At 42.4% G+C, this 72089-nt stretch overlaps 1 protein-coding gene across 1 annotated transcript; it reads left to right on the top strand.

Moving 5' to 3' along the window:
- The first annotated feature begins 26288 nt into the window (after positions 1-26288).
- GAD1 (glutamate decarboxylase 1) lies at positions 26289-63183 on the top strand. The gene is made up of 17 exons (XM_087731981.1): positions 26289-26603; positions 27797-27943; positions 29788-29850; positions 34697-34855; positions 35570-35812; positions 38564-38654; positions 43336-43448; positions 44870-44985; positions 45089-45168; positions 45373-45427; positions 46746-46862; positions 47023-47087; positions 50507-50585; positions 52196-52345; positions 54710-54817; positions 55529-55618; positions 56934-63183. Exons 2-17 carry the CDS (start codon positions 27874-27876, stop codon positions 57105-57107), a joined length of 1773 nt encoding a protein of 590 aa, XP_087588107.1. The 5' UTR covers positions 26289-26603; positions 27797-27873; the 3' UTR covers positions 57108-63183.
- The last annotated feature ends 8906 nt before the right edge of the window (positions 63184-72089 follow it).

The raw sequence follows: 72089 nt of genomic DNA, 5'->3' as shown, positions 1-72089 counted from the left end.
ATAATATCTGTGTAATGATTACATTTAAAGCATGAAAGTGCACAGGTTAAAAATACGTACAGTAGAAATTAGTTAAATACCTGTCATGAGAGAGAGATGCCTTTAAGTGAAAACCCACGATGTCAAATGCTAATGAAAATCTTAATCTGTGAGAATAGTACCAAAAAAAAAGGCAGAAAATTAGGGATTCATTACACAAGGTAAGTAAAAGTAACAGTTTAGCATATAAAAAATATTTAATGAAACATTATTTCTCTCTAAATCTTTTAAATAGTTCATCAGAAAAAGAGGGCATATCCATCATAGCTGTTTCATATCCGTCTCTAAATAGCTAAATCATATGATAGCTTTTCAATTGAAATCGTTAAACTTTTATAGTAATATGGCATTTAAATATACATGTGACCTTTCTGATGTATGGGTAGAGCGTTACAAAAATATATTGCTTACATCTCAAGAATTTATTTCTAGTTGGCAAATTGCACTCTATAATAAAATTAACTTTTAATTTTGCATTCACAAAATACATTTTACACTTTTAGCTGTTTCCAATCAACTAGAACAGCTGTTCATTTTATAAAATTAAATGATTAATATTCTTTTTAATTATACATTTTGAGTACATATGCTGCTCAAGGTCAATTCATTTCTGAATTTTAAATCTTAAATGTCATTGGTGTAATAGACACATCATATAAATGAATTAATCTTGTAGTTAATTCAAATTAATTAATCTCTACCAAAAAATCAGGGTATGGTTTAAAAATTTGAGATTTGGCATGTTTTCTGTGTTGAAAAGTGACTCTCATACTTGGAAAAACCTTTAGGTAGAGAATATTTAAAAAAAACCCAACCAACCAACATTGTTCTTCACATAGTTTTATTTAGCCAGTTGTTAAGCAAATTATTTTTAGTTAAGGGCCATATCATGTAATCCAAATTTAGGGCTTTATCACCATAAAGTTTCCATATTGATTTGAATAAGACTTTCACCCGGGAGAAGGTTGCAGGATTCACCTTTTGGTCCTGACTGACCAGATTCTCACTGCGATAATCCAACAAATTTATAAAGTTATGTTTCATACCTCCTCAACTACTGTTATAGAAAAAGTAGGATAAAGTTTTTTTTAAACTATACTGGGAGACGTCCTTCCTAAAACCATCGCTGTGTAATTCTTTCTTCCATAGTAAATTATAGATGTAATTTTTGAAAGAAATATTTAATCTTAAATTATTTGCAGATTTTGAGAGACTGCATTAAGTTTTAAAGTAACTACAACTTAACTATTTCAGTTTGTAAATTCTCACCTCTATCTTAGTCTTGAATATGGAAGAAATAGGGAATATAAAATGCTGATGTCTTGAAACTCTTAGACGAAAGATACATTTTACTGTTCAGTGACATTAAAGGATTTTAGCAGACCCCTCAAAAGTTCATAAATAGGGTAAATTTATGTCTCTGTGCAAACAGTTGCACTATTATCTAGGCACTTTTAAATGAGCCTTGTAACATTTAATAGATCTTGTCAGCTTATCCACATACTGAGTGGTGAGAAACAGAAGTATAATGCCTAGCTTATTGTCAGATCTTATGGTTTGCTATAGAATCTTTTTTTCTCTTTTTTAGTTTCTCCAAGTATTTTACACTTTTTATGAGATTCTTGTGAATTCTCTGGTAAAGATGTGGGGTCTGCTGCTCTGGCACATGATGGAGTCAACTCAAAGACCACTTAGATTTTCCTGCCAACTTTTTAAAAATACTTACCAAACAGGCTCCCTAGGTCTTCGAGACTACTGAACTCGAAAGCAAAGCTTTCCCCCAAAGGGTTTGCCTAGAAGGTATCTTCAATAACTGCATTTAAACAGCATCCAAGCCACCAAGGACCTGGAAGTGTTCAGCAGCCAGCAAGGCTCGCAATTGTCAGGTAAGTGTTAACGTGCAGCACAGGGAAGAAGGATCCGAGGCCCTGGGCTGATTGAATGAACAGTCTTGATCAGAGAAAATAAGCAGAAGTGTGTGTAGTTCGAAGGGTCTTTTAAATAAGTTTGTGGGTTTTATTCCATGTTAATATTTACCCCCAACTGATTTGAAGTCATATAGGTGTTTCATTATGGATAACGAAAACCAAAGAAAACATGTATTTTGACCTTGTGACGGTGACAAGTCAGTGGGAGATCATGGATAGTGAGATTTGGCCTTTAACCTGGAGGCCATCGATCCTGTTTTCCTTCTCATCATCTCTTAATTTTTTTGCGGTACACATTTACTTAAGTCCACACCAAATCCCAGCATGTCCCTGACCCAGGTCTGGTGATTGCATCACTGCTTAGCACTGTTAGCGGGCGCCCAACCTGAGGCTGCATACAAATCCCGTGTGCTTGCTGAGAAAGGCTATGGACACCCACTCGAGGGCGTGCAGCAACAGAGCAGGGGTCCGTCACCTCTGCAGGTGGCTGTGCGGTGAATCCCACGCTGCGATGTACTGCAGTTAGTGGCCAGGAACTCTTGAAGAAGTGGCGAGTTTGTACTGAGGTGTGAACTGAGTCGCTATTCGCTGAACAATTTAAGCGCACTCTTTAACGGGGCAGAGGCCTTGTACAGAGTCTCTGTATAGGTTCAGATTTCTCCATTAGCGGTAGTAAGGCTGGAATTCCCTCTCATCTAATGGAACTACCAAAGAAATCATAACAATCCAGTTTATGATATCTGATCCCCTTTAGCTCTGCCTAAGCAAGGACCAGTTTACCAGTGTAGGATTATTGTATACTAGAAGCCATTTTAATCTGTGCATCACTGTAGCGACCCTTCCTCTCCTGCACTTTTGCCTCCTGTCCACCAGAGTAAAAAAGAAGCTGTACCAGCAAAAGCGCTGTCTCGTCTGTCCTGCTGCATCCACAGTAGAGTCTTCTGCTGGTGCAGATGTCTCAGTTAAGGGTTACCTTTCTTTTCCTCCCCCACGACTGGCACAGTTGTGCCTGCAGCAGCATGTGGTTGAAGCCTGGTTTACCTCCTCCTCAAGTGAGCACAGACTTTTTATGCTTTGGATTTAATTGTTCTCTCTAGCCTAACAATGTAATGTAACCTTTGCCTTGAGGTAGGAACCTCCATCTAGCTCATCTTAATCCCCCTTCCCTAGGGCATGGGTCACCGGCTTTTGCTGGCCATTGATGCCAATACGGAGCAAGTAACTCACTTTAGGCAACATTGTAATTTGCCCTTCCTGTCAACCAGTCCCATCATAAAAGGGAATCTTTTTTACATTTGTAATTTCCTGTTGCCACTGAATCACAGACTTTAACCATGACAGCGACTGAGATGTCCTGAATTGAGTATTACATCACCATAGCATTTAGTATAGAGGAACGATGAACCACAAGGGGGAAAATGAAAAATAAGAAAAACACTTTTTTTTAGGAGATACTTAGAAAGGAGATACATAGAAATAAAAAATAGTATTCAAATGACATAAACTGTGATATTTTTCACAAGTTAAATGTTTATGCTTACAAATACCCACATCACCAGCTTCATCAGAAACAATAGTGTGTGCCTGTGTTTTTGTAGTTTTAAAAGGTAGGGTTGTCTGCAAAAACAATATATTCCTATTATCTGTAAGTCTCTGTTCTTATAGCAGTACTGAGCTGTTTAAACAAAGTTCCAGTATTAACCTATACACTACTCAAAAACATTTTTCACTTTCCTTTTTAACATGAACCAGCCATCACAGAGCACACTTTCAAAACAGGCTCTAATTACAAAGCAGGTTAAAAGAAATTTTATTAGACCAAAGCCCGTATCTTCACTAGGGGTCATATCCCACATGCTTTATTCAGGATCAGATGGCGTGCCTGTGATCTCCACATGCAGATCTCTCATCTCCATGGAAAGGAGATGTCAGTCACGCTGCTGCGTTCCCCCTTATTTTAGACAGCTCTCCACAAGTCTAGGATGCACATGTGAAGAAAAGAAAGGAAAACGCGCACTATTCACTCATTGAGGATTAGACAGGAAAGGTAACACAGCCTGAGAATGTCAGGTGGTCTCAGCTACCGTATGTTAATCCCAAAGGAGTGTGGAAATGGCTTCATTTCTTCCCCTCGCATCTAAATAATTTGCTTTCCTTCTGACCGGGAATAGTGGTAGTGCTTTGCTTTTGTTGAACCCTGCAAAGAACAGCCAAACACTTGACATCTGCTTACTTTACATGTTATAAAACACTGCTTGTTCACCTTAGCAGCCCAATATAGGAGGCCCATTCTTCTCAGCATTACCTGATCCTTCAGCAGTGTGGCTCCACTGACTGCCTTCTGTTAACGTGCTCTGAAAGGACTGAAAGAAATAGTTTTAAGCAGGCAAAGATTACACTTTTATATTTTCCAAAATATTAACCAAATCTTCTTATGTGCCTACATGAGACCCAAGGCTATGTCTGAGCTTCTTAATAAAATGCTTGAATAAATTGTAGAATGACGCTGAGAAGCCACTTGCCAAGTACTGTAATCAAGGCTATATTCAGTGCTTGAATAGTTAAGTTAGAGAGACCAGAACCGTGAGCAATCTTGTTAGAGGAAGCAGGTTCTCTGTAACACTCTTTAAAACTGGCCAGAGCAGCTCAGTTAATGCCTGTAAACACTGGAACTGTAACTCTGCTATCCCAATGGGATCTTGAATATACAAAGAACAACACTAAACATGCTCAGCGCATCCTAGCAGAGTACAGGGAAGTGTTTTTTCTCATTGGAGAAAGGGCATGTAAAAGTTTCTCTCACAAGGGGAAAAAAGAGCTTCATGGATCTGAAGATCATTACTCTTCTGTCAATCAGGAGGGTGAGGCAGAAGACAAAGCAGCTACAGAACCTTTCCTTTTCCTGGGCCACATTTGCTTACGCTCACAAATATCAATACTAAGAGTGAGTCCTACTTCCCTTCTCTACCCCCTGAATGCAGAGGGGAGACACAAGACCCGAGAATTTTTAGAAGCCTTTAGCTGATTCATTTCCCCCAGTTTCCCCACACAACTCATGGGAGTTTGTGGTACAGCCCCAAAGTTCCCTGTAGGGTGCTCCAGTATGGAGCTGTTGCATTGCCTTCATGGGGTTTGCTCTCTCCCCCGTCCCCAAAAAACCAAATAATTGTGCACAATTATGCTATTTTGAAATACCTCGGTATACATGAAGAAGAAAGTTTCCTAAGCTAAACACAGTGATTGCAGAGTACTGAAATCACTGAGACTTAAATGTGGGAATTACCTTCTAGTTTTACCATTCAATTATTTTTCTCATTAGAACCACAGTTTTAATCAGCTAAGAAATATGAAATATTAAACAGCCAGTAAAGCAGAATAGTATGTTACATTACATTAAAATACTACTTTACAAAGCGCCTACGTACATTAGAACGTCATTTGCCTTTTTATTATATGCATTCATTCATCCTAGACAATTTAAAATAGGTGTCAGGTATCAGCTATGGTACTCAGATCTGGATTCTGACCTAGATGTTAGAACCTCTGCCACTTACTGAGCATGTTCAAGAAAGGGGAAGGAGGAGGGTAAGTTTAGCCCTGTTTTTAATAAGCTACAGCAATTAGATATTTTGAATACTCAGAATGATGTATTAGAATTACACAATTATTTGGTTTGTTCGGTTGCTTTTCAATACGCTTGAGAACCAGCTCCTAATTAAGATACATACACTATCAAAGATGAAAAACTAGGATGGTGGTAAAAACAATTAGAATGATGATGTAGGCTTAGATTCCCTGTGGTTTTTGTACAGATCTGCAAGAGAGCGTGGGGTATGGGCACGTGGAATTTGCCTTCTCTGCACAAGGTCCAGAAACAGCTGCAGTACTTGTGTGCCCTACAGGGACATGAGCCACCCCGGAGCAGGTGGGATGCTCTGGGACGTGGCTCTGTTTTCGCTGAGCTGACAGGGTACTCTGACAACAGGAGCTTTAGGCTTTGAGGGAGCTGCTGCAGTTATCCATTGCCTCTGGGTAAGGAGGTGCTCCTCTCTGCACAGTTCCTTCTGGGGAGCAATAGTCTGGGGGTGCTGCAGTCCTCATCCTGCCCCCATGGCCAGACTGTTAAGTCACAGCAGAGCCTCTACCTCTGGAGCATATGCCAATTATGTGTTAATTATTTGTAATTTCGGTTTAGAAAGTATTCCTTCCTATTTAAAAGGTATACGAGGAAAGCACAGCACACAACAAAGCACATTTTATAAAACAGAATAAGATAAATGATCCGACCAAGATTACCTCCAATTATAGGCATGCCTCACCCCTTTAAAACTAATAGACTATGTAATATACCATCCTTAATATGTCCTGAACGCATTGCTCTTGATCTCAAAAGCAGTAAGAGCAGCCTCTCTCATGAAATCTTGCTGCAGAAATGACTGAGTTCCTACCATCTCAATGCCACGTGAAAAACCTTAATCAAAGCAACCAAACCTCTTGACTTGCTGCTGATTCCACAGCACTTTTTTATAGTGATATCACTTTTATCTGTCATCATTTATTCAAAAAGGTAAATCAAAAGCATAAAATAGTCTCATCTGATTTTTTGCCTGCAGGAGATGTCCTTCCCGTTGGTTAAGCCATGAAGTCTTACATCAGTCAGAGACAAGCTAAGTGGCTGACCTGACTTTCTGTTCTCCTTTTCCATGTATAGAAGTTTCTCATGCACAGGTTACAATCCAGTATCAAAATTAGAATTTTTAAAAAGAAAAGATTTGTCTTCAGCAGCTCGCCTGACACAAAGGAATACTTGTTTTTAGAAAGGTGCAACATTTTTTTAATTGCTGATCGGAAAGCCAATCCTCTATTAATCTTAACCAAGTAATCTGAATATATCATTAATGCCTGTTAGTGTGAGATGCATTTAGAGCTATATTAATGATGATGAATACCAAGGATTTTTACAATTTGAATTCTACAATAAATTCTAACATTTGTGTGTGTAAAATCACACTTTTCTCACATTGTTAGTTTTATCAAACTTATTTTCATTTGAAATAAGTCATTAGGAAATCATTTGGAACTAGACAGCTGAAAAGGTTCACAAAAAGATTGGGTCAGCCCTAATGATCTGCCTGGGGACAGGTAGCACGTTAGCTAACACAGCTACTGCCCGTCAGCTTTTGTGGCCTGCGGCAAGAGAACAGCGTAGTTAGGATCACATCTTGCCACCTTCAGCTCTCAGGCCTCAGCGATTAGGTTTTTATTAACACCTCGCCACCAAGATGCAGCTTTCTCTGACTTCTTAGGAGGGCTCTGATTCATGCCTCTGGGGTCAGAGTATTTTACCCACTCCACTGTAATGCTCTTGGGAAAGACCTAACAGTATCCCGGCTACATCTGTTTAAAATAATTTCAGTGCCTTTGGGGGCATGTGTGTAAGACCTTAAGGAAGCTGCAGAACCGCACATGCCCCGGGAGCCATCCAAATCATCATTAGAGCCCCAGAATGCAGGAAGAGTCGTTGCTACACACGGCTTCTTTTGGCAAGCAGGAACGGAGAAGCTTGAAATGGTTTTCTCAGGGGAAATGGTAAACGTAACGGAGATGCATATCATGAGCCAGACCAAAGGTCTGTTTAACCTAGGAGCCTGTTTTCCAGTAACAGATGCTTAAGGAAAGTGGATTAAAACCAAGGCATATATAAAACAGATATTCCCCTTGGCATGGCCTCTCAGCTTCTGGGGAACAGCGCTTCAGAAACTTCCTGAGCTGGAATCGCATTTCGTTTGTTGTGTTTAATAGTCGCAGATAGGCCGATCCATCACAGATTTGTCTCATCCCTTTATGGCTGGATTTACGCTTTGCGGGTCCACGTCTTTTGATAGTTGTTTGTGCGGCTGGATTATATCCTCTCCGAAAAGAAACAGCACGATGGCTTTATAACCATTGCAGTTTTCCCTGGATGCGCCTTAACACTGAGGAATGGTGCAGAGCCGTGCCTTTTCCCGCTCTCCGGGCCGTTCCCAACCGCACGGACTCGCACCGGGCCCCTCGGGCGCACAACCGCCCGGCGCAGCCGCGGCCTCCAGCGCCTGCGAGGCCTCGCCGCTGCCCCAGCCCGGCCCTTCCCACTCGCGGGGCACCGGCCCCCCGGCAGCCCCCTCCGCGCCGGGCGGCGGCAGCCGCGCCCCCGCAGCAGGAGGTCTCCGCTCCCGGCAGGTGCCGGCCGCGAGTGCAGCCCCCGGCGCCCCGCCCGCCGAGCCCCGAGCCTGCGGCCGCCGCCCGCCCGCCTTCCGCCAGGGCCCGGGCCCGGGCCTCCGTGACATGGCCGCGCCTTTCCCCCCAGGTGAGGGGCAGGTACTTGTGGTACCGCTTGCCTGGCCGCTCGCCCGGCGGAGTGGTTCGCCCGCCGTGGGGTCGGTGTGAGGGCGGCGGTCCCGCCGTTCCCTCAGGTGGGCTCGCCCTGTGTACTGTGGGCGCCGTTCTGCTCCGGGCGGGTGGCAGCTGTGGGGACGGGAGAAGAGAAACCTGGCGGGAACATTAGGCGTGTTTCAGACCTTTTTGTGCCAAATTGAAACCCATTTCACGGAACTGTAGGTCCAAGACCCTCAGAGGTTTTTTTTTTTTTTAAAAAGTACCTTGGTATCAAGACCCCTAGCTTTTGTTTCTGTACCACGGCTTGCTTGTCTTTCACTTCGGTGGTGTAAGCTCTGGTGTTGTCTTAGTTTGTTGTTTCCGAAGGTCAGATAGGTGCCAGCAGTTCCATTCAGAGCTGTAACGTGTCACCGTAGCTGAAGCATGGTACGCGCAGTCCGGAGAAGCTTGCCTCCCATTAGTGGAAAACTTTGGAGTTAAAGGAGTGAGTTAAAATACAGGGGTTTACTGCTTTCCAAAGCTTTTTATAGGCCTGTGTAACATGAAAGCTGATTTAATTTAAAGAATAAAATGTGATTTGACAAGCAGATAGTCCTGACTTTTATCTTGTCCTTTATTGCATTGTACAAAAAAGATGAAAATGGTTAAGATGTTAACATCTGAAGGGTGATAGCCCTTCTGATACGTTATTTCTCTCAGGATCAATTTCCTAACACGTTTTTATGGTCTTATATATATTCCCAAGGCAACGTACGAGATCTGGCAAGTTTCCTGTACGCTTCAGGTGATGGATGTTTGTTGCAAGAGACGTGGTTCAACATTCAGAGTCTGTGCTGCTTAGGCCAGGTTAAGCAGTTACTGCTCGCTTTTTTTCTTCCCTCCTTCTGCTTGAGCTGTTCATTCCTACCCTTGAACCAGCCCCTGCAATGTGTCTTTGAACCAGATCCAGCTGGTATGGGTCAACTGAAAAACAACCTACCAGGGGACCAGGAGGGAGTACTGGGTCCCATCGGTTCCCAGGGTACAGAAAGTAACGGCAGCTGAGAATGAGGCAAGGGTAAGAGCAGCAGCCGTGCGGTGGTGCTGCCCGCTCTCCGGGCCAGGCCTTGTGGTATAGGGAGCAACTCTTAAGTCTAGGCATAGTCACAGGCACCCATAGGAAAATCTGCTAATCACCTGTGCTGTGCTGCCATGGTTGGTTCAGTGGCCTTTTCCATCCATTGTCAGAAGAGTAAGTAGGATCGCATCTGGGGTGTTGATGAGATGTCTGAATTTCGGCCCCTTCCTCAGGTGGTAGCACTGTTTTCTGCCTGTCACTTTACTCCATCGAAATACACACATTACTGAATAAACTTGCTGCTCAAGACCTCTTTCTGCTCCTAATTAAGTCAAAGGAAAAACTTTCTCTGACTTTCAAGGGAGCAGGGCCTGGCCCTGGAATTCAGACATAAAACATCGTGCTTCCCTGACAGCTGTGTGCCTTCTGTGAGGGGAGGCCAAAACCCAGCAACAACATGCAGCTTGCTTTGGCTGCTTCAAAGTGAGATAGTGGCAAGGGGAAAACGTTTATAAATGCCAGCACTGGCAAAGGAGAGCAGAGAGACATTGGTCTGTTGCTTTCAAGGATGCACAGCTACTGCGTGTTGAGGAAGTCAGTTTTTTGTTATTGAGCTGCTGATTTGTATTCTATAGGAAAATGTATGTATCCTTAAGACTGACCACAAAATAGATAGCTTTATTTTTGACCCAGAGAAGCTGCAGATCTTTTTGTTGAATGTTCTTAATTTTTTTTTTTGTTTTTGGCATATGGCTACTGTGTCATAGGCCCTTTCAGCCTAAGATTAAAGGAAAACCAGCTGATTCTGTTTATAGGAGCCTTCAGATTACTAGATTTTATAGTGGATATGGTCACCAAACTTGTTTAAAAATTATTTCTTTATGTTTTATTTTATTTTTCAGGTTTTTGGAATGCCAGAAATGATGAGTCCAGATGTATTTTCTTATGAGCTATCTGTGACTACAGATAATGTGTTTTTTTTTTTTAAATAAAGAGTTTCTAATTTCCAGGTCTTTTCTTAAAACATTGGAAAGTGTGTTTGTTATTAAGCTAATTATGAGGGCATAAGTAGCATATTTTAATATCTAATTTTTTTTTTAAATTTTTGTTCAGGTTTTTAAGAAATATTATTAATATTTGTATCTTGTCTTTTGTGTGGCCAGGCAGACCCTGATTAAAACTAGTAATGGCATTGTAGCATAGTCTCTTGATTTTACAGTGTAGATTGTGTAGTTGACACATCCACTTTCTGAAAAATCGCTCTGACAAGAGTACCCTACTTGAGATATCTATCATGAGAAAACGTGTGTGTTCCCTCTCATGTTCCAAATGAAAAATGAAATCTTTTCAACACCTGTTTCCAACACCTCTTTCCCATGTTAAATGTATAACTATAAACATTATATTTCAGACTTTAAAATTATTTTGCACTATTTTTTTTTGTGTTAGACTATGCAGTTGTGCATAACATGCATATTTTAAACATTTATTGTCTAACATAGAATAATCATGTAAGTTTTTTTTTCATTCACTAATCCCTGAAGTTTAAAATAGTTTCTTTGTGTTTGTTTATAAAATTAAACACTTTCTAATTAAGAAAAGTGTCCTTATAACTACCTAAGGATATTTTAGGAAAGAAGAAAAGACCCACTCACCTCAGAAGTTCAGCACACATTAGATACTCAGTAGTACACATAATTTGTCCTCTATACAGTTGTCACATACAGCAAACCATTCAAGATTAGAGACTCCAGTTAGAAATACCGTTTAAATTACATTTTACTGTTGCTACATAAAAACAGCATGAGCATATACTCTCAGAATTCTACACCACCAGCCTTGTAAGCTCCTGTAAGTTCTATTTACCAACCCTAGTCTGTAGAAATGTGTGTGTACGCTCACACAAACATACATGTAGCTTATTCTAGAAGTTTTAAACAAAGATTTTGTATTAATAGCGATGCACAGCAGAGATCCTTATAGAACATCTAACGCCATTAAGAATAAAATCACACATTAATGTTTCCAATATGTTTTATAGGATGATGTCTTAACATGTGACTGCTGGGGTGGTAGTTCATTTTTTTACTGCCTTTATACTTGACTTACAAAGTATTTTCCTATATGATTATGAATCATCTCATAGACAAATCTCTTTTTAAGTTCTTGGAAACTTTAACAATGTAATGCTAACTTTGTTGTGGTAAACTAATGAAAAATGAAAAAATAGAAATTGCGAAAAGAATTTTTATATGTAAAAACTGTGCTAAATGTACTGTGCCTGCTGTTGAGATGAACTTGCTCTAGAGACATCTGTAACGGACAAGGCAAGAAAAGAAAGACACATCTTGATGCCAAAAGTTTTTAGAAAGCCTTCATTATACAAAGGCCATAAGAAGAAATCAGTTACACTGATCTGGGAAAGTCCGGTGGCGGATGAAGGGGATTTGGTAATGGCCACTACAACCACCATTTATTTGTAAATGTTTTTCCCCTTTTTGTGTGTTAAGAAGTTATTTAAATGAGTTTTTCCACATAGTAGTATGCAGCAATATATTATATTTGAAGTAAAAATCTTCCTGCTTTAGGTTTTGGTAATTTATGCCCAATACCTAGAGCATATAAAATGAGTTGTTTTATTTGTTTACTGTGATTTGCAGGGATATTACTCCATGACAAGGTTACATTGACCTATCATTTCATGCATCAGCAGTTCTTCTATTGCACTGATTTGATCAAGTGGATAAAAGAGGAGCAATCCACCCAGTGGACCAAATTAGAATTATAATAAAAAGTGCACATTCTGAAGGGCAAAATAGGTTAAGTATGGTACTTACTGCACTTGGCATCATTTTTGTGATGTGTCAAATTTTAAGCTCTTTTTCATAAATATTTGTTCAAACCTCTACATTCGAATTTTGTATTTTGATTTTATGTAGTTATGTAAGTGATGCTGTAGCTACAGTGAGGAAAAAGGTAGTGTTTTGTAGCTACTGGAGGCTTTTTTATGTTAGGTACTTGTGTAAGTGCAATAAATCTTTTTCATTTTGAATTCACAGTAATTTCTGGGTGTCTCTTTGCTGTATAGATACTGCTGTTGCTCTTCATGCTGAAGAACTGCACCATTTCACAGTCATAAAATGTGAAACAACCCTTCCTAGTTACCTGGTTTGGGATCCGCTAGACAGAGGAAAAGGGACTGCCTGGCCTACAGCTTTACTCTGTTTCTAGCGCTGTCTTGTTTCCACTTGCTCTCCTTGAATGCCAGCCATAGCTCAGTGAATCAGGAGGGGCTGCATACTGTCTGTTCTCTCCCAGGTAAGTTTTAAACTGCTGTTATCCAAGGGATGGGCCAAGGTACCTGGCTTATGCAAGGTGTGAAGTAACTGTTGTAGGCTCAAACATGATTTTAATAAGATCTATCAAATACGATCTTCAAATGCCTCTAGAGTAAGATATGTGGAAGTTATAACACAGAAGCTTGATTTTTTGTTTCTCTAATGACAAAGAGTATACATTAGGCACATTTTAAAAAATTTTATATGTTTGTTCTATATTGCTCTGTTGTGATGATCCATTAGTAGTACATCATAATCAGCCTGTACTGATGAAGGTTTGCTAACAGTGGAAAATCAAGGCCATCGGAAATGATAATTACAAATTCTAGCACCTCATAAATGCTAAAGAACATAACAGTAGCATTCATGTGGTTTGCTTACTAAGGAATCCACAGAGAAATTCATTTAAGCACGCATTTAAGTTTCAGTGGTCTCAATAGGACGTAAGAACATACTGCAGTTGTTTATGTAATCGGGTAGAGCGTGAGCACGTACGTCAGTGCTTTCCTGGATAGATCACTTCTAATAGAGATGGAGACCCCAGGGAAGAAGCCCACCTCAAGAGCTTGTAGAAAACACTGGGAAAGTCCTGATTGGTTTTCTTTGTTCTGTTTGATGGGGTTTTTTTGTTTGTTTGTTTGAGTTACACATTAAGTCGATATGAATTAATTGCTTCAGTAACTGAGGCTAAGTAAAAACATGCTGTCCCAAGATTGAAAAAAAAAAAAAAAGTTCTATTTGTTTTGATGTTGCATGTCTATTTGGACAAATTCTGGTACTCTACTGTAAAAAAAAATATACAGTTGGTTTGGTTTTCTTTTTTTTTTTTTCCTACTAGGTACAATTGTTCTAAAAGGACAGAGACCAAGAAGGTAAGCATCAGCTTACTCCAGAGCTTAAATATACACCTCCTTTGTGGCAATAGATTAGTTTCATTTCTTATTTAGATATTCTGTTCAATGATGTTTTAAATTCCATTGCTGTGAATATTCATGCAGTAGGTGAAATGATACCAAAGTTTCAGTTTGTATCTTTGTGTGGATTTGTGTTGAAATTGTTGAAATCGCTGCCTCAGGAATTTAGTAATACCATGAATAGAAAATTAATGCTTTTCAAAATTACTGTTTCTATTTTGGGAGCAAACAAACAAAAAGAAAAATCTTGTATTTTGGGGCCAAAAGGTAAATTATTTAACAGCTGCTAACTTTTAAAATGATACTTGCTTTAAAATACTTGTTACTTAATCAGGGAAATCTAAGTAAGCATGGGGTTGAGCAATTTGGTAGTGCATATTTGAAGTGGAACTTGTAAAAAGAGCACCATACGGCTTCAAGTTAAAGAAATCTTAGAGCTGAGGAACAAAATTTGCATCAGGTGCACCAAAATGTGAAATAGCTGGTTTGTATTTGCTTTTCAGAAGTGGCTATTGAATCAGTTCAAGCAGTACCATGGTAAGAAGATGTCTTTGGTTTTGTAGCTGATCTATTACATGCTTTTTTAAGCAATTAGAGCTTGATAATGCAATCATTTGTCACCCAATTAATTCTGAAAGACTGGAAATACATGGATGAACTCTTTCACCTGTGGTTCACTTGGCACCATTGTTATTTAGATCAAATAAAAAAATATTATTAGTATTGGGTAAGCTACATTATGGGAACTCGACATCTTCATGTTCTGTGACTTGTCATTTAATTTTTTAAATATTTTATTATTACTATAGACAAGCATATGGATAAATAAATGTAACATGCTTTTGTTTTGTATAGAATATGTAAATTCTTTACAATTAGAAACAATAATTGAAAAAAATCATTGTGAAAATGTTTCTCCAGGGCTGGTTCTGTGCCCTGACATCAACAGAAATTTTATCAAGGGCATTAATGTGTGCAGGCTTCTGCCCTGTATTATCTATATTATAAATACATATACACCTATATTATATAGCACTGAAGCTAAAGTTCTTATAAGGCTAAGAGAAAGCTATAAGCATGCCAAAATAAACCAAATCCTATGCTATTTTTATACTTCTAATCTTGAAGTCATAATATCGTGTTATTTCAGTGCATCAGAATGATGCTTCATGACAAGCTTCTGCTCTTCCCTCAGAGAGGCAGTGTAAAGGCCTTTATTATTATTTCAATCTGGAAAGTGTATTGAGACCTAATTTCTAGAATTTCTGTGCTGAACTTGTACGTAGAGCAAATGCTGACTCACATTTTTATATTCTTGAAAAGAAGTGTATGAATTGTGGAATAATAGATGTCGCAAGAGGCTTTTGGAGGTCATCTGGTCCAATGCCCTACTCAAAGCAGGGCCAACTTATGACTTATGTTGCTCGGGGCTTCATCCAGTGAAGAAGCAAGTATCTCCAAGGGTGGAGATTTCACAGCCTCACTGAGCAGCAGTGTGTGACTACCCTCATAATGAAGCTGTGTGGGTTTTTTCCCTGATATCAAACCTAAATATCTAATCAACTGAAATATGTGTCTTCTTGCTTCAGATAATCTGAAAGCTTGGTATTTTTCACTATCTTGATCTGTGACTCTCTTAAAAATTTTATTTTGCATTTATAGGTTGGATTTGTAAACTCATCTTGAGTTGCCAGATTGGCAACTTATTTGTGCTGATGTAAACCTGGGATAATGCTAAGGACTTCAGGGGAGTACATCTAGATCTATTCTGATATAATGCCAATCAGAAATGTGATTTTCTGCCACGTCTTAAAGGGAAGCCTTTTCTTTCTGCAAAGAGAGTGAATCACATAATTCTGTGTATAAGCGTGCATAATTAAATAAAAAGTAGGAATATTAGCTCTGGACAGGTTGAATAAAAAGAAGTTATTCTTTATCATTTAGCTCTGGTACAGGAAGATTATTTGACTGTAATGTGTGTACTACGTTAACACATTCCAGTATTAAGTGGCTATTTCATTACCTCTGTATTTTTGCTGAAGACATCTGTATTTTTGCTGAAGTTTAAAATTGTTCACTCAGTCAAGGAACTTCTGTATCCCTTAAGACTATAGACGTAGCATTGCTTATTACATTTGTATGGCTTTCCAGGCGAGTTATCTTGAAAAGAGCATTCGCTCTAGACAAGCATGCTCTGGACTAAAAAAAGAGTTTGCCTGTAGTATAATGTGAAACAGCACGTGCAGTTTGCTAAAGTTGTGACACATAATGACTACTGCCTTTCTATTCATGAGCCTTGCTACTTTGCACTGCTCAAGGGTTCCCCAGCTTAAGTTTGCTCGGGTACCACATTAAACATGCAACACAGCAGCATCAGGAACACGTCCAGGAGAAGCCGTACCTCCAGTCCTGCTGCTTTCTCCCATATGGAGGCAAAAGTAGCAGGAGCACCCAGCTCTGCTTGGGGCTGCATGTGGCACTGAAAGAGACTGATAACTACTCAGGCAATACCTCTTCTGGACATAAATGGTGATTCAAATGTTTGTATGTGCCATTTGGAAGTAGTATACGCTTCTGGAGTGGGCACCATTATGCAGAAACTCTGAGGGTGGTTATTAAACTTGTTTCTGTCATGTCCCTATACTATTATAATTGGACTTTTAAAGTTGTTGATTTGGATGTGAAAGATGAAGGGAAACCTTGTGGAACACTAGATAAATACTCTCTGAATTTTGTAGCTCTAGCATGAACTTTCACATTTGAATCTTCTGTCTCTGGGTTTATTTCTTGGAGTACTATTTTCACCAGCCTTATAACCAACAACATAAATACTATGCAATTTGATCATGCTGATGGTGATTTGATGTTTGTGGAAGCTACTGATAATAGTGATCTATTTATAAGACTTCCAATGACAAATAATTGAGGGGATTTGAAGGTTCAATAAGCAGAAATAAGCTTTCCTTATGCTTTAAAATAGTTACTTCATACACTCACTGTTTGGAGCCCTTTCAGTTGCTTAAATATGTATTCAGTGTCATTCTCAAAGAATCATTAAAAAGGGGAGGCAAGTATCTGTGAATTGTAAACAAAAAGGTTCAAGGAAGTGAATGGAACTGCTGAGAGATGCAGAGTCAATAAGTATGATTTCCACTGTTGCCATCATTTAATATGTGTCAAAGAACAGAATGATGCTGCCAACCCCAGATGGGTACTTACTGTGTGGGAGCTTTCTGTGTCACAAATTTTATTTAAGTGAAAAATAAACATGCAAAAGAACCTTTTCTTGGGACTCATGTTCAGATCACAACCTTTTTTTGCCATGGTAGAGACTGGAAGTTCACTAGCTTTGTTCAGCAAAAGCTGAAAAATACTGTATTTTTATTGGAATATTATTATAATTCTGGAGGAGAGTGTATTTTGTTTTGTCTGTGTGGAAAATCGTTGATTTTTAGTACAAGGCAGTTTAGGAGTTGGACCACAAGTGGTAAGCAATGGTGTCTCCCCTGCAAAACAAATCTCTAAAATATCTGTTGAAAAATAGGTCTGATTTCACCCCTCTATGTACTTTTCATTAATACATGCTATGTAAATATTACCAGGAAAGTTTTTTAATAGATGTTAAATCCTCTGAACGATTTAGGTAGTATCCAGTTCTTTTAATGGTTGGTCAGTGGGAGGTCTGTCCTCCTGTTGGAGGTGGCCGATGGCCCTTGGGAGGAAATGCTCAGCAAGAAATCTTGCCGCACTGACCTCTGTGGCTCCTCCTTTCACCTGTTCATGACCACAGTCTTGAACTGCAGGTTAGCAAGATGTGCTGGGAACTATATATTTTCTGTCCCAGCTTGTCTTTCTGATACACGGTAGGTGTCCCAAAGAGACTGGTGGCACAGATGAAGCAGCTGCAGTCAGCGTGGTCTGCCATTGCCTAGGGTGAACGCAAACAGAGGGGAGAAAAACAGCATCTCAGGCAGCCAGAGAAAACAAGGTTTGAGCTGCATGGTTTTATCTGCTGGACATGGCTTAAAAATAAACATACTCTAAAATTTGAGCTATTGTAAAACCTTATTTTTTGTCAGTGAACCCAACTTTGATCTGGGTTGCCTTGAAATTAATTGCAAAGAAAAAATTCATTATTCATCATACTCCTTGAAAAGCTTGGATAATAGAAGGGTGGTTAAAATGTGAGATAAAATTTCTTTTTCTTTGTGGAAAGCAGGAAAGGAGAAAGGTAGCAAACTAAATGACTGATTCTTTCTGATACTTCATAAATGAGGAATTTTCAGCTTCAAGAGTGAGTTACTAATGCATCATATCATGTCTAGAACTATTTTGTCCTTCATTTTCATGTATGTTCATTTTTCAACCAACCCATTTTTCTGTGGAGAATTAATATTTAGTCTAGGGTTACGACAGGGTATATTATTTTGCTGTGGCTGTAAAACCTCTTTAGAGATCAGTTTGGTGAATAATGATGCAATTTTTTTTATTTCTGATATTATATGCTTGGTTTTTTCTGTTTTCTCCCCTCCCCCCAAAAAAAAAATTTCTTGCAATATATATATATAGGCTGTTTCATCCAAAAGTGTGAAAAATAAGAATTCATCCAGCATTCCTCCCCAGATGATATAAGAAAATACAGGTACGATTTGTGTTTACTTAAAGTTAGCTATCGTTTGTGGGTCTGACTGCTCAACTGAGGCACTTATGATGGGTTGATTTATAGTAGATGTTACAAACAACTTGTAGTTGTGCAGCTCAGTTGTGCAAAAGAATTTTTTTCCCCTCAGGTCTGAATATGCTGCCTTGGCACCTATTTTTATCTGACTTTATGGAGAAAGTGTCACCCGTGGGATGAGTGCTTATCTCGGTAAAGCATTTGCCTGTAAAGATACTTCAGGCTATGGGAACCATGTTTTTTAGTTCTGTTATCTCCTGAATATAGCTCTGTAGAGAATAGTCTTTTATGTAGTAACAAAAAGGAAACATTTGGCTTTTACCAGTGTGTTAGAGTTCAGTAAATACATGGTGGATGCCCTCTAGCTAGATTGACATGGAACTAACACCTGATGATACAGAATGATTGCTTCAAAATAAAGTTTACTTTCTGAAGCTGGAGAGTCTGAAATTCTGATTGCATCAATAACTTTGTGTGGCAGACAGAAGATTTGACCAGTGTAAAGAAATTCTACAGAGGATTTCAGTGAAAATTTTATTTTATATCTCAACAGACTATAGAAATAATTACTTTTTTAAAAGTAATACTATCATTGGTTATTAAAACATTGTTTGTGTTACTTGTATCTAGAAATCAAAAATCAAGGAAGTTGGACATGAATGTCTGAAGTGAAGTATACTCTGAATTATTGTTAATTCTCCATGCAAATATCTTTTGTAGAGTTCTCTTTTCCATTTTTTTTTTTCAAATTTTTCCTTTTTGGTATTAATGGTAAATAGCCACTATGGGGAAGGGTTAGATGCCCAAGGAGGGGTGCCTGTAATTCAACATGCTAAGCTGAGAAGCCTCCTAAGCCAGTAAATTGGAAATAAGGAGTTTAAGTCTCCTCGGAAGAGTTTCCATCCTGAGCCTTTTCCAAGAGTTAGGCACCCATCCTTTCTCCTAGCACAGAGGCAAAGACGGAGTGAGAATGCTGTTCTCCCTTTTCCTGAAATCTGAGTAGTTGTATATTCTGAGGTTTTTTGAAACTCAGTTCCTTTTGCCTGCAGGGACTTAAATCTCAATTCCCACTTCCCAGGGGAAAAACCAAAATTACCGAATTGAAGGCCATTATGGATAGGCACTGTGTTGGACATTTTTTCTGAAATTATTCCTTTTCCCATGATATTATTAAATATTTGTCATGCCAGCAAGGAAAGAACAAGTGTGAGAATGACTGCTGTGGCAGCATTTTGATATTTGTAATGAGCTAAAGACGTGGGCAAGGTGTGAGGACAGAGGTAATGTCTTTTGTTGGACCAGTTTGCATAACTGAGGAAAAGTAGATAAATACTGGACACAGAAGCACTTCTTCAGGTCTAATATTGAAACAGATGACTTCAAAGCTAAGTGTAAGTTACGACTGAAGTGGTCTGAGTTTAAATTGATATCTATAGTTAGACTGCAAGAGAAAAGATAGTTGGTACTTTTGAAAAAGAAGGGATATCAATTAAGGGAATGGATGGGAGGAGTAAGCTGGTTCTCTCTTAAGGAAAATGCATCAGATTTCTCCCTCCTATTCATCCAATCTTGTTCTTGCATACTCCCCTTTGAGCATAGGTACCCTCTTCTGATTTTCTTCATTCCTGTATGCCTTCCCTTATTTGTATGGACCTCTATACACACGTGCAGACTTGTACAAAATCCCATGTTTTAGTTCTTTCTTTCCTACTGCCAGTTGGGTAGACCTAAATACATAGTACTGACTCGTTGCCTTGATTTTGCTTTGTTTTTCTTACCTGAAACACCGCCTTGTGTGAAGGGTTTGTCCCCAAAATATTCAGAGAAATTTTTGAGAAATTACTTTCTTTAAAAATGGACAGCAGATGCTCCCTTTCACTACAGTTTCCAAGGAATGAGGGCCCAAACTTTCTTGAAAATAAGCCCCTTGGGAAAATGGCAGAATTTAGCCTGTGACTTTCCATTGAGAACAAGGCTAGAGAACAGCCAATTTCAAAGAAAGGAATTTGGCTGTATGCATTCTACTAAAGACTCTTTATTGTGAAAAATAACAAGCAAATTTAATTCTTAAAAAGAAAGAAATATGAACTTTCCCACAAGATTGCAGTGAATTCAACCTCTCCCAGAAGTCTGAAACAACATACATTGTTATGTTAGGAACAAAGAAAGTCTTAAGTATATATTTAGTTTCCCGTAATCTGTTTTCAACTTAGCATTATCTTCTGAATTGGTCAGCCTGGTAGAAGAAGGCTGAGTGAAGTCCCGGGTTGGTGTTCTCTCATTGTAGACGGAGAGGAGTGCAAGAAGCGTTGTTACCTGTCCTGTAGAGAACAGGGCTGTCAGGAACCAGAGCACTCTCCGTTGTACTCTCTTGAATCCCTTCCCAGACATTTCCTTTAAACCCTTGCAAACATTAAGTATCCCTTAAGATTATAAAGAGAGAGTTTATGCTTGACTCATTGTTCAGAGCAGTGCTGCTCTTTATCTGATATGCATAAGCTTTAAAAAACTTTGTTGTGGCTGAATATGAACTGTTAAAGATAACATGGCTAAGTCGTGTCTCTTCTTCTAGTGCTGAGTTGCTAACACCACCCCAGATGAGAGTGGCTCTGCTTTTTCCTGTGGTCATCTTCTTCTGGTGCAGCTATCAAAATGCCAGCGAGAGGAGTCAAGAGCATTAGGTAAATGTGGGCTTGCAGAGAAGTTTTTAAAGGCCAAAGTAGAGGACAGGAATTTATTACATTAATAGATCTGAATATGTCCGTAACATGACAACTCTAGTCTGATTTTCTGCCTGCGAAGCAATGTCTTCAGTTTGAATCACCTGTCTCTTGATCTGGGAAAAGTGCTTTTTCTTTAAAATTGCTCCCCTATGCTCTCATAATCTTCCATACTAACACTGAAAAGAGAGGCGTGGGTAACGGCTGATGGCTTTGCTTAAAGCTCATGCACTCCTCCATTACCTCAAAATAGGGATCTGTGTATTGTGAGAGCGCTAATGAAATCTGCTCAGATTATGGAGTATGAACTACTCAGTCAAACAGAGAGAAAGAAGTTTTTTCTTACCTGCCCATCTGCTTGCTCTGGTGGACAAACTCGGTATCTAACTTCTCAGAGTACGGCGTGCCAATTGTCCATTTTTGTAGCTGTTCATATCGTCCTGATTGTGTTTCTGTGCTATGTTTCCACCTTGGCATAAAATTTAGATATTGGTTTTCTGCTTAAACCACTTTCATTTCAATCAGGTGCACTTAACCTTCCTTTTTGGAAAAGTTTTTTTATTTAGATTTCTGTAATATTGTAGCTAAAAAGAAACCAGAAGGGCTTCAAGTATGGTGCTGCAGAAGGCCTACTATTTCACTGGTGTTGATGAGTATTCAGGGTGAACTGACAAACTCATCAAGGCAAAACCTGGCTTATCCACGACAGAGAAAAGAGGGAAAAGAAAAAAGAAAAAAAGGTCTAGTTAAGCTCACAACTGTAATGATCCTGAAAATTTTTGAGACTTAGGAAAGCCCATACCTGAGATTGAGCTATGATTTGAAAAGTGTTTTTTAAAAGTAGCAGGAAAGCCCATGTTTCTTGTTTTCTGAGGATTATTTATGAAATACGCTTTAATTTAAATAAATCATGTATTAAGAAATCCCAGAGTCCAGCTCCCCAAATTCATTCTGAGATTGGAGAGCCAAGCTGCATTATCTCCTGCGGCAGTGTTACTGAAATTACTGAATGTTCTCATTGTAAACTGATGCCCTCCTATGGGATAAAAAGATATAATTCAGTGAGACGTGTAACAATTATAACAACATATCACAAGGGGAAAATCCAGGCATTAGCTGTCTGGGCTCTACAGTGTTATTGGGGGAGGCGGGAAATAAATTTTATTTCAAACACAGAGTGAACAGTTGCAATTCCCTAAAACAGGTAGAAAGCGGACTTACTGGGTGTACTATCACTTTTGTTATTTTTTCATGCTACAATCACAGTTCCCCAATTTATGTAATTTTGTTTGATCCATCTAGATAAATAGGGTCTCCTGCTGAGTCTTATTTTGTTACGGTTTGGAAGTAAGGGGGTTCTTTGCCTGGGGGTATTGAGAGTTGGGATTTGCTGCTGCTGTTGTTTCAGGATGTGGGTTGTTCTTTGGGCTGTTTTTCAGATGAAGCAGATCAAAACGGACAGCAACATGTGCCAGCATGGATCAGGAAGGGGACATCCTGAAACAAGAAGCCACAAAGTATGTAAAACAATGTGCTTCAGATTAGACTTTTCTAAATGCCCTTCATCACAGCGGTGCTGAATGTTCTAGCTGGCAGCTCATCTTGAGCTGTCTTTGAAATTCGAGTGATGGACATGATCCTTAAATATGGGACAGTTGGGTACATCAGTGACTGATCATAAAACCCAAAGCAAACATACCGCTCACCTTCAATACATTTTTATCAAGTGCCATAAAACAGCAAAAGTTATCTGTAGAATAGGAGTATAAATCTGTAGCCTTCACCAAATTTCTATTTGTAGAGTTTTCTGGACAGGGCCAAATAATTGGAGCGATAGTTTGTTATTTTTTTCTTGGCCTGTTCATTTTTTTGGTTACAGATATACAGTAATTTATATCTGTATTTTTTAGCACTGGAGGTGATAGCCAGGAAAGTTCAGAAATGCTTAGTTCTGAACAGTTTTCCAGTTTTTCTTTGTCAAGTGTTAAGGAAATTTGTCATTTACATTATTCCATTCTATCAAAGACACAGGTAAATGAGACATAATTGTGTACCAGAAATGGTGGGAAAAGAAACAGATGCCTGATGCAATGAATATATTTTGTAATAATGTACTGGATTACAAATGATTATAACTGTGTGATTAAAAAAAAAAGAATCACAAGCTGCAGAGACAAAAACACAAACCCACAATTTCAGAAACATCACAGATGTTCAGTGTACATACTGTTGTGTACATTTTTAAGGAAAGAGCGTGCCTGATCCCAACCAGCTAAAATATTCACAGTCCAAACAAAATGGCAATTAAAAGGCAACAGAGAGAGAACACTCATGGAGGGAAAACCCACAATCATCATAATCACCAGAAGGCCAATTTACTGCCCTGCCTGCAGCTAAATGCATATGTAACATGACGATAGTTCAGAATATGAAGAAACAAGAAACGTTATGGCACAGTGCCTTTCCCCTATTTGCTTTTCCATTGGCATGTAGTTACATGGTGAACTCCTTACAGTGTAGGCAGGAGACACTCCTGTCTCTTAAAATATTGTATGCAGCTGCTAACACAATGACTCTTCAAACCCACAGGCTGCAATACAAATAATAAACAATTTTCCTCTGCTCAACAGTCATTTTTTATATGCCTGTGGTTATAAACACTGTATAATCATTGGCTGGTGTTTGTTGCTAAAGATATTTATTGCATCACTTTCATTCCTGTGCCCACCCAGGGTACTCAAGATTTCATAGTTTAGCATGTCCAGGTGGACGGAGGTGATCTCAAAAGAGACCCCATGGTCTGGCTTTTTGAGGTGAGTTTTAACCGATGTGCTGGTTACAAGCTTCAACTAAGGGAATTGCACATCTGCATCCTGCTGCCTTGCTGACACTGTGGGTCAGTGGAAAAAACACTGTGTGTTTCACATCCTCAGTAAATGCCTGGGTTCAAAGCAAAAACCAAGTCTTCTGGGGCTCCAGCCTGCAGAGAGATTTTCTGTAACCCGTGCCTACGGTGCACTCGAGCAATAGCCCCAGGGAAGCGACTGACACATGGAAAGGGAAGACAGCAGCAAGGGGCTGAGCAGGAGCCTCAGGCAGCGCAGCTGGAGGGGAAGGCTTTGAACTCTCTCACTGGAACCGGTACCTCTCCGAGTGGCCCCGCCGGGGCGTGTGCATCTGGCAAGGGTCTGTCGAAGGTCTCAGCTGGTGTGGCCAGTACTGAATGGAGCCTCCGGAGCTGGCGTGGTTTGGGCTTAGGTCGGATTTTGAAGGGGCTCCGTTGCCACTGAGAGTGACCAGGCGTTTCCTTGCGAGGTGTACGGCCGCGCTGTAGATGAGCGGAGGGAGCGAGCCGCAGGGTTTGCTGCCCCCCGCTCCTCCCGTCGCCGCCAGGGCCGGGACGAAGAGACCCTCCGCAGCCGGGGCTCCGAGCAGCCGCAGCCGCTCCGGGGCGGGCGCTGTGCAGGCCGGCTGTGCGGCGGGTCTGCGCTTGAGAGACAGCGCCACCTGGAGGGGAGGCGGGCGGGGGCGCTGCGGCCGCCGCTGCCGGGCTCGGCGGGGCTTGCTCTCGACATTCTCGAGGGGGTGCGTACCCGCCGGGGCCGCCCCCGCCGCCTCCCCCGGGCCGTGCCGCTGGCCGGGCCGGGCCGTGCCGTGCCGCGGCGGGGCGGGGCGGGGCGGGCGCTGTCCGCGGTGCTGAGTGGGGCCGGGGCCGGGCGGCGCCGCGCCGCCGGGGGCATCGAGGTGCCAGAACGACTCTGATTTCCAGCGTGCTGCGGACAGCCCGCCGGTCTCCATCGTCGGGCTCCTTCCCCTGACGGGCCTCGGCTTCTCCGAGGATGTAAATATTTACGTTAAAACGTGCCTTTTTACTCCAGGCGCACGCAGTGCTGGGAGGCCGGAGGGGAAGGCGTGAGCGCACAGGCTGCGTGCCAGCCGGGCACAGACCCAGCCGCGTCGCGCCTTGCCGTGACTGGTGGCTTAGGAGTTGTTTGCGTGATCTTTCGTTGACTCTTCGCGCTGCAATCCTGCCACGATTTCCTATGAATGTTTGTTTGCGGTTATAAAGACAATCAGCTACAGTTGTATTATCATTTCTCACGCTCTGCACTGAGCAAACATTTTGCCCGATTGGTTGAAGCCACCTTTAAAACGATAGCCGGGAATAGATGGGAAAAGGTCACGTCAGCTAGGGCTGTTTATACCCTTAAGGCTACGTTTAAAATCTGGCTTTTGTGCTGTGGGTGTTTTCGTTACGCGCCCAGTTCCTAGGCAGTAGGTGTGCTCGGCAAAGCAATCGTCTCGGCTACTTCATGCTGTCAGTCGGCCGGTCTCCTTTCCAAAAAGAGCTTGTAAGTTTTTTGCTCTTCCCTCGAGTCCTTCAAGAAGGGCACGTCCCTGCTGCTCGTTGAGCTGCCCAGCACTCCCCGCAGGGGACGAAATTCTCTGCCTCCATCGGGCTGTTTCCCCTCCTCCCGTCTCGTTGCAGATTCCTCCCAGCCCCTTACGTGCCGTCTTTGTGAGAAGGGTTTGGGTTAGGCGTCTGCGTGGCTACCGCGACATGCTGACATGTAGCACCGCGGTCGCCACCGCAAAGCGTTGGCGAAGCACGTTTGGGGTGGAGAAACACGGATTTGGGGTTGTCGGGGGTACAAAAAAGGTGTCGTCTTAACGTTTCTCGTCTTAGCAAGAGGATGCCTGGTGCGAAACCGTAACGCAGCGGCGACGCCGAGGGCAGGTCCCAGCCAGCCAGGTGCTCCCCCGCGGCCCGGCGGCGCGGCGGTGCCTGTGCCTCTGCCACCCCCTGGCGGAGAGCGGGGCGGGGGCGCCGCCGGCGGCGGGGGGCCGGCGGGGCGCACCGAGCCCCCGGCAGAGCGCAGCGGGGCTGCTTCTGCCGCGCTGCCTTTAACGCGGCCCCCGCCTGCCTGCCCCGGGGCCCGCAGCGGGCGCAGGGCAGGGCCGGGGCGGCGGGAGCGGCAGGTCGGCCCCGTCGCCTCTGCCGGTGGCGCCGATGTGCGCCGTGCCGCGCCGCCGGCTCGCACGGCCCGCCACTTCGGGCCAAGCCCGCGCTATCTAGGGGCAGCCTCCGGCGCCGCCCGCACCGGGGGCTCGACAGGGGACCCGCACGGCAGAAACTCCCGCCCGGGCTGCCGCCCCCGCCCCTGCTGGGCAGCCCCGCCCGCCGCGGGAGCCGGCCCCGCCGCCCCGGGGCGAAGCGGAGCGGCGGCGGCAGCCGGGGCCGGGTGGGCCGCCCCTCCCCGCCCCAGCCGGCCGCCCCGGCCGCCCCCAGCCCCCGTGCGGAGCGGCGCGGAGGGGGTGGCGGCAGCCCTGTGACTCATGCCTGCGTCGAAGCAGATCAACCGGCGGTTCACGCTTTTAAAAAAGCAAATCCCAGCACTTCTGGAAAAAAAGGTCATCTCGCATTAAATTCCGCGGCGCGATTGGTATTCCGACGTCGTTTCTGGCGGAGTTTATAAGCGGCGGGTCGCTCCCAGGCTGGAGTCGCCCTGCCTGCCTGGACTCCGGCAGTAAGAGTGGTCCGCTCGCCCCCTCGGTAAGTCTCCTCTAAACGGCATCCTATTTTTTCAAACCTTTGGGAACCTCTTCCAGGATCTGGAGCTTTTTTTTAATTTTTTTTTCCCCCCTAAAATCGGTTTTGGTCGCTGTCGTACCTATAGAGGGATAAGGGGTATTTTGAGACAGCCAGCGCCTTAGACATTGCGTTGACCTGTTACTTCACTTCCAGGCATTGTCTAGATAATCTCTTCTGCTTTATACTTGTTTTCTTTTTCCTTTAAAAAAAAAAAAAAAGCGAAATACCTGTTTTCCATTGAAATCATTGATCCGTTCCGTTTACACGCGGGCGTAAATCTGCCCGGCAGTGGAAATGAATCGGTAGCTACCGACTTGAAAAAAGCGGCTAACAAAGAAAGCGCTCGTTCGTTACCGCGACCTTCATTTTCTTGACAAGGGGAATAAAATAAATCGCAGGTAGCCGTGAGGACAAAGAGGCGAGCGGGGCACTGACCCGGCAATTCTCGACCAGCGACCCCGCACTGGTGATGGGAGCGCCGTGTCCGCCAGGAAGGGGCTGAACATCTGGCGAGGAGCGAGGGCTGGGCCACCACCTTCCTCCCCCAGACAGACAGACAGACAGACAGACATGCCTTCCCCTGCTATTTGTGCCGCCACAGCGGTTGGTGCTCGAGCACGTACCGGTCCCGATTTGCTGAAACGTGTGTGCGCGGACACCCGTGTGTGTGACGCCTGGCATTGGACCTGGGCAAAAGGCACCTTGGCGGTGGCGGGGCTTTCTCTGTCCGTCGTTCCTGACTGCTTAGCCTGGCGTGTGTTTGGGGATCGGATGGTGACGCACAGAAGCGGGCTCCGTTTGGGATTGTAGGTCGCCTGGGCTGGTGATGTCGAAGCCCGCTTTGCACGTTGGTTTCCATTTGACGCGAGCCACGTAATTGCCCTGCTCAGCGGCCGCCGATATAATTGCGATAGACTTCATGCTCTGCTAAATCCGTCATTCCGGCGCGGGGGGCAGCGCCTCGGCACCCAGCGAAGGGACGATTTCGCGCTCCAGCCTGTCGAGGCGTCTTCTCCTGCCCGCCCGGCCCCCGCCCGTCCCGCCGCCGCCCCGGCACCTGGGCGGCTGCTGCTGCCGCCCCCGGCCTCCGGACGGGGCTCCGGCGCGGTTCTCCGGGAGACCAGGCTACTAAACCCGCCTTTTCTTCCTTCCAGCACATTCCTTGCCGCCCACCCCTCGGAGGAATATCGGAGGAAACCCGGGCTCCGGGGACCGGGGCTTTTCTGAAGGGATGGCTTCCTCCGCTCCCTCGTCCTCCAACGACGCTCCGGACCCCACCCCAACTAATTTTCGACCCACAAGTAGGTTTTAATATTTTTCTCGTTTAAAGTATTTTGGAGGCTTTCTCCACCTAGGCTTGGAAAGACCGATTTCGAAACGAAACGATAAATCCGTGAAGCCCTGTTCCGCGCCGTGAAGCAAGGTGCGGAAAGTGCTCTACACAAAGAAACCATCTTCCCGGTGGGAGCGGGAGAGGTTGGTCCGCGGCGAATAAAACGCTGGGAGGAAAAGCCCATCTCAGCGGCCAGCGCTGCCTTTAGCTTACGGCCACGTTTGAGGGATTTAGACAATAAACTGAGCCCCCAGATGGCCAAAAAATCGGGATGTTGTAAGGGGTGTGGAGAAAATGAATCGGTTAAAGGGCGAAGTTACACCAGTGGCTTAAAGCGGGTGTCCCCCCCCCTTTACGTTTTATAAATGCTAATGCTGCAGCTTCCTTTCAGCCGATGCTGAAGCCTGTAATCAAGCGAAATTTGGATGCTAATTGTAGCTTTTCAAAGCCTTGTATTCCTAATTGCTCTGAATTCGCCTTGAGTTAGTGAGGTGTGAGTGGGAAGCAGAGGCTGCTGCAGGTGGATAGAGAATCAGTTTATAGCCCTGCCAGGCAATTCAGACCATCGCGTACCGAAAATAAATAAAAAAGGGGCTCGATGCTATAAAGCATCAGAGACAAAGAGCGGGCAGCAGTAAGAAATGAAAGGTTGTCAGGCACAGCAAAGCGGGAAATAGCTTTTACCCTGAAAGGGCTACGAGGCACGGCCATCGGAGTCCTTATTGTCATTATTCTGCAACGGGAATGAACGGGGGAGGGGGCGAACGGCAGCACCGGGTCTTGTTCCAGGCGGGGGTGACAGGCTCTGCTGCCTTCGGCCGAGGTGTCACACGCAGGCATCGAATTAACTGGCAACGCGGCTAAAAATGAGATAACCTCTGACAGCAGCACCCCGCCCTGCCGGCCCGGGGCTCCCCGCCGAGGGGGCTCCTCCGCCCGGCAGCGCCGAGGCGCTTCTCCCGCTCCCCCAGGGCCCGCCCGGCTGAGCCGCCCCACGTCCCGAGCCCCCCCCCCCCCGCTGGCCGCCCCCCGGAGTCCGCCGTGGCCGCTGCCGGCCCGGCGGCTGCTCCGGGGCCGCGGGCCCGGGGCCGGAGAGGCTCGGCCGTGCCCTGGGCCGAGGCCGGCGCCCCCTCCACCTCAGCCCCGGGCTTCGCTCCCCGCTTCCCCCGGGCTCGGCTGGGGCCGAGCGGGGCGCGGCCGGGCCGCGGCTGCCAGGGGCTGGGAAGGAGCCTGTCCCCTTCATCGGTGCGGTCGCGCCCCCGGCGCTGCCCCTCCTCAGGAGCCCCCCGGCGGCGTTTCCTCAGGGGTGCAGGGCCGGCGGGCCAAGGGCTGCGGCCCCGGGGCCGCCGTATGCTGGGGCCGGCCCGGCCCGGCCCGGGCGAGCCGCGGGCGCAGGGGGGCTCGGCGGCAGGGGCCGGGGCGGGAGCGTCCCCAGCGCGGCCGTCGGCGGCTCGTCAGTCCGGCCGAGGCTTAGTCATGCAAGTCCCATCATCTAGTCAAATACTATTTTTCACCCAATTAATTCCTGAACTCTTTTGTGACCCCATTTCACGCCACTTTATTTTAAGCTGCCACTTCCCTGGAGCCCCGCCAGTAAATTATTAGACGTTCGGGTCCCGGGTGCCTTTCCCTCCCCTCTCGGCGGGCCAGCGCGTCACCTCGCCGTCACCCGCGCCCGCCGGGCTGGGGAAGCAGCCGCTTCTCCCGGACCTCCCCGGGGGGCGGCGGGGGGCTGTGCGGGGGGCCGGGAGGGCGGCGCGGCGGCCGGCGAGCCCCGCCGCCCCAGGGGAACGTCTCTGCCCTCTCTTCCAGCTTACGACTCGTGGTGCGGCGTGGCTCACGGGTGCACCAGGAAGATCGGGCTGAAGATATGCGGTAAGTCCGCCCGTGCCTCGCCCTGCGACGCACCACACCCCCTCCCCCCGCCGGGGCCCGGCGACCGCCCCCCGCCCGCCGCGGGTCGCCCCAGCCCCGGGGCAGCGCTGGCCCGGCGGCCCCGCCCGCGGGCGCCCCCTGCCGGCCGCACGGCGGCTCCGCGCCCCGGCCCGGCCGCGGTCACCGGCCGCCGCGCCCTGCCTTGGGGCGGCGTTGGCCCAGGCGTTGTCCGCCGCGGGAGGGACGGTTGCGGTCCTCGCCGCCCTCCTGCGATAAACGGGGGCGTGCGGGCGGCCGCTGCCTCCGGGGGGAGGGGGGCGCGGGGCCCGCCGGGGAGGCCGGCGGCGAGGAACGAGCGGGGGGGTTTGGCCGCCTCTCGCTGTCTGAAATTTTTCAACCTTATCTGACTGGAAAATACGGATCTCCTGGGGGAAAAAGATTAACGAGAGCCTTATTAAAGAGCAATTCGTCAGCTTGCTGTGCTGGTAAGATAGCGCTGGCAGCCGGTCAGCGCGCAGGCACATGAAATGCAGGAAGGGAAACAAACGCACGATCAGATCGCAACGTTATAGCAAGAGATCCATTTGCAGATAACAAGCTGTCTTCCTTCTCCAGGTTTCTCAGTAGCGCCTTCGCTTTCGCAGACAGTCAAATCTTCATTTTCTGATGGGAAGAATCGTTCAGCTTAGCCCGTGCCCCTTAAGAATAGAAATTATTTCCCATTTGCCCCAGCTACCTCTTTTGGGGGGGGTTATTTCGTGGGAGAAACGGGCCTTATTTCAAAGCAAAGATAAATTTAAACCTCTTGCCCTACTTGCCCAAGTCGAAGCTCATTCGCTAAACGTTTTGTTTCGTGGAAATTTGGACTGGAAAAGAATCAGGGTGCGAATGTTTAGCCCTGTGTCTATTAGAGATTTCATTGGTACCCGCAGGCGACATTAACGAGTAGTCGCTTAGTTCTATAAATAGCTCCTGATCTGGGTTTAATGGACCGTTTCCGACCAGTCCCTTCAGTGGCTGGAGCGATGGGCTTTTTCATCATCATTTTAATTTAGCCCGGCAAGCAGAACTGATAAAGTAACGCACCGTTAGGCTCGTTCCGTGTTGCTAGACTACCGGGGTTACAGAGGGACATCGCGGCTTCTCTCAATGAGATCAAATACACTGAAAATGAAATATCCCACCATCTTGGATTCGAGAAAGGCAAAAGAGAGCGTAGTGGAGGCTTTGTGAAGGGAGTCCAGAACAAGCAGGGCTGCTGTATGTTTGGCTCGGGTTTGGTGCTTGGTTTTCCTTTTCTGGCTCTTTACTCTTTTACACGAAAAATATACCCTGAAGAGCGGCGGTGATTCGGAATAGCCAGGTTTGACTGCGACCACTGGTTTCGCTCGTATGAACCCTGCCACTTGAATCTAACACCTTCACAAAGACAGAGAGGGAAGGTTGCCTTTGGTAAATATATAGAATGAAGTATTAAGGTTGCCAAGAATGTTAATTAAACATGCTAAACAAGTTGATGTTTGACTGTTACAGATGATATCCCCTCGTCCTTACCTTTCACAAGACACCATTCCAGACCCTAAATATTGTGCAGTCACAAAGCTATAGTAAACCAGGTGCTCGGAATTGTTCTTTCTCTGTGTCACACATAAATCGATTAATTTTAAATGCAAACTTTCAATGAGGGTTGAGCTCAGAGAAAAGGCAGGTCTTGAACAGTGAGTCGGTCTTTCCACCTGTGTTGTATACTACGTGTTTGACATTTTCAGTAATTACGTATCCAAGACGTATGTCATTTCTTCTCAAACAACTGACCGATTTAAGGATTAGCTCCTTTCCTTTCTGGTTGAAAGTCACCGCCTGAAAAGAGCCCTGCCGCTGCCACACCCCCACGCTCTTCGTCTCTGCACATACCCACTTTAAAAAAAAAAAAAAAAAGAATATATTTTAAAGCGGTTTAATGAACTGTCAGGGCGGGCAAGGTACGGGCAGATTTTCCCCTGTGCCTGGAGTCGCATGCTACACCTTTCACTCCCACCTCGGCAATTACTGTCGCTGCTGGAGCCGATCCTGCTAACGCTTCCTCGGCATCAGTGGAAATACTCGACGTAGCAGAATTGCTCAGGTGCGTCTTCAGCTGTTTGGCCCCCTCCAGCTGATGATTCCCAGCCCAGCGAGCAACGCAGGAGAGTGGGATTTCAAAAGCAGCCCTGTGAGTTGGAAACTCGGCTCGCCTCCGGAGCGAGTGGGATTTATGCTGCCAAGTCGCGCAGGCGGTGCCGGCCGCCCCGGCCGCGGCGGGAACCAGGACCTCCTGCGGCCGCCGCCGACGGGCGCCGGGCCCCGGCAGGGCTGCCCCTGCCTCGGGAGCCGAGGTCCCCGCAGGACGGCGAGGCCGAGCGGGGTTCACACGCCTGCCTTGTGCCAGGCCTGACGCGAAGCCACGCCGGATTTGTGGGCACGTTGGGGACCGAGGGACTCCCTCGCCAGTCCGGTCTCACTCGGCTTTTAAAAGCTCGGTCCCTTAAAGCGCATCGATGAAAATCCCTGTCAGTGGAGCACCTGCGGGAGGTAGCTGCGGCTGCTGGGAAAGGCTGCGCTCTCCGCTGCTACAGGGGAGCAGCGCGGACGCTATTTCATGCGCTGCTGCTTGCTGGATCTCTCCTACACCGACCTTCCTTTTCGCATAGGATACAGATGCAAGGTTCCCTGCAGTCATGCGCTGCCCCCCGGGCGGGGCAGGAGCCCTGGGAGGGCAGGCTGCCGCGCTGCCCTGCAGCCCAGGACGCGGGCGGGCGCTGGGGAGCGTCCCCCACCCTCCCCGGCGCAGCTCTGGTCAGGCCGGAGCCTTCAGCGAAGCCCCGGCCTCTCTGAGCCCGATGAGAGCCGAGCCGGAGGCAACCGCAGCCTTTCTCGGTTGCTGAAGCGCTGCCCCTTGCTTCCTCACCGGAGCCCCCGAGGGACGCCTGTCTGCAGGCCGAGAAGGGAGCACGGCTCTCGGGGGGGGCTCCTGCTCCTGCAGACGTCTCTTGTCGCGTAACCCTTCCCACTGAGCATCGCCACCGGGAGCCTAGAAGAAAGACAAGTGGAAAAATAAAGCAAAACGAAGCCCCAGGACCTGGGGAAAGAGGATCGCTCCGGAATTCAGTCTAGACTGCACCTGCTTCGGTATCGGCCGCTCCACCTAATGAGCAGGCGACCGGGGCTAGCTGTTGCAGGAGCTAGTGATCGCTGCAAGGACCCTTAAAAGCAGTAACAACAAAACGAAAACAAAAAAAAAGGTCATCGATCTTATGCACGAAGAGAGATTCCCTTAAATAGTTTTTTTTCTCGTATAACTCGTATTCCTAAAAGCATAATTGGCAGAAGATCAATATTAAAGGGCAAAATGTGTTCACTGAAAGGACGGGCTACAGAAACCCGCCTGCGAACAACCCTCTCGGAGACCGGTTTGGGCGCCCGAGTGATGCAGAAGGGGCCGCCGGCCGGGGGCTGCATTTTCGGCAGCTCCTGCGGGACCGTCAGGCTGGCAGCAGGGGCCGAGGCACAGGTACCGTGCCGGGAGCCATTCGCCCGGCGGCTCCCTGTCGCCCCCTTTGCTCCGCAGGGCGATGCCGCCCCCGGGGCCTGCCCAAGCTGCAGGGGCCCGGGCGGGCCGGCGGCGGGCGCCCGGCGGGAGGAGCCCCCCGCCCCGGTTCGCCGTCGGGGCTGCGGGCAGCGGGAGCACGTGGCCGGGAAGCGGAGGGCGCTGGGGAGAAGCGGCGTCGGGGGACGTGGGTGAGCGAAGCTACGGCGTTGGTTTTCCTCCCACCAAAGTCCTCCTCGCTGGCCGGCGTCCCCAGCCGCCACGAGCGTCCGTTTCAATTGCTACTTGTTTTAAAAGAAAAGCCAGAAAAAAGGAGGCCGGCGCTGCCGTACGGTCTGCTCCAAACATCCAGGCACTCGCTGCAGCCTGGGGGGTCAAAATCCGTTGCCTTCGTTAATAAGGAAAAGCCCAGCGCTATGCTTATGTTTTAGCGGGCAGGGATTTAGTGGATCAAATCCTGAAAATGAGTTGTTCTCTCTGCCTTGTGAAAGCAGACGGGTCCCGGTACTCGCCGCGGGCCCTGCGTGGCGCCCGCCGCCGTAATTCTTGGGGCGGGGGGATTTACTGTCGCCGTTGGACATAACCACAGCGGCGACAGAGATCGGGTCCTGGGCGCCGGGGCTGCGTCTCCGGAGCCAGCGGAGCTCCTGCAGACCTCGGGGATGATTAGTGCTCGTATCAAAGCGTCTTTCCAGGTGGAAAATCCGCATCTCCTGGAGACGTGCTGGTACGTACTGGTAACAGGACGGTGGGCTTGATGGGTGCTACTGGTGTCCTTAGAGCTCTGGCGCTCTCAGGACGGCTGCTCCAGAATGGCTGCTCCTTCTCATGCCTTTTGTGAGTGAGAGCACCACGAGGAGAACTGAAAGTGGCCCTGATTTTAATCATACATCATTGCCCCTGTCTGCTAGGTCCATAAACTTCGCCTGCAGGCTGAAATAGCATTGACTCATCCCGAACTCTCTTCCAGTGGCTGATTACTGAAGTGGAATCTGTCTGATCGACTTAATAAGAATTTACCGCTGCACTAAATGACGAAAATTTGTTTTTTGCATGGCTGGGTTTTTGCAGTTGATGGCATTTTGAGCTCTCCCTCCTGGAGGCAAATAATCCCCATAAATACTTTTATTCCTGACCTCATTAGTCAGATCCAGAGCCAACACCGCTTTGAACTGTTGTCTAGAGAGCTGCTTTAGATATTTCTAAACATGTTGGGGAGTGAGAAAACTCTGACCTGTGCACCTTGCAATAACAATTTAGGGTTCCTGCAAAGGACCAACAGCCTGGAAGACAAGGGCCGGATCGTCAGCTCCCTGAAGGAGAGGCAGTCCTCCAAGAGCCTGCTGGCGTGCGAGAACAGCGAGAAGGAATCCAGGTTCCGGCGCACCGAGACAGACTTCTCCAATTTGTATGCCAGAGGTAAGCGCTCTGTACAGCTTCGGCTTGCTCCAGCTCGGGCACGTCCCTTAGCAGCCTGCCCTCGCCTCCCTTGCAAGTGCAGCCGCGTCCAGACCGCGCTTTTGCTTGGTGGTTTTTGAAGGAAGCTCTGTGTGTCTGTGTCTGCGTGTGTGTTTGCCGAGAGCCGCGCTGGCGATGCGTACAAGTTCCCTGAAATGCAATTTTCCGTACTTTGGGGCTGATCCTCTGCAGCTCAGCTCCAGCCGTTCCTCCGGGGTCACTCCAGATCCAGCCTCCGGGAGGAGACTAATTTTATATTTTGTCTCCTCCTCAGTAAAATACCAGTGAAACGGTTTGTGACCGACGAGGCGGGTGGGGAAGGGAAATCAGTCCCTCGGGGGGGGAAGGCGTTGTAGGAGAAGGGCAGGTGCGGGTTGGGGTGTCCTTGGCCCCGGAGGCGGGTGCCCCGCACCGCACAGCGTTAGCGCCGCAGGGCCTGCTTTTGGCCGGGGCGCCTCGGAGGCGACTTGGGCTCGCCCTTCCCCACCGCCGAGAGGGACCGGGAGCCCCGGGGGCAGCGGCGGGTTGCAGTCGCCGGGGAGCGAGGGCGGCGGCCCGGGCACCCGCTCCGTTACAGCCAGGCTGCGGGTCCTGGGAGCGCTGCGGGCGGCCGGGGCTGGTTTATCTCCGCCTCTCGCTCCCAAAGCAGGCGCTGACAGCTGGTTTGCCCCGCAGATTTGCTGCCCGCCAAGAATGGCGAGGAGCAGACCATGCAGTTCCTGCTGGAGGTGGTGGACATCCTCCTCAACTACGTGAGGAAGACCTTTGACAGATCCACCAAAGTGCTGGACTTCCACCACCCGCACCAGCTCCTGGAGGGCATGGAGGGCTTCAACCTGGAGCTCTCGGACAACCCCGAGTCCCTGGAGCAGATCCTGGTGGACTGCCGGGACACGCTGAAATACGGAGTGAGGACAGGTAGGTTCTCGCACACTACTCTGGAGGGTCCCTCCTGGGGCTTTCCTCTGGCCCACGGCGAAGGGAGCGGGCTTGAGCCCACGCAGGTAAGCCCACACCCTCTCCACGCCCCCGACTCTGCCTCTCTGTCGGCTCGGCTCCGGGGCTGCCTGCGGGCGCTGGAAATGTCTCTGCTCAGAAACTTCAGTTACTGGTGCTCCATCCGTCCCCGGCGGGCAGGGCTCGGTGCTGTTTGCAGAGCCCAGAAACAAGTTTTTAAGATGTAATCTCTTTCACTTGATGAAATGCGAGCTGTCTGTATCTCCGGGGAGCAATATCATTAGGTAAATGAGGGCATAAATGACACTGAATTTGCAGTTTTTCTTCTTTATGTTCACCAGACGTTTAATGAAAAAGAGAGTGAAATCCTAGGAATCATCAATAAAGGAACCCTGTGGATTTCAGCCCATTACCCAGGAGCCCCGCCTGTCCAGGTCCTTCTGAATCAGATAGAAATGCCCGTTTATAATCGCTTCTGTTACTGGGTGAGCTGTAGCCAGGCTCTAGAGCAAAGTCTGTGCTCTGTCAGGCTGTTTGGCCTGAAATCTTTTACATCTGTATCAGCAGAAAGCTCGGCTGGCAGCCAGCCCTGACTGCTGTACATCCCCAGGCAGGTCAGGAACTGGAGCGATAGCGGAGCGGGGGCCGCGTCCCCCCTCCCCAGTCCGGCTCCGGCGTTCCAGGGCTGCTGAGCTCTGCCGGGCGAGGAGCCCTTCGGCTCGGCTCGGCACGGCGCGGCTCGGCGCGCCCCGCTGCCCCGGCGGGCGGCGGTCTCCCCGCGGAGCCGGAGCGGCGGGGCGGCGGCTGGCGCGGGAGGCTGTTGCCCGACGGGCTCTGGCTGGGCAGCTGCCAGCGATGGCTCCCGGCGGACGGGGCGCTGCCTTCTCCGCTCTTGAGTTACGCAGCGGCGAAAAGCCAACGCGGTGCATTCAAGGAACACCTTGACAACAACCGTGGCGGCTAGCTTCCTGTCTTTTCCCATTTACATGGTGGTTTTATTTATTCAAGAGTGTCAGGGGCACATTTTGATTTTGTGCCCTTAATCGAAGGGGAGCGTATTCGCTCCCAGAGCCGCGGGTTGTTGAACAGGCGGCCAGCAGCAAAGCCGGAGTCACTGGGGTCTGCGTGCTCGCACCGGTATTGATTGCGCCGGGATGTCGAGCAGGCTCTTCCCCTCACCCCGACCTCCCCTGGAGCTTTCGCGGGTCCGGCAGGACCTCTCCCCGGGACAGACAGGCTCTGTCCAAAGCGGTACCTGATGCAGCCTTCCAGAAGAGCTGCTGGGGCCGTGTGAGCACCCAGGGCACCGCCCCGGCTTCCCGGGCCCCGAGGACTCACGTTCTCTCTCCAGGCGAAGCTCCTTTTCAAGCCGGCGGGGCTGAATCTGCAGCCCAGCCTGAGGAGACCGCAGGCTGGCTGACGGCTTTGGGAGGTCAGCGAAACGTCTTTGAAAATAACTTCCCAAACTGTGTGTCACGGCAAGGGAGAGAAGCGCTGACTGGCAAAGCAAATAGCCAAGCCGGGGTGGCGCTCCCGGGCTGTAGCCCCGGGCCGCTCGGCTCCCCGCGGCGGGAGCAGCCCGGTCCCGTCGCCTCCGCCGTCCCCCGGTCTCCGCGGCGGCCTCCTCTCCGGGATGCGCCGAGACGCGGCAGCGCCGGCGGGCTCACGCCTCCGAAAGGTTCCCGCTGACACCGCTCGGAGCAGGATCGCATTTATTTCTTCATGTCAAAAGATGCTGACGTTCCCAGCGTTGAGCCAAATGCGACGTGACGGGGTGCCCGCGGGCGCCGAGCGCTGACCCCCCCTCCGGGGCCGGGCTGTCCCCCGTGTGCGATCTGCGTGTCCTTTCCCAGGAGAGCGGAGATAAGGGCTAAATCGGCACCTTCCCCCTCCCCTCAGAGCCCGCCATCGTTTGTGAGGATTTCATCTCTTCACGCTAGAAAAGCAGGCCCCCAATAGTCGGGCTTATTGCTTACAAAAGTTGTTCAAGTAACTTTGGCTGAAATACAGGAATGTGATTGACTTCGGTTTGACAGCAAAGCCTTTGTTTCTGAGGTGAATCCTAGCTTTTAAACCGTGCGGGGGAACGGCCCGCGCCGAGGGGCTCCTCGGGGGCTCTCCGCGCCCCGCTCCGGCGGGTCCGGCCGCACCGGGACGCTCCCCGCCGGGACCCCGCGAAACGCGGCCGCCTCCTCGCACCCCTCCCCTGCCCCTACAGCCCCTTTACAAGCGGGCGAGCCTTCCTCTCTGCCTCCATTCAAATGCAAACGGCCCCAGCACCTGCAGGTTGTTACCGCCAAGTGCCGCCCGCCCCCGGGTTCGCAGCACGGCGGGAGGGCCCTGGAGAGGGGGGGGCCCGGAGGGGGGGCCCTGGAAGGGGGGGCGGAGAGGGGGGGCCCGGGAGGGGGGGGGCGGAGGGGCGGGGGGCCTGGAGAGGGGCCGGCCCGATCCCTCGCACAGCTCCTGGCGGTGTTTTGCGGGCTCAGTCGGCTCTCGGGTTCCGTCCTTTCGGTTCAACGCTAATGGTTCCATAGAGGAGCTCCCTCCGCAGCGGGTTTCCAAGTTTGTAACAAGACATCCGCGAACGTTGGTCGACGTCTCCCCCTCAGGAGAGCGCGGCGGTGGCCGGGGCGGGAGAGCGGGGCGGCCGCAGCCCGAAACCCCGGGCAGAGCGCTGGCCTTGATCTAAGCTGCTCGCAATTCTCTTTCCAGGTCACCCTCGCTTTTTCAATCAGCTGTCGACAGGCCTGGACATCATTGGCTTGGCTGGGGAGTGGCTGACGTCAACTGCTAATACAAACATGTAAGCAGTTGTCTTCTCGTCAGCGCCTGTGACTGGTGCTCGGAGGGGCTGCCATCTATCATGGCAGACAGGCATTGTCACAGGCGTGTGTAATTTTCTTCTTTAAATGACGATTGCTGCGTCTTCCATAAAAGCGTCCATATTTTTCTTAATGTAGCAGTAATACAGTGAAAATAGTTACATAAAGCTGAACAGTTTTACATTTCTGATAAATAGAAATGCAAATATCCCAGAGCACATGGCAAGGGAAACACGATGATTCCAATATAATAACACGAAATGATTTTTCTTCTCTTGGACCATTTTTTTTAATCTTTTCCCGATCTTTATTTTTAAGCTTTGTCTCTAGATTGACTGATTCTGCAGCTATCCATATATTAACACTAGAATACAAAATACGTAAAAGTTTATTGTCTTCTCCTGTTGACTTGGGGCACCACCTTTGCCTGTCCATGTGCTGATAAAGAAGTGGCTCCTGGGTGGCTTCCAAATGGTTAAAAATGTAACACTGAAAATTAATTTAATGATAACGAAGGAAGTATTCAGTGTCCGATTTGTTAAAGTTGTGTGTAAATAAATAAATGGAAGTACAAGAAAGTAAAATTTTACATCTAGAACATATCAATGAGGGAACTTTTCCTAATTTTTCTTGGCCTCAAAATTAATGAAAACTAGATGTAAATGTAAGGTATTATATTGAATTTTTGCAACAAAGAGTGTAATGAATGAAAAAAAGCCCACCAAACAAAAAAACCTTCTGGCCAGTTTTTATTTATATATTGATTTGTATATGCTCAAAAATGTGATGGGAATCCAAATACTTGGCAGGTAACAGTCTGCTCTGTTTTATTGGATGTGTTTTAACTCTAAAGCTACCTCTGTTTTGGGTAGTTTGTTGCTAATTGGCAGAGTGTAGGAAATGTACCTGCAGATTGGAAAATGAACAATATTTTCACTGGCCTATCCATGAGTATATGGTTCATTAAGTATAGCTGATTACTAGCAGCTCTATGTAGATTATGAGCTGCGCCTGTTTTGTGACATTAGCAACAAAGAAAAATACATAAGGTGCTCCAGCCAAAACCAGCCTGCTCTTTGTAATACTCGAGTTCTCAATTAGTTATCTGTTTGCTAAAAACTGGTATAAGACATTCAGATTTAAAAGCTGATTGGGAAGAAAACCCATCAACATATATTTCAATCGTAAAACAAGTATCGCAAAGTGCTTTAAAGTGCCTTTTTTTGGCACCATAATTAAAAGTGAAAACATCTGATTACATTTCTAAAAGAAAACTTTGCTTAAATATTGTTCTTCTGTGACAAAAACATACTTCAGAGAGTGTCCCTTTTTGCAAGCCCCTTTTCCTTTGACTAACTTAGTTACCCTAGCTTAGTTATCCTTTTGTAATCAGTGAAATTGCACAAATCTGATAGGACATAATAGAATTCAGCTCTGTGGCAGACTGTGGTAGTATTATGAAATATTGTCATCATTATTAACAACATCTCATTCATTCACTTCTGAAAGAGTAACTTTTTTTTAAAATGAGGTTGCTTTTTCTTTTGGTTGGCTTTAAAAGTAAATTGTTAAATAGCTAGTTCTGTAAAGCTCGTTTCTGATCCATTTATACTTTAAATAAGAACATATCTTGAAAATACTTCTCTGCAAGCATGAAAATTGAGTATTTATTTGCTTGTATGAGGTTTAGCAAATGCAAAATAATACATTGCTCTTTTTTTCAGCAAACCAAGGTCAACATGATATGCTTTCAAATGACACGGTAATTGCAAGTAAGGTTAAAGCAAGATGTTTGTCAAATATGATTCGAAGAACCGACAGAGAAGGTTATTAAAAATAGCCAAATCGTCTCTGTGAGCTCTGGGGAACATATTATTTGTTTTGAGCAGTGTTCCAGCATAGAAGAGCAGGTTCCGACCTTTACCTAGAAACTGTTCTAACCTATTTCGACTACACAAGCATGTAACACACAAGCGACAGTAACACTGGATTATGGTAGGGAATGTTTTCCATTTGCCATTTTTTCTTTTCCACCTATAAACAATACTTAAAATATTTGTGAAAAATTTAAAAATGTGTTTTCTTTTTCAAATGAGTTTTGAGTAATCAAAACATCTGTACTCTCTTAAAATTTTAAATTGTCATTAGGAAATGTTACTTAAATGTCACTGTGAAGATAATATATTAAATTAAACATAATAAGCTTCCCACATCGACTTGGAAATAATGTATCAATGTGCTATTCATAGCTCAATCACTAATCATAAGACCTTCAGGGTGGAAATTTCAGAAGTTACCGTTACTCATCCAGCTCTAGGGATCTGTAGTGCAGGGCACTCGCTCACCGTGCAGCAGCCAGCTGAGGTTAGAAAGCAATAATATTATCTGGAAGTTGTCTTCATGTCTACTGCTAGCCAAGAGGAGAGGATTACTTTGGTATTTTCAGTATTATGCGTTTATGCTTATGAAAATGTAACATAGAAATATGATGTAAAATGCCGTACGTTTATTCTCAGAATGGTTTTTACATACTGGCAGACAGGAGAACAGGTAGCTAGAATGATTTGGCCTGATAAAATGAGTTGGCTTTTAGGTGAGAGCAGTGGCCACTACGAAAGAACCCATTCATTTAGTCTGTTAGTAAGGAGTGTTTTAGTGACTGTTTTAGTTAATTCATGTTAACTAAATTACTGTTAACTAAAACAGTCATGTTTTAGTTAATTCATAGAAATACCTGTAAAGGTTGTAACTGTATGAAAAATCTAATCAGCATTTTCTGTCAGGAGATTGGTTCTAAAGTTGGACAGTTCCTTCCAAGCCAAACACATCTGCATTTAACTGATTTTTTCAAAATCATTTAAGTTGAAAACAAATAAGTTAGAGTGAACTTTAGCAAGATGTGATTTTTAGAATCATAGCCATCATCCAATAAGCTGCATTGGCCTTATCATTTATGATCATCTGCAGTCGTCTTTTATTTCTTTGGAGAATCAGAAAATAATTACATAATGAAATAAATAAGTGCTATTTTACTTGGGTATATTCAAAATTCCCCTTGTGAACACTTGATATTTTATATACAAAAAACTTGCTTAACATTATATATTTTTCATACAAGCCTTTAAGTCTTCTGGGAAGTATGTAGGAATCAGCGTGTAAGGTCTCAGGACAAAAATCAAAATGTGTTTAAACTGGTGGAAAAAAATCACACTGACTTAAATGTATCTTGTGTTAGGCTACGGTGATCTATGCACCGCCGAGTTCCTGTTGACTTCAGTTGGACATTCTGCCTAAAGAAAGATTGGAATATATACTAGACTTGCAGTGCTTAAAAGCAAAACCAACCCCCCCTCACTGTTAGCAGACACCAACTGGTTTATTAATTTTGTCTCTCTGCAAATATTGGCAGCACCCAAACTTCAGATCAGTGTTCAACTGTGTTGCTGACAGTTCTAATGATAATAAAAGCAAAATAAGCAGTATTTTGGCCTCTGAAAATAGCAATTACAACAATTAAACAAATTACAAATGCTGTTTAATCTTAAAGGAATGTTTTAAAAATAGTGGTGATGTCTCTCTGATGGACTAAGGACACGTAAGGATTGAAGAAAAAATTAATATTTTAACTAACCAGTCTAGCTGTAAATAAAAGACAAGCTTTTCAGACACACGTTCCCTTCTTCATAACACGTGGCTCCTTAAAGTTTGCCGTATCTTTTCTCAAAATGTCATTTTAGTATTAGGCAACACATATATTTTGGCGGAATTATTCATATGGAAGACATCAGTCAGATCCAAAGTGTCAGGGTGTCATATTCTTATACATTCCTTTGGAAATCACAGGTTGATTGTTTAGTTTCTCTCTGCTTCTCCCCGCCCACCCCCCCCGCCTTTTTTACTTTTTTTTTTTTTGGGCATACACAGCAAGCAGAGTTTGTTTACAGCAGTAGCAATTTATCCATGTACCTTGATCACCAAAAATGGTTGTATGGCTGTCACTTTCCATCCACATAACTGTCTGTGACATCAGGGCATACCAGCCTATGCAATGTTTTCTGTCCTCATTAAGTGGATACAATAGTTGACTGTTGACTTGGTTTTGGTAATTGGTAATTAGAAAATCATCATTTGTAATTACTCTTGACAGTTATTGATCGCATGGTATTGTAGAAATAAGTTGTCCTTGGAGATCATCAACAGAATAAATCCACATAATTAATTGTATTTAGACTTTGAAGCCCTGGCTCAATACTTCTAATTATGGTTGTGTTTAGCTCAGTGAAGTTCACTATTTTCATAAGGATTTGGCAATATGTTATTCCACAAGTGTGGAATTGGCATGTTGGGAAACATGTTTTACAGCACAATCTTGTACAGCAGTCAGCAGCACTATGATGGTGCGGATTAGCTCTTATGTTGGTTATACAGAAAGTTGAAAAAAGGTTAATACTACAGTTTTTACTGACCAGTATTTCCAGTATTGTCTTCCTGAGGATTTTTCTTGGGTAAAAGTTGCAATATCAGAACCTCAATTTATAGGAAAGCTTTTAAGAATCTTAAGCATTTTCACAAAGAATCATAGACTGGGAATTTCTTGTGTGTTTTTAGAATCTGTATTGGATTTTGTTTATTTGAGGGGTTTTTTTTGCTTTATCCATGCAGGTTTACCTATGAAATTGCCCCTGTTTTTGTCCTCATGGAACAAATAACGCTTCGAAAGATGAGAGAGATTATTGGATGGTCAAATAAAGATGGCGATGGGATATTCTCACCTGGTGAGTTTTTCCTCTCTTTTTTGGTGGTTTGACTAAAACTTCAAAAGTTAAAATAAGCATAAGCTGTGTCTGAATGCCCACAATATCTGCAACACAAAACAACACATCAGATATTTAGAAGTAGGAATGCTTTGTTTAAACATCCCACAAAAAAGCTGGGGGGGGGGGGAAATTATCTTTGAGTATGGCTATGTATCATGACTGGTCAACATTTTAAAACTTGACTACAAGCTCTGGTATACAGTTAGGCATTAAGCACCCTTTTTTTGTGCTTAATTTCTGGAGGTGCTGAGCAACCACAATTCCTGCTGACCAGTAGCTCTTGAGAATCATGTACTGACTTCTTTGATGGTCAGTGAGGATTTGGGCTCACAGTCAGAAGAAGACTGTGACTGCCTGTCACTTTCTGGGACATATTACTTGGAATATAATCTGACTGGATTCACAAGTATGATTCCAGTATGAAGACCAAGACAAAGTGTCTTCCCATGAAGGTGGTTTAAAGGCAGTCAGCCGTGACAGAAATGACTGGTAAAACATGTGGAAGTTCTGGGCCCAAGTGTGGACAACGTGGGTGCCCAGCAGAACTCCAGATTTCTGGGTTTGGTGTGGGGGGACACTACCCTGTTTCAGAGGATGAAGGACAATTCTACCTCCTTTTGGAACAGCCCACATAAAATCCGGGAATGCACACTTGCTTGCCCTCCAGTCCCAGCTGCTAGAAAAATACAAATCTTCCTCAGTGTTCTTGCTGATGGAGAAATATTAGAGGAACAAGTTATCCTAGACTTTATGGATGAGATGCAAATTACTAAATCTTGAGGTTTGCACCGTAGAACTGAGTTAATTGTCCTGGGCTGTTTTTAGCAGTAAACCAAGAGAAATAGGTGCTTTCCCTGAATTCACATTCTTCAAAAGTAAGTGTCAAAATAGATGAGATCATAGCCTGCAAAGTGCCTCCTTCCCTTAACTTACTGCAAGGAAGATTAGAATAACTAGCTCAGCTGTAGAAATCTACCTTTTAGGCATCTACTTCTATATCTACAGTGAAATGGGATAAATCCATCCAGTATGTGACATTTCTTACTCTTAGACAATTTGATAAGTTCCTGTTATTCTTGCTAACAAGAAGTTGTCATGCAAAAACAGCACGATGAAAGCTGAGCTTTTTAGGAACATGTTTCAGAATGTTAGCAATTGAAAGAGATGATGGATAGGGAATTCTAACAATCAGTATGACTTCCTAGAGGGTCTGTCCCTGTGCTGTTTAGACAGATGACCATGCATTTCAGAGATTTATTTTTTCATAGTTCACTGCCACTTTCACTGCATAATGCAAATGAGACTTGTATGTCTTTAGTCTAATATGCATTTTTTCTCATTGTCACTATTTTATTATTCATTCATTTATTCATTCACAGGAGGAGCTATCTCTAACATGTACAGCATAATGGCTGCACGCTACAAGTATTTCCCTGAAGTCAAAACCAAAGGCATGGCTGCAGTCCCTAAACTGGTTCTCTTTACCTCGGAACACGTGAGCTTAATATGCTGCTAATTCTTAATGTATTGATGTATGTTGTGGAGATGCTTCATCATTAAACAACCACTCCATTAAATGTGCATATGTTTTGCTGCAGAGTCACTACTCAATAAAGAAAGCTGGAGCTGCACTTGGATTTGGAACAGACAATGTGATTTTGATAAAATGCAATGAAAGGTAGGATGAATGCTAAGGTTTTGATATATTAAATGTGTTCATCTGTTAAATTTGTTGTATTGTGCTTAAGGACTGGTTCGGTACAGTGTGTCAAGTTGCTAATGGCCTGTTGAGAAAATCCTATTAAATTATTTCAACTGGAGCTAGTATTTCCATATGCACTCTTTAATTTTCTTTGTCTTTCTGTTTCTACAATAATTACAGAGGCAAAATAATACCGGCTGATTTGGAAGCAAAAATTTTGGAAGCAAAACAAAAGGTTTGTGTTTTTAAAAATTAGTGCTTAAATGCTTGGTGTAGTAAAATTACCTCTCCCTTTGAAGGCTGAGGGTTAACATTAAAAGAGAACATTATAATGATATAAATGTTATAATAATTATTTTCAGCTGCTTAATTATACATTCCTGTATTGTTTAGGGAATTATCTATATGTCTTGCTAAGGTTTCCATTTACTGTTTAAAAACAAAGTATTTTTAACTCTTGAACCACCTCTGGAAAAAATTTTTCATGATGACGGTGGTGAAACACTGGAACAGGTTGCCCAGAGAGGTGGTAGATGCCCCATCCTTGGAAACATTCAAGGACAGGCTGGATGGGGCTCTGAGCAACCTGGTCTAGTTGAAGATGACCCTGCCAATTGCAGGGGGGATGGACTAGAAGACCTTTAAAGGTCCCTTGCATCCCAAAGCATTCTATGATTCTATGATCTGTATGTTATGGCTTTTAAAAATAACTTTCTGTTTGGAAATATATGGAAAAAAAGTATGAAAACATGAAACTAAACCTACTTTTATCCAAACTTTAAACCTTAGCCAAAACCATCAAAAATTCTATTGAAGTCCTAAAAAATTCCCATAGATTTCAAGTGTGAGGCTGAAGGGTTAGTAAATATAGCCAGTAAGTTTAATTTTTTGAGGCATTCATTGTTATTTCTTGAATCAATGCAATGAAAAATCCATTAATTTTGTATAAAACTACCAAAGTTAGAGCAATCAAGATTATTATTTTTTTATTTCTTAACTTCTTTACATTTGGGCACTCTATGAAATTGCAGTTCACACTTATTTAATCTAATTCAAAGTTGTCTCACTTTGATCTGATCGTTCCACATTTATTGCTTTTGTTTTGGATTGCTTTGTCCTGCTTTGTTCTGTTTATTAGTAGATAAAGACTAAAGGAACAACTTCAAGCCTTCAAATCACAACTTACAAATCACATTTAATTAATTTTCCTTTATACTGCTGTAAAAGTTTCAACTTTACTTGACTATTGCTAGTCTTCTACTAGAATGTTTGAATCTCCTCGCTGAAAGAGATTAGACAAAATAACATTCTTTACCTTCTGACTGGTTAATTTTGTGAAGTTACAATACAATAAAAACAGGGTTTGTTCCTACTATATATAAAATTTGTTAGTTTCTACTGTTGTTTATATCTACCTTTCACATGGGAAGAAAAACATTTTTAGGCTGGAAAATGGGATACCGACATTTCTACAATGATTTTCACTTTTTTTTTTTTTTTTTTCCCCTGAAAGAAGTTGGGTTTTGTATTTAATATTTTTATTTTTATTGTAGGGATACATTCCTCTTTTTGTAAATGCAACTGCAGGCACAACAGTATATGGAGCCTTTGATCCAATACAGGAGATTGCAGATATATGTGAAAAATATAACCTCTGGCTCCATGTAGATGTAAGTAACTAAATGAAGTGCTATTATTCAGGCAAAAGAGGATTTTTGTTTACACATGTTTTGTCTTGAGTTAAAATATTTATTACTAGATCCTGAGTAAATTAAAATATGTCAGGCTTTTCCAAAACAATGAGTCTTCTCTTTTTTCTGTCTCTTCCAGGCTGCCTGGGGAGGTGGACTCCTAATGTCCCGAAAGCATCGTCATAAACTGAATGGAATAGAAAGGTACTACGTGCTGCTTATTTGTAATACTGTTATTTAAGTACTTTCATAAGGTACATGACACTTCACAAATTCATGAAAAGATGAATTTGCTGCAATAAAGAGTTTAAACGCTAAATTAAATAAAAGGAAGACAGACAGGAAAGGTTCACACTAGGAAGACTGAGACAATCCTACAGAAGAAAACAGTGATGTTTAGCTGAGTGAAAGGTAAGTTTTCAGCATATTTGAAGGAGGACAAGGATATTGCTTGGCAAAAAGGAGGGCATATTGTTCTATGCGTAGCTTTGAAGGGGTCATAAGTCTGGGAATGGGTGAAGGATTTGAGGAAAAAATGAAGTGTGAGGGCTAGACGATCTCTGAAATGTAGGGCTTTGAAAATAGCAGTTGGAAATGAGGAATCCAGAGAAGGTGTTTGAGCGTGAATACCTACGATGGGAAGCCATGACATGGTGGGAATTTGTAGAGATTCTCTCCTGAAAGATGTTTGCAGTTATTTCCAGAAAATAAAGAGCATATGTTCTGCCTGAAAATGAGTGTTCTGTAAATGAAGGTTTATAATATATATATATATATGCTTGCTTTTGTCTTGCTTTTATGTATATATGTGCATAAATATATATGTGTATACAACAAAGAGAGGAACACGTGGTAGAGACTGAATTAGCAGCAATTTTTAGGGGCAAATTTCAGTGCCTGTAAGACTGGAAAGGACTATGATAGCACAGAGCTGGCACAGTTCTACAGTGCCAGACAGGAAGCTGAGGGAACTTACAGGGAGGCCAGAAAGGGTCACAAATACACACCGTGTCTCCGCGTAAAGGGGCCTATGAGTTGGTGCCATGGGGGGATCACATGAAACAAGCAGGAAACTCTTGCAGAGGCCAGAGTGCAGTCTGCAGAAAAGAGCGCGTGTGTGCCCCCAAGCACATAACCCAGGTTACCAAGCCACCCACTGAGAACAGAAGCCAGCCTTTATTAAACAAATAATTGAACCAAATTTAAAAAGGCAAAGCATTTGTGTTGGAAGTGATAGCAGAGTGAACGTGTGACTCTCCCCCCAGCCCTTACAATTCAGACTCAGGAGGAGTCCCATGTGTAGTCTTTGGCACAGTTGTTCCCATATCCAACGACAAGGCTGTAGTCTGTAGAAGATGCTATATTTATAACCCCATGGGTGTGTTTGTCTCTAGATTTCCTCTGAAATTACTCTATCATAAAAGGCTGCCCATCTGAATAAAAATCAGAAAAGCAATGAAGAATCAGAAACATAAGATCTTCGCCATCATTGCAGATATCAGCTTCCAGGGAAGCAAAAAAAATTGGAAACAAGCTCTACCCATGTACTCTCAAATTAGCGCCAAATTGCTTCCTTGAGTGCTGAATGTGGGCACTATGTAAAGGTGTAAAATTAGAACAGCGAGCAATGCTCTTTCTTAGGAAAAACAAACTTTCCTAGTGGTGGCCATCTCATACAGTAAGTGAAGAACAAGTACAAGATAAAGAATAATGTACAGAAGGACTGGTCGGAAAACCATGTGGACACTTCTGTTGCAGGGACAGCAGTGGGTGGCATGGCAGGAGTACTCTGAAGTAGCAGAATCATACCAACCTCTGCCCGGTCCAATTTGCTACTCACGCATGTTATGGCAACATGTCTAATATGAGGTCAGCATTGTAAAATACTTTCCTTAAATACACAGATTTGGTTGCAGTAGTTTGGCACACCTATCTCGACCTGAGGTCAACCCAGAGGTGCTAATTAAGACCGTAATCTTAAGCAAATAAAGAAAACAGCAGTGATTTTTTTTTTTTTTAAGAAGCGTGATATTATTTCTTTTCTAGTCAGCTGTACAGATCTTCAGACATGGGATGGGGCCCACATCTACTGCGTAATTGCCTGTCACGGGCCCCAGCTGGGGTCTGTTGCTAACACTCAGGCCAGATTTGGCCCCCCCGGTGACGTGGGAGTGTAGGGACTGGCAGGCTGCCATGGTACAGAGCTGGAATTGCCTGTAGTAGGATAGCCTCCGGCTGGCTGGCTGTGCAGGGTAGAGAGATGTCTTCATGTTAAAATAAACCTAATGCTCCTTGCAAAAATGACTTGAAATTGTCTTTGTTTGGAACCCTGAAAGTTAAATAAATGTGCTAAACTGAAACCATAGCGCGCTCAAAAGGAAATGAGCTGTTATATAAATTCCTGTTTCATGACTACTCCATCTAACTATTAGTGAAGTTTTTTAAAAGATAATTGCCTCCAAAGTCCGAGCTATATACCTGCTGGTTTGCACTGCCTAAGCAGGAGATTTTAGAGGGATGGTGAGCTCCCCAGGTACAGAACAGGCTGTACTGTTCTTTTGGCTGAAGGGTGCTACGGTCTAACCTAGTGCAGACAGAGGTTGGAATTGTATCTGGAATCTTTATGGAATTAGTGGTCCTCAGGCTGGGGTGAGGGAGTCATTGTGTTGCTCAAAACAGGAACTGTGGTTGTGTCTGTGTCCTCTGGGAGCAGGGTGTAGAAGAGGAAGAAATACCTTTTAATTTTCTTTCAACCGCATTGTAAGGCCACATGCATACTCTGTGAAATATGATTATACACTTTCCTTCTCTGGAACACACAGTGAATCAAGGGGACATTTGGTAATTAATTACTTAGGGTGAAGAGGTCAATGGATGTGTAATGCTGGCACATTTATTTTAGCATCATCATTAAACTGTCCAGGATAGTATGTTAAAAATACAGAACATCTCATCTGTTTGGCTAGTAAGTTAGGTGATCTTGTGCATCCACCTGTGTCTACACGTAGCAAGTGTTAAGCTTGACATACAGAATGGTAGGATTGCGATGTAAAGTTTTATAGCATTTTAACAGTCCATGGGCTTGACAAGCTAGAACAGAAAAGGCCTCTTGTGGCTCTAACTGGAAAAGCAGATAAGCATGAGGAGTGTCTTTTCCTTTGCTTTCTACTTTTCCAGCAGCTGTTCAGTAAATAAGCATATTCTCCTAGAATTCATATTATTCCCTTAATTCTCTGACACCCTCCTCCCCCAATCAGTACTTTGAATTGATATAACCTGTCAAACTGGTTTTGTTAGTTTTATTAGTGCTATTTCTAGAAGTGGAGTCTTCTGGGGATGAAGTTACTGTATCAGCTAACCAGTGTAGTCTGACACTAATTAGCTGGTATTAGTAATAACATAAATCAATCAGAAGTCTGACATTGCAATGTTAACGCACAAAAAATTCCTTTCCTGGACAGTATAGCTGGGAAAGAAGACATTTGAGACAGTAATAATATCCATAGTGAAATCATCATGGTCAAAACTCCATACATTTCCAGCTAAAAGCAGAAAACAAAGGTGACTGCTTCAGGTTAAGTTTCTGTTTTCCAGACCTGTCTGAATGTGTAATTTTTTTGCAGAGCCAACTCAGTCACTTGGAATCCACACAAGATGATGGGAGTGTTGTTACAATGTTCTGCCATTCTTGTCCGGGAGAAGGTCTGCCTTATATTTAATAATTAAGCAGTTTTTAAAAAAAAAAAAGTAAATATCAAGCCCTACTTTTTAAGAGGGTAGTGCAAAATCCATTTAATTTCAAAACTTCTTTTGGAAGGAATAGTTGTGTGGATTTACATTGTGTTTAGGAAGTTGTTTTATCTTTTTGTTTTTTTTGTGGTTTTTTTTTGTTGTTGTTGTTAAAGCTGTAGACAATATGGGTCAGCTCTTTAGCTGTTGAATCTTTGCATGTTCTAATAACAACACTAGCGTCACGCTATTATACTTCATGTGAGCATATGCTCCGTTGTTTCTATGATATACTGAACATACACCCTTGGCCTCAGTAATTGGTCACAGTCTAAACTACTTAAATAAAAAGCAACTTTTTTACCTTACATAGTGCTTTAAAAGTTTCTCAATTCTGTTGAAAAGAAACCATGCTGCTTTTATTATAACTCCATATATATTTGTAGGGCTTCCTTCTAGATTCTTTGTTGTCATCAGTGAAAGCAAGACGAGTGTCTTAATTCTTTTAAGCAATATGTATTTTCCTTAGATGATAAAAAAAAAAAAAGTCATGTCATCTGTGGATTCTGTTGTCTACTAATTTCTGGCATGTCAGTTGCTACTACAAGAGGTTAGTTGAAGAAGTGGTCCCTGTGCATAGAACTGGGATGAAGGAGTTGTGGGTTCTAGTCCTAGGTCTGCCATTGCTCCTCCAGGTGACCCATCTCTAAACTGAAGACAGCAGCATTTATAAAACACTTTGACATCTATTGGAGGGAAGCAGTAGCCATTATTTAGTGGCATGCATGCTTATTATGCTAACTATTGCAGGATTTTGCCAAAATTTTTTATTTTTCATATGAGAACTTTGATAGGTGTTTTTGTATTTATCAAATACACCAGTGTCTTCGAGCATCTTCAGAGAACCACTAATAAATTCTAAAGGAGATGCAAACCATTTTAGAAATGTCACATGTGTAAGACTTCTTTGTAACATACAGGAATTTGCTCCTCTGTGTTTCCTTCAGAGATGTTTACCAGTAATCTGTGGGTTTCTATTGGTCTGTGGACCATATTTATTTGTAAGCAAAAAATGTCTGGTTTGGGTCATTTGTACTTATATTTATCACTAATGTTAAGTGTCATAGAGCTGGACAATATATAAAGTTGAAGCCTTCAATTACTTTTTTTCCCTTCATTTTCTGTAGCTATCTGCTGCACTGAGAGACCTCAGCTTCATTCTAGTGTGTAATTTAACACATCAAAAATTTAAGTCTTAAGAACATAGCCTTACAAAGCAAAATGGACAAAGTTAGTATCAAAAACTAAGAATCCAAATTAATCTGAGAATGTTTTTTCAGGTGTGGGTGTGTGGGTATGTAAAACCATATGACTACTCAGGGACTTCTAAGAGAACCACCTTAGCTTATGACATTATTTTTGTGGCTCAGGTTTACAAAACAAGCTCAGTGTTTTATAATTTGGCCCATTAGAACAATTCTTCTCTATGTATTTGAAACATATTTTTAATATATTATTAATGCATACAGTTTCATATTCACATATGCCATGTAAGTCATATAAGTACCTGTTTTTCATTACAGGGTATACTCCAAGGCTGCAATCAAATGTGTGCAGGCTATCTCTTCCAGCAAGACAAACAGTATGATGTATCCTATGACACTGGCGATAAGGCAATACAGTGTGGTCGACATGTGGACATTTTCAAATTCTGGTTGATGTGGAAGGCAAAGGTAAATAATAAAAGTTCAGCTCAAAAATCAGAAATGGATTTACTTAATTTATAAGTCTCATGTAATGGAACACTTTTTTAACATAAATGTTTGCGTAATTACAATCTCTAAACACACAGGTATCTGAGTATTAAGTCAGACAAGAGCCATTTAAATTGCAGAACAATGTTAGCCATCAATAAATTCAGCTGCAAATTAGAAGAAAGGTTTAAGTCACTAGATGAGTCCTGCAGTAAAACCAGTGAGGGCAGGACACCAAAACAGTCTTCTGTTGTGATTTTATAAACTTACATATGTATTTCATTACAGATTACTTGTAGTAGCAGCAGAGTAGACTTGATGACTTACAAGGGTCCTTTGAGCATCACATTTCTATGCGTGGATTTTATAAGCAATTTTGAAAATACAGCCTTTTTCTTAAGAAGCTTTGCCCAGCTAATGATTTAACAGTCCCAGGGACTACTGTGGTATGTCTGGATGGCTGAATTTAAGCACAGGCTTACATACAGCTTACTTGTTTATAAGATGAGGGTCCATGTAGTGAAGAAAACACATTTCATTTTTATTTCTTTATCTGCAGTCATCTTATTACTATTCATCTTGCTCTTCTGCTGACAAAACGGGAATTCAGTTGGGTAGCCTGTCCACAGTTTTGGTTCGTTTTTGTTTTTTTTCTACAGAACTGAGATTAAATCTAGTGGCAAAATGTACAATCATAAAACAGTTTTCACTTTGAGTGAGAGTTAGACAGCAATAGTAAACAACCTGTGATGGTAAAAGACGTTTTCATGCAGATTTCCTCAATATTGAAGACTGAGTGAAGAAAGAACTTTAGATATACAGTTACTTTTAAACAGACTGTAGAGTTGTCATTGTTTATTTAAAAAGTACTTCAGAAACAGAAACACAACACTTCACCAGAAAATACTTGTAACAATTACTTTAGTAATCAGCATAGGTTTGATTACCAGGCTAAGTACATTTCAGTTCAGACTCAGTTCTTCCTCCAAAATAAATCATTTTGGAACTGTAATCCGGTAACATGAAATTGCTTATGACACATTAGAATCAGACCATGACTATCAACTTTGAAGTGTGTTGTTTATGGTTCTAAGTACCAAGTGCTGACTACAGACACCATCAAAGCACGGACTGAATGTTTTTCTAAATACCAGCCGAACGTATTTTGTTAAAACTAGCAAGCTCATTCTATCTCTGCTGTTATATTCACCTGTTAAACTGGCTCCACTAAAGAAGTAGAGCACTTCACACTAATGAAAAAAATTACGGTGGAAACCATAATGGATGTAGGTCATATTTAAAATTCAGAAGTAGGATATCTGTGGTTGTGATTCTTTAAAAATAATATATATAAAAATTGCTAAGTTGATCTGTATATCTGGAATTTAAATTTCCCCAGAAATCAGTTACTTTGGATTTCTGATTGGTCTTGAGACAGATTCAGATTTCTTGGACCTGAGTTCTCTGAGGTACTGGATAGAACCAGTTTCTAGCAGATTGCATGATTATATTACTAAAATGTTATGAAAACAAAATATTAGGAGCTATGGAAATTTTTCCTTCAGCATTAGCCACCATGAGTGATCATACTCTTGTCCTCATAGTAGAAATATACAGCCTAGGTCCAGAAGAAATCTTGTGACTTTACCTTCAGTCATTTTATTCAGTACAAAGAACATTGCCCCAAATATGCAATAATTTAAGAGTATACTTGTCTTTCTTACTTCGTCATTCATGTACAGAAGTGTACTTTAAAATAAAAAAAACCCACAACTTTTTAAAAATTATTTTATTTATTTTCAACATGCATCTACTTTTTCTGGGATTATGATCTTTCAAAATAAATCAGATATGACAAAAGATCAGTAGGTAGGCAAATGACTTTTAGCAAACATATTGCAGGCTTTTGTTTGCTGACTTTTTTAAATGCAAATTTCTAGCAGACTGTTCAGAGGAAATAAATTACTTCCCAACTCTGACCCTTTCAAGTGAGTTCCCATTCCACATTCCCAGTCTTTCAGCAAGAGCTGAGAAGCCAAGATTTAATATTTATATTATTTTTGGAAACTGAAAAAGAGCTAAAACTAATCTATTAAACGTATCAAAAGCCCTTGTTATTGTCATAATAAATTCTCTTAAAACAAGACCAAAACCAAATAGTGATTACAGTTAGGCCACATTTAGCCACTTTTATAGTGTTGATTACTTTTAAATTACAAGAAATAGTACTGCTAAATGTTTTCTGACTGGAAACATTTAAGAGCGAAGCCTATCTGAAAAGATGATTGTGTCAGAGGAGGAAAAATGAGCATACAATTAATGCTTATTTTCTTTTTAAAACAGGGTACAGTAGGATTTGAAAATCAGATCAACAAATGCCTGGAGCTGGCAGAATATCTCTACACTAAAATAAAAAACAGAGAAGAATTTGAGATGGTTTTTGAAGGGGAGGTAGGTTTTCTTTCATTTGACCTGTGTGTAGGAGCCAAATCTGTATGGAATTCCAAAAACAGTCTTCACGCTTCTCACAGTTCTTCAAGCCAGCTATGCAAGACTGCTCTTATTTTCTAAAGAACTACATGACTATTGGCATCTGGGCAGTTTTTTGGCCAAATGCATGTGGTTTTGTATCATAAATGTCAGATTTATCTCCTCTTCTGCAGAGGACTTCTCAGTTTAGGGCATGAAGACTACCTTAATACAATCTACTCATGCTGAGATACCACATTAACATACATAACTGAGAATCTGCTACTTTTTTCGGTGTCTTCTGTTGCTAGTGCCACTGTGTAAGCTCTTGGTTGATAGAATAACAAATATACTTCGTCTCTCCATTTACTAAGAAAAGGAAAATGGGGTTGCCCTTGCTGTGATCCTGGAAAACAGTTCCTCATAAAACTGCATGAAGGTGAAAAGCATTTGCACTTCATTAGAACCCTAAAACATTGTAAATGGGACAATGTATAGGGAATCTAAGATAGCAGATGCAACCAGCAGTACTGTAATCCGTTTATTTTGTTTTAACATGCAGAACTAGGATACTGCATTTTATCTTCCATGTTTGTGCTAAAATACACTACTGACTAGCCTTTAGTGTGTGATCTGTATTATTTGATCTGTATTATTTTGTTTATTGATGTATGTGTTTGGTTCTTTTTGCAGCCAGAGCATACAAATGTATGTTTTTGGTATATTCCGCCGAGTCTCAGGGGCATGCCAGACTGTGATGAGAGAAGAGAAAAGTTACACAGGGTATGTACAGCGTATCAGCAAGAGAAATGGAAGGGTAATTATTTGAAAATGCTGGGAGAGGTAAAGGACATGGAAGCCTGTGAGTCCTTCTCAGGTCTTTATTTTGATTTTAAATGTGCTTGGTTAGTCATGCATTAATGCATTTCAGTGAAAATTAATATCCTTTGGTGGACTTCGGGATAAGTTTATTTGAAGAAATGATAGAGGGAAGTGAAGGCATAGTAGAGGCACCACCAGGAAAAGTAGTGTGTTACTTAGGACTTGAGGGAAGTGAAATGCATTAATTTTGTAGCAGCATTTTAGGCAGACAGAAATGGAATGAAATACATTCAGGAGACAAAAGAATGGTTTTATAGTTGTCAAAATGGATTGCTATTTTTTTATGTTTGGGAAGGGAGAAGAATGAGCAAACTTGGGAAGTTTTGTAGAGGATTTTATGTCTGCACTACATTGGTGCAGAACAGAAGAGAATAGAAATTCCTGGGTCAACCCAGTGACATGTTAGGTAAAGAAATTGCCAAAAAAGAGAGAAAAGAGGAAGATAGATAAGACTGGGAAGAAGGATGAAATGTTTGACTTGACCTTGTTAAATGTTAGAGGACATTATAAAGCATCCTACAAAACAGCAAAAGAGCCAGACATCTGACCTTGGCTGGCAGAGAGTAGAGCAGGAGAAAGAAATGGCAAAACTGGGCTCAGTCAATACAAGATATTAAGATTGTCAGAACATTATTCCTTGTAAATTAAAGTGAGAAAGTGAGATTGCAGTAAATGCTCAGTACTGCAAAACTACTGGAAGGTTTCCATGGCTTACGCTAACAGAAAATATTCTTTATGACATAGATCTTGTTGAAAAATTTCCATCGTTGTTCCCCCCCAGGAAAATGACTTTGAGAATACATAATATTCTCATGGAAAACATCCGTTACCCTCAAAAAGGTGGTTCTGGAGTAGGTTTTCATAAAAAGATTGAAAATATTTCTTCATGACAAAATCTTCAGCACAGAGAAATGACATGTACACTTAATACATATAATTATTACATAGTGAATACTCTAGGATGCTATTAGTCTATTAATCAAAAAGATGGATATTATTGTTACCAATTTTTCCTTTAAATATCCAGTCCTATATATTCAGTTTTTCAAGCTTTTTCTCTTACAGATCTTTTTATAAAAACTAGTGCCTTTCTGATCTGTCCATTTATTTTTTCCAAAGTAAGAAATGTTGTGATGCACAAAGAAAGGATAAAATTTTTACATTTCTCTCTCTCTCTTTTCTTTTCTTTTTTTTTTTTTCCCCCCAAATGATAAAGGTGGCACCGAAAATCAAAGCACTGATGATGGAGTCAGGTACTACCATGGTTGGATATCAGCCTCAGGGCGATAAAGTCAACTTCTTCCGAATGGTCATCTCAAACCCAGCAGCAACTAAGTCTGACATTGATTTCCTCATTGAGGAAATAGAGAGATTGGGGCAGGAGCTGTAGTCAGTGGTTGACTTATTTATTTCTCTAATTCACTGTTTTCCAGCACTGGCTATTTTTTTAACCCAGTTCTGCAGAACATGTTTTAAGGAAATTCTCTTTCTGTAAGTTCCAATCTCCTAAGACATCCTTAAACAAAACAACTATAGGCTACTGAAACATATATGTATTGGTAGATCATATTACTGAGGGAAAATGTATTATCTTGAAGTTGAAGTACTATCGACTCTTATATTGGTCTTGTTTATTGTAGTCAGCAGGAAATTAATAAGTATGAAAATAGCAAATTAAGAACTCTGCACAGTATATATGTACAGTATAAATAAATAAATATATAATTATATATATATATGCATATATATATATATATATATAAAGTGGTTATAAACTTAGATCTAAGCCACAGCATGTTTTCCACTTTAAGACAATTAACTTTTCCTTCAACAGCTAATGATGTGGATAATGTGCTACAGATTTTTCTGCCAGGTAAAAATAGGCATATAGAAACATTTCTAAAATGTAGAGTCTTAGGAGCTAAAGAAAATGTATAACAGTATTAAATCTTATTGTTGGTGCTTCTTCCACGTACAAAAGAGCAATCTCTAACAGCACCTTCGAGTAAAATAGTTGTATTTCCCCTTTAGTGTCACATCAGGGGATAACAGTAGCAGAGTCATTGTAACAGGTATATTATTGCTGTATTTTTAGAGGTTAATTTGTGTAGATTGTGTATATTATTGTTAAATGACTTTGTGTAAAAGGATTTAAATGTAATAGTTTTACAGCAAGATAACTGTTGAATTGTAGGTATATGAAATATTTGCTTATTTATATGCAGAGATTTACCATGCTGAAGAGTTGTCTTGTATTTTCTTCCATTTGTAATGTATCCTATTTATATATTATTGAAGTTCTAAATAATGTTTATGGTATTTTAGTGTCTTTGTGAGCCAAAGAAAAAAATACAAAAATATTAGTTGACACTTTCATTTAAATCCTAGTGCCCTTAAAATAATAACTTACAGATAATTTCACTGAATATAAGGAATTCTAACATTGTGTATAGACTGTCAAATGACAAGATCCCTTTAATCTATTAGAATTTTCAGTTTTATTTATTGTAATGTCAGACTGTTCAGTGTTCTGAATGCTTCTCTAGTGAATATTGGTTGCTAACCAAGGCCCCTGTTTTTGAGTTGTATTTCAGGTCTAATCTCTATGACCATTTTAACTAAATTCTGTGGGAAGATTCTTGAAGGTCTATAGCATTTCTGTGGGAGTTTTAACCAGCATCATTCTTTTCGTGAAATGTAATTCACTATGTGTTTGGAGCTTATAAAATAAATAAACCCCAAAGTAATCTCAAAATGTTTAAATACAGCTGGCTTGTTACAACAGTTTAGACTGGCTAGACTTTTCAGAGAATAGACACCAGAGTCATCTGTAGCTTGTTCAGTTTTAATCATGAGATAATCAATACTACCGAGTGGAAAACTCCATACTGGAAGCAGAGTAGTGGAACAAAATGAGGATTCAATAATCCTCTGTCTACTGAGTTACTGTCATGGTGATAAATGGAATATGCTAATTTCAAATCTTTTCATACATGCTTCTATGGCTATCTTCTATGCAAGTCAGTAATTAATGGTTCCCCCCCAATCAGTAATAAAATTAAATTATTTTAGAAACATTCAGTGAAATGCAGTCATGCTATGAAGTATCCTCAGCCTCTCTGGCCCCCTTCGGTCCTGTGGAAGGACAGCTACAGCCAGGAGAGATTTCCATTCTGCAGGTCCCACTGGTTGTCTTCTGAGGATGCTGCCTCACATCTTTGGCTGGGTCAGAGCAGGGAGAAAGAAGAAGCTGTCATGGTAAATGCCATATCATATAGTACAGCCTTTCCAGTTTTTCATAGGACTATTGCTTATCCGTCTTCTGTAACCTTCTGTAAAACCTTAAATTATTTGAGCTGAATCTAAAAATTACTATAAATTTGTCACTGTCTTTTAGATCTATGAGTATGACTTTCAAAAGATTATCTACATCGTTACTTTTATGCCATGAAACCCCCCAGTAATCTCACCAGTACGGTATTTCTTTCATTAGGTTGTTTTCCTCAAGACAGTGTAGTTGGTTTCTTGCCTTTCTGATCTTAAACCTCAATCTTCCTTAATTATAACCCTGATATCTTACCATGTCTTCAACACTTAACATTTCTTAATGTAAACATCCATGCTGTATGACCTGAGGCTTGCAGTACAGAAGTAGTCAGTGTGAACATTGACTTCAGTACCAACTTCCATAATATTGAATGCTGTTCTTCATAGATATCAGCTATTCATCAAAACTAGAGGGCCTCTCACTGAGAGCTCTTTTTAGAGTACAGAAAGAAGTTTGTTTTGAAGAGAAAGTACGTGTCACATTTCAATTTACAGGCTTCTGCCTGAAATCTGGTCTTTGTCACAGTTTTACTTTATTCAAAGGGCAGCTGCAGAAGATTGAGATTTTCCTCAGTCCTTCTTGTTTGTGAGAAACAATATGAACTAGTATAATCAATGCAAAGATGTATAACTGCTGACCTAACTTCACTAGGGGATTTTACATCTTCCACACAAAGCAGCACCATGGTCCTTGTGATTTCTTCAATCAGTTCTTAGGTAGGAATTTCTGACTTCCTCCACCTCCCCAGTCAAGATATTTCAGCAACAGTGTTACTAAAGATCCCAATTTACCCTTAATCCTCTAACCTTAATATTTTAACCTCATGGACCTTGTATCCAGATCATCTCAATATTCTAATAATAATTTATTGTATTTGAAATGTTATATCTCCTAGAACCATACAAACCAGGTAAAGAGAATTGTCCTGATGTAACTGATCACAAAACTATAGAAAAGACCATAATACGGCTTACTGGCATTCATACAGCAAACCTTGGACAGTCCTGTGATGTAGTCAGAAATAGATTTAGATCTCTTCAGCACATATACAATGTTTTGCTCGCTAAAATTTCTGCTTCTTCATTTAATAGAGTATCTTGTGTTTTGGAGGTCAAAAGCATCAGAGGTTCTACCTATTGCCATTGATGGTTTGCAGCTAGGTGGGAATAATCGATCTCCTCCTGCCTGTTTCAGAAGTGAGGCAGTTATCACAGAGGTGTTTTCTCTAAAGACAGTGGGTTCAAATTTATCTTCCCAGCCTCTGCGTTTCATCTTGCCTTTCTGCAGTGTTGTGTCTTTATACAGATGATACCCATAATTAGATATTTGCAAAGCTTCTAATATCAGACTCTGGAGTGTTTCCCTATTGCATGTACCTGCTTCCACAGACATAGGGCTCGTATTAATTTCTGACTTGGTTAGCTGCTTTTAGCAGAGCATTTACGGTCATCGGTGAGAAAACTCATTTGTGTTTTCTTCTCAGTAGGTAATTTTCATCTGAGTAATATGTTAGAGCTTCTCAGACAAAAGCTTACCTGGTATTTTCCTGCTTCTTAATCCATACACTATTGACTGTGAGAGATCAGGAAGTATGGATATACAGAAGTGTTGACTAATTCAAAACATTGCAATTCCAGGTGAGTAACTTTGTTTTTCTGAGGTTTAAAATGTACTCTAAGGTAGCAATTTTGCCTTTAAAATCACATGGACAATCACTGTAATTTTGTGTGGGTGAATTCAGATCAAATAAACAATAGGCAAGGTCTTAGCTGAACATGTAGCTGCAGTGCTTATTAACTGGGGTAATTTATTTGGAAAAGACTGACCATTGGATAAAAATCAATGGCCGCTGTTGATTTGAATGAGAAAAAAACTGATAGTATTATTAAAGGTACTTTTAGAGAAGATAGTTAGATTTTACCATTCATAACAGACAGACGGAACCAGGGGCCTTGGGAATAACCCAGGTTTTTAAAATCATCATTGACTTAGTTCATAATCTGTTTTTTGAATGGTGACAAATATGAAGAGATTTTTTTAAACAGAATCTCTGTTTTGTGGTTTAAGAAATGTCGAAGTTATAAAGAAGATATGCAATGCAGTTTTAGTTTTTCAATAAAAGTCGATCTTAAAACTGTCTAATTTGTCTCATATAATTTTCATGAGCTCTTTTGTTTCCTTAAGAATATGAGACAAAAGCCATACAACATTATCCCTCACATTAAAAACAGGAAGGCAAATGTTAAGGCTACTATTTAGTTTTAATTGTGAATTGAATGTGAGCTTATACCAACACAGACTGAGAAAGAACGCCAAGCTCTGAACATTGGTCAGTTTGAACAGGGTTGTCAAGACATTTGTACTGTGTAGAAATGCTAAAAAATAGAGAATCTAAAAATATTTCTGTGTGGTGGTTTGTGTGGTTTCTGAAATACTCATCCAACTTACACAGAGGACTCAAGGAAGTAAATAGGAACTTTGGAATGGGTAAAAAGAATAAGATCAAGCTCTTGTGGTAAAAGCTCTGCTATTTAATTTGTGGATATATTTATAAAACTTATTTCTGGTAACACAGGTCTTACTCCCAGGAAGACTTGAATACATGCTTAACTTTGCACACTTTTCAATGCCACTGGTTGATCTCAGTGTTTGTTTATTAAGCACATTTAAATCTGCACACAATCAGAACTAGGATATTTTTAAGCAATCAAAAACCTACTTGACTGAAAAAGTACTTTTCTGTATGTAAAAAAAATGCAGGACAGGACCAGGCCTAAAGGTGTTTTGAATAGTGTTATGTTTCAGCACTTCTGTGCTTGTCTGGCAAGAAACGATACAGAGATGGCAAAAAGGAGCCCTCCCAGTCATAGGACAATACACTGTGCATCGGTGCTACAGGATACTGGGTGCCTGACTGCAAAAGCATTTAAAGTTTGCATAGCAGAAAATCTGTGAGTATTAACGGAGGTCAGTTAGAACTGGGTATCTTTGTTCAGCCACTTTGTATTAAGCGTTACAATGCAGAGTCTTTTACAGTAAAAATGTTTCCTTGAAACACAAATAAATGAGATATTGGCAGCTTTATTTTGTGAGTAAAGTAAACATGTTTTGTAAGAATAACTTTGTAAAGGTGTACAAGGAAGCCTAATCTTGCCACCACAGAAGTCAACGGGAGCATTGTTGCTGATTGCATGAATCAATCTTTCCCATTCTCGGAAATGAAAGACCATTTCCTAGTAAAACAAAAGAATGACACACTATGTCTGAGGTAGGAAAAAATACTGAAATTCTTCTGTTCTCTAAAAAAAGGCTATGCATAATGCAGTAACATCAAACAAATTCAGTGTATTTCATATAGAATCATAGATGTTTTAAAATACACCAGAAACTGAGTTTGAGCATAAAACAGTTGAAACGTAAAATTTATAAGAATGCCATAACTTCAGGGAAACACCTTTTTTCCCCTAATTGGATTTGAGTGAAGCATAATAATTACAAAACACAAGTCTTTCCCTGTGTAAATGTAGTATGAATTAAAGCTTTTGTGGCAAAGCTTTTGGCACGTGATTTACCTATCTATGCATGATATATACTTGATATGTATCATGTATAACATGAAAAACGTGATTAAAAATTTTCGATTCTAGACCATATTTTGGGGCAACCTGCCACTCTATTATAGGAGTTTAAATATTTTTAATTCTTTTTTTTTTTTTGGTATACCAAATATATTGAAAAATAAGAGTACATTTTGAATTCATAAAAGTATTATATTATTGTTTTCATGATATAGCCAAATTCTGATTAATTACTGCTTTATGCATTATCCATAGAACTGTCATTGATTTTAACTGTATGTAACAAATTTGATTTTGATTGCCTTAGGGTAGGATGAGCATCCTTCAAGGAGGATGAGTTTTCTTAAGAACAGTTTTCTTTCCAAGTTAAAGAATTTTATGCAGCAAACTAGGTGTAAGGAAAATACATGCTGCAAAGAAACTTATTAAGTCTATTAGTGTAGCATGCAAATACCATAATGTAAAGCACTAAAAATTATGGAAGATGATTGTATCATGTGTGAGTATTAAGGAATGTTCAGCTTACATACAGACTGTTCAATAAAATGTTGGGACCACGATGAGACTGTTTGTAGTTAGGTACAGCTCACTGCGGTCAACAGAATTATATCTGCCTGAATTTCTTCTTTAGTGTTTTATAATTTGCAAATTGTGACAGTTATGCTTAGGGTGATGATACATGAATCGGGAGTACTACTCACTCAAGAACTGCAACTAAGCTAGTGAAGAGGAAATGAGAAGATGCAAGTGTTGACTGAAAGCAAAGGTTAAAAGGAAGGATGGCTGCACAACATGGAAGGATTTGGGTTTCATCAGAGCATTTGGAAGAATCAGACTTTTGGACAAAGCAGAACTAAAATTATGGTTAGAATAAAAGATAAGATGCAAGCAGAAGTTTTTAAGTAGACCCGGCAAAGAAAGAAAAAAATCTGGTTCTCTGTTTTAATAGATCTATCCACTGAGGAAAAGTGGAGCATTGTTTAGTAACGATGATAACAGAAAAATCTGAAGATAAAATATTACACACCTTGATTTATTTCTGCTATTTATTAGGTAATCTGTTTAGCATCTGAATATAATTATTTCAGACTGGATAAGTATACTTTATATGTGTATTTGTTAGTGTATTTATATTTCTTGATATAAAACACAAGGACACGTGCTTGTAGATACTCAGTGTGTATTAGAAAAAAATGAAGTCTTGCATGATGTTGACCGTTTTGTGTAGGACTTTTCAGGACATCTGCAAAGATTCTTGAAGTATAACATTAAACAAGTATGTAATGAAGGAAATAGTAAATTATTTTCTCTTACCTTTGAAAGTATGTGTGTGTGTTGTGTATGTACATGAATGATTAAATCTCTATCGTGTGAAATTCTTATATAATATACCTTTTAACAGGATACCAGTCTAGCTCATCTGAGAACAGTTGGTTTGAGGCAGGCATTACTGTGTGAAATTTTTTGGCCTTGTTTTATATGGAAAGGTGTTTTCCCACAACAGTGTGAGCAAAAATACGTAAGATCATTGCAGGTGATAGGAGATGGAGGAAAACTAAAAGTTTAACGTTTCAAGAAAGCCTAGAAAAATGTCACTACAAGCAAAATCAACAAATGTAAGTGCAATTACTTTAACTTAGATTGACAGAAGCCTGTCATCTGTGACCAAAATGTAAGCTGATGTGAAGCCGAATCTGCTTGGTGTGACATCATCAAGAGTCTGGATAATGGTGGTGTGTAAAGGAAGCATATTGACCTTCAAAAAAAAAAAATCCAACTTGAATGCTAACTTTAAACTGGACAGGTAAAAGTGTCTCTAAGAAGCAAAGTGAGAAAAGCCTAAGACATTTCTCACTCGGTGTCATGTTGGTCAGTGCTTTTTATGTTTTCTAAAGATTGCACATATTATAAATTATATTCGCTGTTCAACCTGTTGCCTTATTAATGAGGACTTTCCCTGGGCCCCAGCAAAAAAGGCCATTAATCTCAATTAAGCTTTTTCCTTTACTTTCGGGAAGGTTGCCTGCAGGGTAAGACTGACATTTGTGCTTGTGGGCAGAGGGCCAGGCTGACCGCTGGATTTTATGTGATGAACTCTTTCTTTCCATTACTTTCAGTTTTTTATGGTTCCTTGTTGCAATGTCTGGCTGTGAGCACCCTTTGAAGAAAAGGCCCTTACTGACTGTCTCTTTCAGCTAATTCACTCTTCTGCCACAGGCGAGGCACTGGCAATCACTAAACGCACTAGCACAGCTCTTGACTATCCCAAGGAGTACAGCTTCACTGGGCAATGGGGTGAGACCTCTACGTGCTGGATTTGACAGTGCTGAACCAAAGAACCATAGTGGTTTTGATTACAGCAGGATTTCCTATTTGTGGAAAATATGACTTTTACTAATTCATTGTAACTATGACTTTTAATAACCCATTGTTTTAATTTGTCGGTAGGTATGCTGCTGCAATAACTTGGGGCATTCACTTATCTCGGTCTCACTTTTTAAAAGTATATTACTTGTACCTGATTATGTTATGTTTCAGGGCTATTATATTTCTTTATACTATTTTGCATCATCATGGCTCTTCAATTATTCTGCATATTTTTCAAGAAGAGGTTTTTTCCCCCCCACTGCAAAAGAACCAGGTTTAGTTTCCCTGCTGTAAATACCCTATATTAGTGAGAAGTTTTTATTGTTTTTACTCAGTCCTAGTGAAATGTAATTATTCTGTAGGTATAAATTAATTATCAGCTCTATCTTACAGTATAAAGCAATGCATATTCTCTTGTCTTCCCAAGGATATGAGGCCTGTCTTTTTGCAAGATATGATGAGAAGTCACAGATTGCTAATTTGTGACCTGGCTCCCTAGCAGTGAGAATTGTAATTGCCAGCAGACAGCTCCCTCTGCTTTCTTAAGTGAGTACGCACAGACTCTGATTGCAGCATTAGAGCTAGCATTGCAGTTTAAAGAAAACCCAACAAAATTTCTTCCTTTTGAATACATAAACATTACTTTAAAAAGCGCTACTAGGCCAGTAATTGCTACAGTTTGCCTTCCCCAAAAGCCTCATTTTAGGTTATGGTTTTTTTTTTCCTCCCGGAAATTCTGTGACTGTAATGTAAATAATTATGCTTCGCTATTGTTGAATGACTTCAAAACTCATGTTGATTTTCTATATAGAATGCTGCTATAATTGTACAATTGCTGGTGTTCTGGAAGCCGTCCAGAGGTGGAATGGAGGGTCTCTGGGGAATTTGCCAACTCTTTCATTTACTCTGTAGCTCAGCCCAGAGCTGTTTCCATTAAGCTGGCAAAGTGGTCAAAAGAAGGAACTGAAATCACTGGATTACACCATAGAGACTTGGTTGGGGTACTCAGAAAAATGTACATGACTTGAATTTACAACAGGAATGCCTCTTTCCCTTTAATCTTTTAGCAAAAATAATTAAAAGAGTTTCAGCAAACAAATGGCCCTTACTTGGGATTGTGTCCCGAGTTGGGGGTTTATGTAGTGAACTACTAATTCATCTGTCTACCTACCTAGATAATTTCTAAATGAGCATAATTTATATATAAATGTACATCTCTAGGCTTGCAACAACAAATTATTCTTCACTTACAGGACATCCACAAAATTTTAGAAGTAAATAATGCTTTGCATATCCATCTTCCCAGCATTGCATATTGCTCATCCTTCCAATGGATCAACAGATGCTTTCAAATACGTGTGTGTCAGAGAGAGAGTGTACAAGAAAAGCTGCTCTGCTGGGCTACCAAACCAGTCTTTTACACCTACCTTTGAATGGAAGAGTAGATTGCGAGGTTCTCCTAACACAAGAAAACAAAACTAATTCAAACGCTCTAACTCTGGTGGGGTTCTCAGGTACAAATGGAAGGGGGAAAGAGAGAGAAAATGATTGGTGGTGGTATGCCAAAGAAGAGTCACACAGGGCCAATTTCAAAACAGTAAAATTGCCTAGCAGGCAAAAAGCAAATATACAACACGCTTCAGGCTGAATAATTTACAAAGTGGTAAAATATTAGAAGAAGCCAAGAAATAAATTGATAACAGAATCAACACTGATTAAGAGACACTCACTGCATGTAGTATGAAATAGATACCAGCTTACAGCATGTTGTTTTGTAAGAATACATTTGTCATTGAAATGTATGTGAATATCTACCTGTCCCTAACTGCTTATTTATATAATTTTAAATGCACAGGGTTTTTCTAGCAGTAATTTTCATTACATCCATAGGTACTAGAAGCACTTTTGACCATCTACATCACTCAGCAAAGGGTGCAAAGAGGAATTGTGTAGAGAGATAAAGTTTTCTTCTACCCATTTCATTTACTTACGTTTAGCTATCTTAAATCAGGTTAATTTTCTAATAGTGCGGATGTCTATCAAATTATGTGTTTGTTTTCTAGGCTAATAATGCAAGTTTCATTACTAAAATAATCTGAAATGCCAAAGGGCAAAGCAAAACAGTGGAAAATATACTGTATAGAAAACTGTTGCAATGACTTGTAGAAGCAAGTAATGTGAGCTAACGGATTATTCCGTCTCTACTTGCTCTCGGTCTGATGTGCTCTCTGAAATGCAAATTCAAGAATCTGGGCAGCTGTTCAGCAGTTACAACAAGGAATACCAAGGATTTAGAAAAATGGAAGCCCGTTTCCCTATTACACTATAAAATCAGGCTTTTATGCCTTGTTGTGAATGGGAGATGAGATCTGGTAGGTTCTTGTCCACCAAAACCAAGTAACGCTCACCTTTTCACCTTTTTTTTTTTTTTTTAAAATAAATCAATTACTGCTTGAAAAGCTTTTATATAGCAAGTTATGCAGGATCTTCTCATGGAGAACTGTATGTGTATATACATACATGTCTCTGCGTCAGACCCAGTATCTTGATCAGTTATTCTATAAGAAGCAAAGAAAACAATATGAAATAATAGATCTAAACCATATACATATGAAAATATATAAAATGCTAGAAAGATTTTAGCCATCATTTGGTTTCACTTTCTTTCATTATACACTACACGCTACAAATAACTTTTAAACTACCTTATAAATTGAAGATCTTTATCATGTAATTCATAGTTATCCATGCTCTATAAGCTACAGCGTAATTGTAGCTAGTATTATGAGCCTGTATTATTTGTTGGTCTCTGGACTCAGTAACATTTTAGAAGATGCAGCTGTTGAATTGCTTTTTTAGCTGGTTCAGTAATGATTGCAATTGTTTTGCAGTTGACTGTAATTCCTGGGATTTAGTGGATTGCTATTTAAAAAAACCACAACAGCATCAACAACAAAACAGGAAGCCATCAACAAATTACATTCCTAATTTATGCAGTTAGGTTGTAATCTGTTGATGGCTCTCTAACAGGTTAAGACCTAACAGCATAAATAAGGAGGTAGTTTAGAGCCTAACATAAAAAAAAACAAAATAGTGACTTCACACCAGTGTAATTCTATTGAATTTTAGTGAAATTACACAAAGGAAAATTAGGGCCAAACTTAATGGACTAGAAGCAGGTGTACTGTTCTGGTTCTACAAGGAATATGGCTACACTAGAAGAAATAGACTGGTTTGGGGGAAAATGAGGCCAGGGTGACCACAGGAGATGCTCTGCATCCCTTTTGTCAGCCTGCACCTGGGTTTCCAGTTACAACAGGTTCATATTTCATGGCTGAACACCCAACAACTTTAACCTGCCAAACTTTGCTGCTGTGGTACAGCTGCACGTAATGGTATAAGAATGGTGGGCACTGCACTTCCTCTGTGAACAAACTGGTTATCTTGTCCAAGCCCCCTACTCAAATGGGACCACCCAGAGCAGGTTGCCCAGGACCAAGTCCAGATTGCTTTTGAATATCTCCAAGGATGAAGAATGAGAATGAACCTGATCTCTGGTGTCTCCTGTTTTCCTTTTGTATGTGATGGAGAAGTCTTAGCACATACCTGGAAGTGGGAGTAGATTATTCCACTTGGGTTTGGGAGGGAGACCTGGTTAGTGAAGTCTTAAATAGATATCTACAAAAAAACAAACCCAAACAAACAAGCAGAAACACAGAAGAAAGGGAGGAGCCAAAATGAAATCTTTCCATTCCCTTACCAGACATCAGAAGAGTCAAATTCCAAGATTTAGCTCTATTAATGATTTATATTTATTTGGCCTGAACCAATATAATATTAAACATGCTGGAAATATCTCACAGGTGACAAAGAATTATATTGTATATTTACAGTGGAGAAATAAAATTATTCCCTGCAATAATTTTAATATTTTTGATGGGTGTTAACCATTAGAACACTCTTCTATTGAGTCAGGGGGTTCCCTAAGAACAGAGAAAATATGAAACAGGTAGGGTGATGGGGTCCTCTGTGGCTGATGTGCTTGGACTACTTCATGAATGACTGGTATTGACTAAGGCAGTCTTTTAAAATTGTGTTGCTGTTTTTAAAGTTGTTGGGTTTTGAGCTGTTTCAACAGCTTTGCTAACACTTTGCACTAAACACTTTGCAAATGATGACTTTTTAAGGGAATTAGAAACTAACCGGTATTTTTTTGAACGGAGTGGGATTTTCTGAACTGTTACCGTATCACAGTAATTATTTAAAAAGCTCTCTGATACCGCTATTTCTCGTTATGATAGAGTTAGGTCAATGAGTTGTGTATAAAAAAAAAAAAAAAGAAACAGCTGTAACAAATCAGAACCGCTTTTCCAAGATGTCTGTGTACCTTTGCATTCTGGCTGCATTTTGCACTGATCAGATTTTTGAACTGCCGCTTTCCAGTTCCCATTTTCCCAGCTAAGTGTCTGCATGAGGGACATTTTAAGGCCTGAGCAACAGGGAGTAGCCAGTTTTACCAGGGAGGGTGCAAGGAGGAAAAAGAAGGTAAAACTGAAATGAGCTAGCAAACCCCCACAAATCTTACATTGTATATTTTAACAGACAAAATTTGTTTATACAAAATGGAGATTTGTAATGGAAAGAGTCCCACTGCCTTTAATATTTTAATATGAAAAAATACAACTCTCAAGTTTGTGTACAGCCCCCAGTCAGTAGATTTTGTGTTTCCTACTAGGCTTTCAGTGGTCATTGAAGAGAAGGAGTAGTTGGAGAGAAGGCAATTGAAGGGAAGGCCAGGAGAGGAAAACTGCACACAGGCATCTGGGCGAGGACAGAGCTCGCATTGAGACCAGGCTCTGAGAATTGCTCCCAGGTAGGCCCGTGACTGTGAGCCTGTGCCTCCTTCAACTCCTGCAATTTCTGACTCTTGCAGCACTCTTGTTCCTTTTCTAAGCAGTTCTGTGGCTTCCATCGAAACCAGTGGGTAAACTGCCTTTCCTCTGCTCCTTTCCTGGCCGCAGCAATTTCCTCTGTGCTTCTGTTTCTTAGACTCTTTCGGTGACTGTATTTTTTCCCCCTTCATGCTGACTCAAGGAGGAAAAAATCCAAAATGATCATCTGTTGTCAATTTTCTTCAGCCATTTAACTCTTCCTGTCCTTGATGTTGCTTTGCCGCATCTTTCTTAGCAGTTTCTCAGGCCAGATCCCTGTTCCAGCTGGGATCCATCCTGGGCTTAGGAAAACATTCAAGTTTGTGATGGGATTTCAAAGCCACGTGGAACATCCTGTAGTTCACTGGATCTAAGGCCATATTAAGGCAAGACACTCAAAGAAATACACTTGGTAAGTGGTATCTGTCTTCCTGAAAACAGATAAAACATCCTCCAGAAACATCTTTGAAAGTCCAAATTAATGCTTTTTGTTCAATAGTTCTCTCTAACACATGGCAAAATGCTACCCCTACAAGTAGGTAAGGAAGAAGCCTTCTAATGGTTAAGATTCAAGAATAACACCACGCTCTTCACAGTGCGTTATAAATTAAAAGCTAGTCCCTGCATTCAGAGAGATACTCTGATCCTTGCGGGACTCAAGCCCCTCAGCTCTAATGGTGCTCTGCCCAGAAGAGCAAGAGGACAGCCAGTGACAGCAGGAGTAAAGGGGCAGCTCCAGAAACTGGCTGGGTCGTTACAGCTGGTACATTACACTAAATCACCAATTCCGTTGATTGCACTGACACCTGCAAACCTCATCTCAAAATAAATAAAACGTATTCCAGCACATCCCAGTGGGACCCAGCTGGGCTCAGCAGCTCCTGTCTCCCAAACTTTGTGCTTGCTGAGAAAAGCATTCGAGCAGGTGGCATTAGCGAGGACCATTGAATCATTCTTGTCAGCCGCACGGAAAAGCAGTATTGTTCTGTGTCATTTGGCTTTCAGTGCGGTGATTTCAGATGACAAACTGCTCATTTGATTCTTAAGCTCAACACATGGGTGACATCCTCTGCTGCTGCCTTCGGGACACTGCAGACAGTGGAGAGAGCTCCATCTGCCTGCAGTGAAATGGAAAACCACGTGGAATAAATGTCTATCCAGGGGCGGTGTATCTTGTCATGAGCTATGCTTCGATTTAGTTTAACATATCTAGGTAGCTGTGGAAGTAGCTTCTGACACATTTTCTAAAACTTATTGGTTTTGCTAATTCTCTCAGAAAGTCCTGTAACATTTCCTCTTGGGAAATGGTGCCCAGAGCACTCCGACAGCCAGCAAAGGAAGGATTAAGCTCGACTCCAGCCTCTAGCTGCTCCCGTTAGCACATGTGAGAGGACACAAAGTCAAATCTTTGAGGACAAAGGCAGGGTCATTGGGATGACACTGCTTTATGGCTAGGCTCATCGGATCTGATAATATCCCAAGCTTTCTCTCTCTTCTTAACCAATTTTGTTTGTTCCCTCCAGTGACAACTCATTAAGAGAAAGGTCCTCTGGCTTTAACAAACTCTACCCGCAGCATAATGCTATCAAGTGGCATTCTTACTGGGATTTTGAGGTAGTTATTTGAGGATTGCCACAATAGAGGATTACCACTCCTGGGGCATGTATTATCTTATGTTACCAGTTTGTTTGATTGCATTCAAACTTCCAAATCTAATCTCAAAATAAATGAAGTACGTTCACAAGGTCCCAGTAGAGGCATCTTGCTGTCTCAGTGATGTGATAAATAACAGCAAAAACCTAGATCCTACTTTTGCTCAAAAAATATATTTCCTTGTTGTGGAAGATAAAAGAATCCTTCTCCTCGAGGCTTGAAGGAAAAGAAGTTATCAGCTACTGGGGCAGAAGAAAATAAATCACAAAAGACTTCTCAGGGAAAGAAAAGATAAAAGAGAAGGAGTTGAGTGTTGGGGTTTTTTTTCTGAAGAGGGGATTAAAAATAGCTTAAGAAATACCCAGTTGTGGAAGCTTTCATAGAACATGTCAGGGATGAAAACAACTCAAAATATAACAAAGACTAAAAAGATCCTTTCCTGAGGCAAAAGCAGATTGCTTTCTCTGAGCTAACAATGTATTGTTTCAAGCATGGCTGGAAAGAGGCTAATGGTG

This window comes from Nipponia nippon, unplaced genomic scaffold (assembly GCF_047370975.1).
Source record: "Nipponia nippon isolate SJK-2023a ecotype South Korea unplaced genomic scaffold, ASM4737097v1 scaffold_5, whole genome shotgun sequence".
NCBI classification, from domain to species: domain Eukaryota; kingdom Metazoa; phylum Chordata; class Aves; order Pelecaniformes; family Threskiornithidae; genus Nipponia; species Nipponia nippon.
Note: the sequence above shows the minus strand (reverse complement) of the source record. Positions and strands in the feature narration are given on the sequence as shown.

What these genes read in the sequence shown, in the direction of transcription:
- GAD1 (XM_087731981.1), top strand. Translation starts at nt 27,874, where the DNA reads ATGGCTTCCTCCGCTCCCTCGTCCTCCAACGACGCTCCGGACCCCACC. An exon ending in GATCGGGCTGAAGATATGCG is followed by an intron (nt 29,851 to 34,696) that starts GTAAGTCCGCCC and finishes ATAACAATTTAG; the next exon opens with GGTTCCTGCAAAGGACCAAC. An exon ending in GGTTGATGTGGAAGGCAAAG is followed by an intron (nt 52,346 to 54,709) that starts GTAAATAATAAA and finishes TTTTTAAAACAG; the next exon opens with GGTACAGTAGGATTTGAAAA.